Below are 72089 nucleotides of genomic sequence, written 5' to 3' on the forward strand. Positions count from 1 at the left end.
AGGAATTTCAATAAAGAGATTGAGCTCTCTTATATGATTCACGGTACGAAGAAAAACTAGGCAAACTTCACACAAGATGGTTGGGCCCATACAAGGTGTCAAAGGTATTTGAGAATGGAGTTGTTTAGCTCACAACAATTGATCTTGTAAGATTTAAATTGCTAGTAAACGGGTATAGGTTGAAGTTGTATCACAAACCCTCATCCAAATCAAAGTTCCTACATTAGTTTGCTTCAACCTCTGATTTTCATGCAGCTTCAGACTCTAATTTTCCTACAGCCGACGAAGGTGGGCTCTCAGCCCTTCCTTTTGGATAGTCAACCATAACAATTCATAATAAACACTTCCATGCTTTTGGAAGTCATTTATCCATAATAAATTTCATACACCACTCAATTTCACTTTCTTATCTTTCGTTTCATTCCATCTCACTCCACATATCGTCACTTTTCCAGCACTTTCATTAAGCTAACTGCAAGTGAGCTAAAAAGGACTACAACATGCATGTCACGGCATCATTCGAGGTATGTCATAAATTAATGCTTTATTTATTTCTTGTCAGATTCATTCATTACCTGCATCATTACTAAAATGTATATTCCACATAGCCTTCCATTAATTTCTCTTGTATCATGTGAGGACCCTGACACATTTTTGGTTGGGGGGAGCGCATTGTGATTTGACTTTCCCATGTCCCACATAATCAATACCTTATTTTTAAATATGTGATTAAAATGTCATTATGTCACTTTTAATAAAAATCAAATATGAGTTAAGCGAAAAAAGTGATAGTGACATTTTATGCACATTTTTTAAACTTTTCATGAGTTACCTTTCTGGGTTGTTGATAGGGAAATTGAGTGAGAAGTTGCTCAATAAGTCTAAATTGGTTTAATCAATTAAGTGGACCCAAATGATATGCTTTTTCTTTGTTTTCAATTAGTGTTTGCAATATCAATCTTCAACACCCACACCTCTTCTCAAGCAACCACCCTATTATGTTGTTCCACTCCCTTGCTCAAGGCTTCTTCCTCAATGTTACTCAAATCATCCACCATAGGTCCACTCCCCAAGTTGATGTCTTAACTATAAATTTTGATTGAATTGGGCCATTTTGTGTATTTCAATTGTCCTTCAAGATTTTGGAAAGGTTCTAACATCATTGAGGCAATCAGGTTCACTTTTTTTGTAAAACGGGGCTAAAAAGGCTACTAGCCCGTGGAGGCCTAATAGGGTGAATTTTGCTTGCATAGGGAAATGATGGACATAACCACCATGAAACCTGACTTGGAAGGTGTCAAAAAGGTATAAAATCAAGGATTTTTATGGTTTTAGCTCCTGAGAAGATGGTATAATGACTGTCCACATTTTTAGGCAAGAAAGTAGGGTTTTGAGAGGGTTTTGCACATGAAACAAAGGAATTCACTTCTAAACCACAAACCAAGCCTCCAAAATCTTGTAGAACATATTCCACGTGATTTTTAACTATTCTCCAACTCTGCCCTGCATGACATTATAATAAACATTTTCCATACAAACAATAAAGTGACTGTTTTATGCACTGTCACTGCTAATTCACTATTTTTCCTGCACTTTGCAAGGTTAGAACTTCATGGATACTTCACCAATGCATGTATTAACCTCCAATAAACATTTTTATCACTTGTAACAAGATTCCAAAGCATGGATATGTTCATAAACCAACTTTGGATTCAAAAAGACATTAAATTCCCAAAACTGGGTACTCGATGCCAGCCACAACTCAATACATTTGCAAGGTAAAGAAAATGTTGTTTTGGAGCTCCAAATGTCTGTAAAACTCCAAGGAGACTAGTGCGGACCTCTTCCTTAATTTTTTTCACTCAATTGGCCTTTGAGCACAAACTTATTTGAGTCTTTGTTCAAATTTACTAGCCAAGTCCATCTCCAACTTGCTTAGCATGAACTCAAAAGCACTTCCTTTGCACAACCCTGGCCAAAATATGCAATATTTACATTGTACATGTAAAATAAAACTTTTCTAAGTACACCCATGGGAGCCCAAACCTGGATTTAGACAAGTTGATGCATTTTGGAGTCCAAAACTCTTGACAGGGCAGTCAAGGAGCAGAAAATGAAACTATTTTATAGAACCAACTTCCAAATGCACAACCTGCAAACTAATTACATGTAGAGAATTGTATATAAAATAAATACACTTTCAAAAATGTACAGTACGGAAAGGAGAAGCCCCAGTACGAACTGCTATACAATGGAGCTCAAAACATGAGAAAAGTCAGAAAATTGCTTGCTCTTCAATTGATTATGATAGAAAGTACAAAAGCCAACCCTATACCAAGAAGAGGGAGGAATTTAAATATAATTTGGAGTTTTTTATCAATTCATGTACGGACATAAGGAATTTTTGTCTTCTCTTTACAAAAAGTGTCTAAAATGACAACTTTTACAAGCAAAATGACAACTTTTGTTGCTCCAAGTGGCAATTTGAGCAACCTAACTCAACCAACCTTCCAAAATCACCTATTAATGATTAAAAACACTTTATAAACATGTTTCAATGCTTTACAAAGCATGGATAAGCCTATAAGTCAATTTTCCACTTTTTAGCCTTATTTGGCCTAGAAGCACAAAACTGGCAACTCAAACCTTGGGAAAACAAAAATTGATCTCTCAAGCACAAAATGAGATCAAAAACCTATGAAAAGAATCAAAACAACATATGACAACATTTCAAAACTAACAAGACACTTAAGCATGAAAAATACCAAAAATGGAGAGTATAAGCAAAACTAGGTGCTCCTGCACCAGTTGTACTTCCGCCTATATGAGCCATAATAACATTGTCTTGTCACCTTTTTAGTTGCCATTTTTGTATAGAAAGGTAGAAAACACTCAGGTTTGAGAAGTGAAAATAGGTTTGTCCTTGAAAGATGAAGATAGTGAGCCATACGAGACTCTGGTAGGAAGTTGAAAAAGAGTATTGCAGAACTTGAGTTGAAAGAGCATAATGGGGGTTTCTTTGATAAGACACGAACTTACAGTCCATACCACCATTTTAAAAGACCAAGTATATGGTCAAGAATTTATTTAGAGTGGATGGTTGAATTATTTTCTAAAGTTGGATGATTTTAATGAAGATATAGCCATCGAGTTTGCCATGACATTCTCTAGTGGTGAAGCAAATGTTAAAGGTCTGAGGGTTCTGGACACTGAAGAAAGGATTGTAGAAGTGCCAGGGTTGCCAATTGAAGGAGAGAAGTACTTAAAATACAAGGATTCTAGGAGTACTATAGAAAAATTCACAAGACCTGATGATCGTGCATTGATTGTTGACAAGCAAGGGGACAAAAGAATCTATTTACCAGACAAATGGAGGGCGACAACTATTCACATAATTAAATATTTGATATGTGCAGGGAGACAATCCTGTTTGCACTCAATTCAATTTAAATTGCTCAACCATCTTAGGCATGGAATTAGGATGAATGCTCCAAATGTGTTGTATAACCTTCTTGTGATCATGGCCACTGAAACTCAAAAAGGTAGGTCAAATTCGGTAAAAAAATTGCAGAAAAATTAGGGCTTCTACTCGTAGGGAAAAAGGTAAGCAGTTGAGTCAACTGAGGTTGAGATGGAAGAGGAAACCCCAAGCCCTAAACAGACAAAGAGGAAAAATTCATCTGAGACCATTAAGGAAAGCCCTAGTACAAAAAGCCCTGAGAGATTAAAGCAGAGGCAGAGGTTTAAACAGACTTTAGCAAAAGAAAAGGGTTCCTCAAGTGTTGAGGGTGTAAAAATGAAACTTGAGGATGACTTAGAAGATGAAACTTTAAACCCTAAAAGGAGAAAGCAGAAATTTGTAAAACCTCCCAAATACAGAAAGGAGGTTGTTGTCAGAAAATCTCCTGCAACAACTTTTCGGTTCAACGAAACTACAAAGAAATCTAAACCTACCAAAACCCAACGAAAAGAAGGTTGTTGTCACAAAATCTCCTGCAACAACTTTTCGGTTCAAGGAAACTACAAAAAAATCTAAACCTACCAAAACCCATAGTAGTGCTCCAACTATGCCTCGAAGAAGAAGCCATAAGCTTAGAGGAAAGCCAAGGAAAAATTCAAATGTGAAATCTGGAGGACCTATCCAAATCGATTCTTCAAACTCAACTTCTAAAACCCTCGAGTCTAAGGTAAAAGAGGAGGAAGTTGAGCAGGAGGAGGAGGCGAGTGGAAGCTCTGAAAAGGAGCATACTTCTAAGGAGGAGAAAAGCACTAAAGAACATCAAGAAGTTTAGGAAGAGCAATGTTATGATGAAGTAAGGATTGGTGGGTTAGATAATTCAGCGAAAGTAGTAGAGAGAGTAATTGAACAGGAATAGTACATAGTTCCTGCAACAACTGCTTCCATGATAGGACAAGAGGAAGTTCCTACCGTAGAAAAGAAAACTCTTGCCACTAAAAAGGAACCACAACAAGAAGGAATACAACAGACTCCTGGAACAAAACAAGAAGCAACCTCTGCAGGAGAGAAGGAAGATGAAATAGGATAAAAAGAAACTCCTGCACGAGAACCAGTAAATGCACAAGTGGCAGAGCAAGGATAGTTAATTGAGGAACAAAGGAAAAGGAAGGAAAAGAGAAACTTTGAGTAGTTAGGCATAGGCCTACTCCTTTTTCTTGGATTTCAGTTGCATTAGTTCTATATCAGGACATGTCGGACAAGGAAGCAGAATGGGGAAATGAGAAGTGTCAACTACAGAAAGAAATCAAGAAAAGAGATGAGGAGATTGTCGCTCTTAAGGGGAAAATAGACACTATAGTGACCATGGTGCCCAACATCCTTGAGTGTAGATCACCACCTAGGGTCTATGCAATGTATTTAAAGGAACATTTTCTCTTTCAAAATGTCTAGGATTCTTTCAAATCGGGATCATTCCTTGGGAATTGCAAAAGAATTTTATCAGGTTTATCAAGACTCTCCTACTGTAATTAGAAACTTACTTTGTGAGTTCTATTTGCACAACTGTGCAGTGCCTCATGATAGAGAATGTAATCTTCTATTACATATTGGTGACGTACATATGAGAGCACTAATATTTTGGATTCAAAATGAATATGCAAGAGGTGAAGAAGGTAAGACCTATCAAGAGGAAGAACTCAAAATTCCTTTGCCAATAAGAGAAAATAGTGATAATCCCGAGAAACTTTATTATGATTGGCAGAGAGTGTTGTATCAACTTGATTTTAAACCCAAAATGTTGGCCCCGAGGGAAGAATAATACAAGGTATTTGAAGAAATGAGGTCCTCTGAGGCACAGTCAGGTCTATGTCAGATAGCAAGAAGGTGGAAAAGTCTTACATAGGAATTACAGAGGGTAGAACCACACTCTTTACAGAATTACTATGCAGCCTTGAAGAGAACTTTGTGGTACCTTCAATTGGGTTGAACAAAAATGAATAATTGGCCTTTGTTACTCTTTCATCCACCTATGCTTCTATGGCCAATACCAAATTGCAACAGATTTGCCAATTCATTTGATGAAACGGTAAAGAAATCTAGATGGGATAAACTTGAAAAGAATAAGGGATTTTAATGGAGTCTTGCTATAGGAGGTTCAGGACAAACTCAAGTCATTAATTACAAGATTCAAGCAAGAGTAAGGAATGTAGCATCTTTGTCTTCTTCTGGAGGACCAACAAGACTTTAGGTTGGGGGGAATGATGACCCAAAAGAATGACTTTGTTTTATCTATGTTTATGTGTCATTACTGGGACATTAGGATTCTAGATGTGTCTTTTGAGATCAGAACCTTTGCTAAGTGATAAGACTTTATATGTTTTGATGGTGTGGTCATATGACATGAATTCATTTCATATATGTTCCTTTTTTATGCAATGTAATAGGTAATTATGCTATGAGGAATATCCATGGTAATCTTGCATATAGATTTTGAATGTTACTCGAATAGGGATATATAGGCCTATATTTGTGCATGTTAACAATTTCATGCATGACTAAAGAAGAATGTTGAACCAGTTCGAGATGTTCAACAATAAAGATCATGGAGTTGCTAGCCGGTAGAAAGAGACATCAAGGATTGTCATTGAAAGAGTCAACTAGCGATTGAAGATGGTTCATTGTGACTTATCTAAAAAATTAAATGACTTCCTTTGTTATAGGAGTAAATTTAGAACAAAGGTTACGCTAGATTCTCTCTTTGTTGTTTTAATTGACTTTGACTAATTGTCAGCATTTGTAGCTTCCTTGTTTAATAAAAGCATCCTCCTTGAACTTTGGGAGTGGTATGCTAGTTAGTTAGGAATTTCATGCTTTAAATAATCTCCCACCTTCTCTTGTGCGGTGGTTAGAGAAAATAATAGTTTTAGAGTTTGTAATACAATTCTAGTTTAGTTGAGAGATAAACTTCCAACAATATGATGTTATGTTATCAAGAACTTTTGGATTAATAAAGATGACACTTTAAGTTCCAGGCATTTGATTCAGTTGTTTGGATGCTTACCAAGGGGGCCCACTTAGTGATTATCCCTTGATTTATTTTATCAATTAATTTTCATTTTGTACTTAGCATTATCTTGATTATGGACTGTTCCTGCAGCCATCAAAATATTTCTTGTGACTATTCCTGCAGCCACTGCAAACTGAGTAGAACCTCGTTTGTTGATCATGGATAGAGTCTTGTCTTTCCTAGTTGTTTCTTCGAAGATAGATAATTTCCCTTTCTAGCATTTCAATTACTTGCTTTCAACATTTTCCTTCAACAACATTTAATTTCCAACAATATTAAAGGTGATTGTTTTAGTCTTTCTAATGCATATACTTTGCCGACCCTTTTTAAGTATACGCCCTGAGTTGATAACTAAATGAACCTTCATGATGAAAGATAACTACTTAGTTGGATGTCCAGTTCCTCAGGTATGACTTCAAGGTCTAGTTGTTAAACCTTTGAGAAGATCAGTCACCTTGTACTGCAAAGTTTGGAACCTCGGAGTCTTGAGATTAGAAGTGACTTGAGCCTTCTTGACCTCGAACCCTAGAATCCTGAGATTCCAGATTGAGACTTAAATTTCATATAGAAGCCCTTTTGAACTCGAAACCCCGAGATTTCAAAGTTCACTATTTTGATAAAAGGCAAATTATGTTCTAAGTGATGATTATTGAGTTTTCTCTTGCAAGCTAAGAAGTTCATATGGAAGTAACAGATGCTCCTGGGAGCTCAAGGAAGAGGACCAGGACCGAATCAAGTCTAGAAAAGGTCCTAGTTACAATAAAATAGCAATGTTAGGGTCAGGCTCAAGCTTCCAAGTTTGAGAATAAGGTGTAGTGTATTACAGACACAGAGATTAGACACATTGAATTAGAGGCAATCAGACGAGAGGTGTATGCTCAAAATCCTAGCAGCCCTTGGAGGAGAATTGAAAGGTCGAGACTAGTTGAAGCCACTATTTTCCCTCAAGCAGTTCAATCACCTGAGTTAATTGTAGTAACTGCACAACATTATAATAGAGATACCAGGAAATGTATCAACAAAAAGGGAAATGTAGTTGTGGACCTTTTATCAGATATGCTTGCTTTGTCCTTTGGAATCCCACCATTCAAATAAGTTTCGCATACTACCGAGGAAGAAGTTGTAAATGATTTTAATAGTGACGTGGGAAAAAATATAGACTATATAAAATGATACTTGGCTAAAGGAACCTATAAAAATAGGCTTGAACTCAATAGATAACATCCACGTAATAGATGTGAAGGATGCCCCTTGTGATTTAATTATCACGCTAAATGGGGCTTTTGGGAAAGAGGACTCTAAGCACTATCATTTATGGATGTACTATTATATATTCACTTTCCTTGAGGAAAATAATTATTTTGATTAGGCATATATTATCTCTGATAATATTCATGACCAGATTTGTAATGTAATAGAGACTAAGAGGTTTTTCATGACTTCATATATAGTATGAATGGTTGCGATGAGTGGAGTATACCCTTGCAAAAAATCTATACCATTATGGACATTAGTTACTTCCACATCGCTAGTACGAACATCTTGAGGGCTCTGTGGAGAAAAATAGTCCACCAGACAAGGAACCATTAAATTTTCATCAAAATTCCCTACTGCAAGGTTCAAATCACCCATAAATTCTTTGCAGAAGACCCCACAACAAAGTTGCAAAGCCGAGAACTTTGATTCACCCATGACTAGAAAGATAGAGACGAAGGTAGTCAAAATTTCACAATTTACACAATATCAATGATCACTCATGATAAATTCCTTGCCCAAAACCGGCTTGACAACATACAACACAAAATCATCCACAGGGTTGAGGACCTCAACCCACCATTTGTGCTTGATTTTCCCCAAAAAGGACATCTACCACTTTGAGGAGGTGAGACGAAGGGAAAAATCCATGGCAACTTATCTTTAATAGAGGCAAAGCTATAGTCAATAATCTTTGTGTGAAATGTAAGACCCAAGATTCTTAAAATTCTAGCCCACATGATCTTGCAATAAATTCGTGTAAAGTGTGGTAGTCTAATCATCCCCCAAGATGATGAGTTGTCATGATGTACTAAGGGATTGTGGGAACCCACTAAATCTTCCCACAAATTAAATGGTCTTTCCATATTTTGAAGCTGTCACCATCTTTCCAAATGATAATTTAGGAGATGCCCAACTGAATGCTAACTTGAAGTGAAATCATTTCAAATAACGACTTGGACATAGACGTACAAGTTGTCCAACTCATCAAAAGGAATGTCACATCATAGATTGAGCTTTATCCAATTGGAATCCAAGTCACCAATGGGCCTCAAAAAATTCCACACTGACAGTCCACGTGAATGTATATATCTAAAAATTTCCAAGTTACCAGTGGACCCCAATTTTGTAATGTTTACCAAAGATCATCATCTAACCTTTAAATCAACTCATGGCCCCCCTAGGACACCAAAGTATCCTTTGAAATTCAAAATTGAATATTCTTGCCTCCCAATTGTCTTAATTCCTTCACGGTTCCTAGTGAACTAAGTTGAATCAAGGTTGGCCACTCACAATGTTGCATCCATTCGAATATTGACCTGGATACCACCAACAACTAAATTAGCAAGTTTGTTTGCTTTAATATTCAATTCTTGATATATATGGTTAATTGTGTGATCTTCGAAGAATTTTAGGATATCCACAACTTGCCCAAGAAGAGCATTTAACTGCCAATTAGGAGTAGAACTGGATCTCAAAGAATTGATGATGATAGTCGAATCCCATTCAATAGCTAGTTTTGTAATACCCAGGGATTTGTTGAGAATTAGACCCTCCACTAGGACAGTTATCTCAGCTACATTATTGGTTGTTTACTCTAATGGAATGATCAATTTAGCAACTATTGAGTTGTCCCATTTTCAAATGATACACCTTGCTCCAGCCTTCCCAGGATTTTAACGAGAGGCCCCATCAAAATTTAGCTTAAACCAGTCATAGGAGGGGGGAGACCATCGACCAATTTCCCTCTGCTTCTTCCTATCCTTGCTACCAAGACTAAAGAAAAGGAGGAATTGTGAGGCCAAACCATGAGTTCCTCATTGCATTATCCCATTTCAAAAACCTTACTCCTTTCCTCAAGTATTTGAGATTTCTACTATTCACAACCTCAACAATGGCAACTTCCTCTTTATTCAAAAATAAATCCATTATCAGTTTATTATCTTGGAAAAGCCTCCTTCCTCTCTTTCTAGGTCTCCCACATAAGCATGGAAGGGTTGGTTGTCCATATGTAACCAAATAAACTAGACATATATATTCTAGGCTAGGATGAAAAGAGACTACAAATATCCTTGGGAAAGGCTGATTTCCATCCTAATTTGGCACAAATCCACTACCAACATTCGTGGGAGAAGGGACAACCCAAAAGGATATGATCAATCATTTCCACATCATTGTCACATAAGATACATCTGGATGGGCCTTGGTAACCAAGTTTCCAAAACCATTCTGTAGTGATTATTCTACCTTGTAGAGGAAACCATGAAAATATTCCTACCTTCAGAAGGCATGATTTGTGCCAGCAAAGCTCAAAAGGCAACCCAAAATCCATAACCAAATTGTGTTTAATCGTAGCCCTTACAACCATATTTAGAGTTATACTGACCACTCTTAGAACCAATCCAAACCAACTGGTCCTGGCCCAATCTAAAGGAAAGTGTTCTACCCTAAGTATTTCCTTTAGCCGAGAGACTAAATCATCTCTCAGAATGATATCTTCAAATCTCTTCCAATGCCAACCAAAAGTAGGATTATGAGAATCCAACACCATATAATCTCTAACTTTGTCTCCCCATGCCAACTTAAATCTATTCTTGAATTCAATTGTTTACATGAGGTTATCAATGGTTGGAAAACCTCCCCAAGAGTCTTCCCAAGATATAGCATTGTTGCCATCTACACTATCCCAATTAGTGATAATCTATCTGCACTCTAACATGAAATTCCATATTCTGGATTATTTAGGAGGATTAGATGTTCTAAAGATGCAATTCCTATCATTATTCTCCAAGTATTTTCTTAGAAGGATCCAAACCCATTTCAACTTAGGATAGCCACACATCCTCCATACTGATTTGGCCCCTAAGGCCTTGTTTTGCCACACTTGATTCTTGAGACCCATACCTCCAAGGTCCCTCAATTTACAAATCTCATCCTAAGAGATTAATGCCATCTTTTTATGATCTACCATGCCCTGCTAATAAAACATACTCATAATCTGAACTAGCTTCTTACTTACCCCACTAGAAAGGGACAAGCATGGCAACAAATATATCCATAATGTCAAGATGGGTGATTACAACAAGACAAGCCTTCCTGCCCATGGTAATAGCTTCCCTTTCCAAGAAGAAAGTATTTTCTCCATTTTCTCTTTTAGGGGATGTCATAGTTTGGAAGTTTGTGCTCCTTTATCCAAGGGTATTACAAGATACTTACAAGGCAGTTGACCTCTTCCAAAGCCTAGGATGGCCAAGATTTCCACTTCCCTCAACCCCTAAGTATTGAATAAGAGGACTTCTGATTTCTCCCTACTAACCACTTGTCCTGAGGTTCTTTCATACACCTCCAAAACAAGCTTAAAAGCTTTGGCCTCCCCAACCTGACTACTACCCAATAGAAGGGTATCATCTGCAAATTGTTAATGCGTCACAACTTTCATATTATTAGTGATTTTAATGCTTCTAATAACTTGAAGTTCCTGAGCCTTCTTGAAATATCTCCCCAATGCCTCTACCATAATAATGAATAGGAAGGGAGATAGCGAGCCAGCTTGGCGCAAGCCCCTCGAGGACTCAAAGAAGCCAATCAAAGAACCATTGGCCAAAACAGAGAATTGTAAAGTAGAGACACATTGAAAACCCCAATTAATCCATTGTCTTGGAAAAACCAAAGGCCTCAAGACACTTACACAAAAATATCCAATCCACTTTGTCATAAGCCTTCTTGATGTCCAAATTGATAAACATACAAGCTTTCTTATTTGTTTGCATCGAGTGTATGGTTTTTTGTGCAATTATGACCTCATCTAGGATGGATCTACCTAGAACAAAACCAGTCTGCTCTTCAAAAATGATAGAGTGTAAAAAATTCTTTAGCCTGTTAGCCATTGCTTTCAACATGATCTTGTATATTGTATTACATAGTGATAGGGGTCTAAATCCATCCTAGGAAGAAGCATTCTCTGACTTTAGAATGAGCATAATGAAAGTATTTTTTACTTCTTTGAGCAAGGTTATAGAGTTCTGGGATGCCTCCACTGCTTGAAAGAGCTCCTCTCTAACAATGTGCCAACATTTCTGAAAGAAACATGCCGGGAATCCATTCGGACCTGAGGCCTTGTCAGGGTCAAGCTGCATCACAACTTGTTTAATCTCATCCATGGTGAACTTAGCTATGAGCATCTTATTCAGCTCTTTAGTTATGAATTGTAGAATATTATCTAATAGAGTCTTCTAACTATCTAGGTGAGAGCAAGACCAGTTGTTTAAAATGTCCTTAAAGTAGGAGGCAACACTTAAAGCAATTGCTTCCACGTCTTTTGTATATTCACCATTATCTATCTTAATTCTATGAATTCTATTAACACTTCTCCTCGGTTTAACACTGTTATGGAAGAATTTAGTATTTTTATCACCCGCATCCAACCAGACCTCTCTCGATTTTTGTTTCCAAAAAAATCTCTTCCTTTGCCAAAATGTCTTCATATTTTGCCAGTAGATCCTTTTCCTTGAGGAAACACTCCTGGTTCTTTCCATTGGCAATGACCTCTTCATTGAGGAGCTTCAGATTTGATTCTATGTTTGTTTTTTCAAGAAATATATCCCTGAAATGCTCCTTGTTCCATACCAATAGATGTCTTTTAATAGCCTTCATTTTTTAGAGTAGACAGAACATTCACGAGCCTTCAAACCTCTCAGAATTCCACCATTATTGAATGAGATTAAATAAATTACTATCCCTCATCCACATATTCTCAAACTTGAATGGGTAACACAAAGATTTAGTTTCCATCTTGCAATTAAGTAAGACTGGAAAATCGTCTGATCTAGGTCATGGAATGACCGAAGCTTTAATTTTTGCATCAATTGAAGCCAAAACTCCATGCAAAAAGAACCTATCAAGCTTCTCTACAATCAAAGAGAACCCTATCCTCTTATTATTCTATGTAAACACCCCCTCCCCTGTTTCAAATTCAAAAAGGTTATTCCTCATAACGTAATCATTAAAATCAACCTGGGGTTGGGATGTGCGTTGGTTACTCCCACACTTACCTGAAGAATGTAGAATTGCATTGAAGTCCCCACCAATTATAGTTGTGATCAAAGACCATTCCATCAAGAAGATCTCAATTTATAACCATACCAATTTCTTATTAAATTTGGGAATTGGACCATATACATTAATCACTTGGAATTTCATTTTGAAGTTGATCTCATTGACAATCCCCCCAATCTAATTGCTATTTCTAGCTCTGACATCAAAGGTTATGTTTCTACTGCTCCACAAGATAGCTAATCCCCTAGATGCACCAATATATTGAATCCCAATTGACTCTCATGATCCAAGCTTCCTTGCAAAGAGTCCAAGTTCATCCATACTCAGTTTGGTTTCCTGTAAGATGACAACATCAACTTTTGACACTTTAATTTAGTGCTTAATCAAGTGTTGTTTATTAGGGGCCTAGAGGCGTCTAATATTCCATGTTAGGAGCATCATGGTACTTGTGGAAGGGGCTCTCCCTTCCTCGATTTCATAATTTTAGTGATTTTGGCTTGACCCTCTGCCATTCCATCCAATGCTCTTAGTTCTGCTAGGGATTTTCTCTCTCTTATGTTACTTGGGGACTTACCATAGTTTGGTTTGGCCTTGCTAGTATCCTTTTGCAGTAAACCTAGTTCTTGATCATCAAGACTATTATTTTTTGTATATTTTTCTTCCTCGTCTCCAAAAAAGAGTTCATTCTCTTCTAACTCTAGAGCCTCCAATTCCAAAATCTTCTTAATCAATTCTTCTTTTTCCATCTAAGGATCCAAAATTGCATCCAAACAATCATGGAGGGGTTAGTGTCCATCAAATTCTTGTCTACCAATTCAACCTCTTTATCCATAGGCCTAACATCCACATGGGCTAAGGATGGATAAACAATGGCATCCTTTCAATTTGACTCTTTTGTATTATCCTGTATCACAAGATTATTTTGACAAACCTTCTTTGGTGATGGTGTGATAAGATATTGGAGATTATCATCAATCTCCATCCTTAGAGTCTCTATGTCCCATCTTAGTTTTTTGAGCATAGTTTTAAGGTGCTTATTCTTATCCGATGAATCCTCCCCAACCATTTTCCATTTTTTTAAATATCTCTTCTTGCTTTCCCCCATTTCACTTAGATAGGGATTGTTCACAACATGATCAAGAATAAGGGATAAATTTGAAGGATTGGATGTACGATCACCGCAGTCCTGCAGATCTATATCCTTTGAACATTTAGGGATAAATCCTTTCCCTAGTATACAATTTCCTCCTATCATTCCATCTAGCACTTCAACCAATTGGATCCATCTCCCATACTTGGTAATAACATCCAAGTGATCTAATAACTTAAGATCCCAATCTACTTAGATCCATATCGATGAGGAGTTTGACCTCATCTGACTTTTTGAAAAAGAAAACCTCATCAATTCCAATTAATGGGCTAATACCCTCTGCAATTTTCTCTAGGGTTTCCACATTCCAACATTCAAAAGGTAAATCTTTCAACCTTATCCATTTGGGGACCCTAACTGGTTTGTGGGTTTTAAGATTAAAAATTGGTTCCCAATCAACACAATAATCGGTGAATCCTTCAAAGAATAGAGGTTTTCCAAACATAATCTCTGTTTTTCAAATTTTGATCTATGCAGTCTACTAATAGAAAACCGTTAGAGAGGGGTTGAATCCTTACCCAATTATTGAAAGTGTTAATCCACCACTTCATTATGCTATCTTTTGACTCTTTTGATCCAAGCCATCTTACGAACAAGCCATAGTCCTTCAAATGATTACAAGCTAGTTTGAGAAGTGATGCAATCAAGGCAGGGAGATCCAATGAAGGACAACCCAACCTTGTAGCTCAAAATATAAACCATGCAAAGAATACCTGTAACCGATAACAAGGTTCCAAAAACAACAGAAAGAACAACTAGTAACAACACAAGATACATAACTGGTAAACAATGTGAATGAATCTCATTACAATATGAAGGATTAAACATGCCACATGCTGGATCACAATCCAAGATACAAACAATGCTTACAATGCAATTACAAGATCCACAAATCATCTACACATCAAGTCAGCCTCTGGTAATAGTCTGTCAGTTCTATCCTAAGAACAATATGTTGGTTCAGCCCTAATCCGGACCTCAGCCTTCCGACCTCAGTCCTACTGGATCATAATCTCGCCGATTCTACATCTTCGCTCAATCTCAATACTCTGTCTTCAATCTTCTAACTTCTATCTCCTCGTCTTCAAATGATTCACGAGATTCCATTTTTATACCATATGCAAATAATTACAATTCAATCAAGTCGGCCCAAAGACCAATCAATTCATGAAACATGCAACGTTAACATGTTAGCTCAAATCACGAAGAACAATCTCCAAATCATAAAATGATGCACAGACTTCCAGGAATACCAGCCAAGGCCCAAAGCAACATCTGCAATGATTTGCAAGTCACGAAGATTAACCGCAACCCGAAATCACCTTCACTCAACACTCTGCAAGACTAACCGATAAGAACACATCAATCGGGACAAATACCAGAATCCACATCTCACTGGAAATAAAGCCAAATGCTATGAAACTCAAACATGATAAAGACCACGAACATAAGGGAATAAACCCAAAATCACAATGCTAAATGCTCAAACATTAAGAAATGCCATGCTCTCAAGCAATTCCACTGAAAATTGCCAAATCGGTAAGAACTAGACCGGTTCTCCTCCATCAGAGTCTCGGGGTTAATTAAAAAGTGAGTCCCATCACTTGATCTAGTTCAACGATCTATCAATAAGTACTTGCAACTGCCTCAAGGGATTCAACGATCTAACCATAGCTTCCGGTTGCCTCTCCATGACGATCTACTGGTCCAAACTGCAGCCTGCCTCAATCAGTGATCTGTTCAAGTGTCCACCCACTAACTGCCTCAAGCTCAAGCTCTAGGATCGATGGTCTACCTGCAAACCTTTCTCTGCCTCACATTCAACGATCTGAACAAGTCCACAAGTTTCCTCAACCGGTGCACAAACAACACTCTGTCCAACAACAGGTTCACGAACCAGCTATGATACCATTTGACGCAGTCAAGGTAGGGAGATCCAATGAAGGACAACCCAACCTTGCAGCTTAAAACATAAACCATGCAAAGCATACCGATAATTGGTAACAAGGTGCCAGAAACAACAACCGGTAACAACACATAACACATAACTGGTAAACAATGTGAATGAATCTTATTACAATCCGAAGGATTACACATGCACCACATGCTAGATCACAGTCCAGGATACAAATAATTCTTACAATGCAATTACAAGATACACAGATCATCTACACATCAAGTCGGCCTCTAGTAATAGTTTGTCGGTTTAGCCCTAATCTAGACCTCAGCCTTTCGATCTTAGTACTACCAGATCAGAATCTCACCAGTTCTAAATCTTCGCTCAATCATAATACTCTGTCTTCAATCTTATAACTTCTATCTCCCTATCTTTAAATGATTCACAAGCTTCCATTTATACCATCTGCAAATAATTACAATTCAATCAAGTTAGCCCAAAGACCAATTGGTTCATGAAACGTGCAACGGTAACATGTCGGCTCAAATCACAAAGAACAATTTCCAAATCATAAAATAATGCACGGACTTCTGGGAATATCGGCCAAGGCCCAAAGCAACATCTCTAATGATCCGCAAGTCACGAAGATCAACCGCAACCCAAAATCACCTTCGCTCAACACTCTACAAGACTAACCGATAAGAACACATCAATCGGGACAATACCAGAATCCACATCTCACCGGAAACAAAGCCAAATGCTATGAAACTCAAACATGATAAAGACCACGAACACAAGGGAATAAACCCAAACCATAATGCTAAACACTCAAACATGAAGAAATGCCATGATCTCAAGCAATTCCACTGAAAAACTGCCCAACCGGTAAGAACTAGAGCGGTGCTCCTGCATCAAGAAGTTCAGAAGGCAACATCATTGCCTTGGTTCTTTCAGCCAATGGTATTAAGGCCCTTTCATATTGTGACTAATTAGACCCTTTGTCATACCTGAAGTTCCAATAACCAGAGAGATATGACCTCTGCAAATTCCTTACTCTAGGGAATGGCTTTGATTGATAATGTTTTTCATACGGAGGGCAACATGAACTTGGAGGTTGGCTATACTGTTGGGAAGCCCTGGTTTGGAAAGTCACTATTCTTGCTTTGTCCTTTCTTTGAGAGTTGCCTTGGCTGCCAACAAGATGCTTTCCTAAGTCGGACACTTGCTTTTTTGGCTTCCATACCCAAGATCTTATTTTTCCTATCAATATCCTCTTTCCTTTGGGAATTGCATTAGTGCTATTTGCTACATCAACTGTCCTTCCTTTGCCTACCTCACCCGCCTGCCCTAAAGCTATCTTTTCTTTGCTTTGCCAATTCTTAGATGAATCTGCTTCATTCAAATCAATTTTCCTGGACCACACGTTCCTATCTCTTTTTAACCCTTCTTTAGTGAGGATTTTTGATAATTTTTTCTTTCGCCCATGGAATTGTTGCTTCCTTTGAGTGGCATTATTGACATGACCCTTAATGTCATACTGCTTCTGATACTACCACTTCTCCATGTTATCCATCAACTGCCTTCATCGCAACCAATTTTGATTTCCAAAAATGTCTGAATAACCAACATTCATGCTTTTGATCATAGCACATTTATCAACCCATTGCCCTCCTTCATAAACCCATTGGGGTTTATGCTTCCCCTGCCATCCCTCTTTCAAATTAGCCAAGTTTGCTTGGCCCGATTATGAAGCTCTTCCATCATGATTTCCTTACCCACCTCATCACCCCAATTGCACTGTCTAGTTCCAACATAACAACAAAGCTCTTGCCATTCACCATTCTTGTATGTTTGGTTCCTATCTTGCTCTTTGTTGCGAATTTGCTCCTCTCTGCTCCTACGAGTCTACTCCTCCCCATTCTCGCGCTCCATTTTTGGTAATTTTAAACAATAAATATTTATTAATAATAAAATACTATAAAATCACAATAAATATATATAATTGATATTAACAATAATAAAATATATTAGATTACCATTAAAATAAAATAAAATATTAAAAATATATCAAACAATTAAATATTTATAAAATACATATATTATTTATTAAAATAAATTTAAATATAATTGTATGCGGGAAAAGCGGGGCGATGAAACTTAAAATGTGAAAATTAAAGCTCAAAGAGGCTTGTCCACACACCCACAGGACTTCTTGGTGCAAGTTATGGAGTCACGAAGAATGACTCAACTTCCCAAGGATGGTTCCATGGTTCTCTATCTCACAAGGTCCCTCAAGCCAATGCCTTTGCTCTCAAATCACTGAGCAAAGTGGCTTAGGGATGACAAATGCAAGAACGAGGGATGCTTATGATTGATCTAGTTATGAAAATGCATCCTATCTATGCATGATTCTACAAATGCAACAAACTAGATTATAAGATGACAAGATTAGTAGCAATGCTATCCTAACATGATATATTAGTTACGAGTTAAGCTAATGATAAAGGAAATAGTCTAAAATGCTTATTAGATTTATTCCTATAACAAAGAGGAGCTAGATGTGTTAATAAAATTGAACATAAATGAGACACTAAAGCTTGCATGGATCCTTAAAATGGAGGAATGAGAGCTCTATTTATAGTGAAAATAGGGCAATGGATGGTCATGATTGAAAGAGTTAATCAAGGGTCAAGTTTGAAAGTTGTCAATCCATGTTTTCAATTTTCACCAATGAAATGGTGACAATTGTCAACATAAGGCTGGTTGAGAGGAGAGGTAAGAAGCCTTAAATGCTTGAGAAGACCTCATGGTTACCCTAGGAGGTAAGGGTTAAGGTTAGGTTAGGGTTATCCATTGGATAAAGCTTTTACCCAAGGGGTAAAATCATATGCAAAGGTTAAAGGAATAACCATGGTCAAAGAAATAAATGCTTGATGAGACCCTTGGGTTAGATGGAGGTTAAGTTAGTCAAAAAGTCTCTAACCATGCCACTAAGGGTTAGTTAACCATTAATGGTTTGAAGACTTTGGGGACAAATTTGTAAGAGTCCTTCCAAATTTGGGGGCATTCAACAAGTTAGGCTTTAATGCCTTTTGAAGACTTTACTCCAAATTTGAGAAGTGACCTCCTCAAATATAGGGAAAGGGGATAATGGATGGGTTTGGGGTTAATTGATTAGGATTAGATGGATTCTAGAAGAAATTAGGAATCGGGTTAGGAGGCAAGTGGGAGATGTAGGAAAATGCAAGTGGGTGAGGGAAAATAGAATTAATTAAAAATAAACTACTTTATTTCAATTTGGTTGCAAGTTGGGGATTTAAATAAATTAGATTTATTTAATTGGGCTATTTAATTAAATGTGAATTTAATTAAAAGTAGAGAGAAGGGTTCTAATTAAATAAAATGATTTATTCAATTAAATGATGCAAAAAGGGCTTAAGTGAATTTAACTAAATAAATTGAATAATTTACTTAGTTAAATAGAGGAATGAGAATAAAATGAACATTAAATATTCATTTAGGAATATGGTCATTTTTATACGTCTACAATAATCATTTTGTATTATTTAATATTAGATCAGGGTTATCTATTAATTACACTTATATAATATTATTTAAATATTATAATAAATTTATTATTTATTAAATATAATATATATCAAATATACATTAAATAATTATATTTATGTCTATCATTTCAAATAAATTATCTTTATCAATTAAAATTTTAGACCATTTTATTTAAGATAATTTAGTTTTTAAATATATTTTGTTATAAAATTTGTATCTATATTTTGATAAAGACAAATATTTGTTAAATAGAGGAAAAAAATGAACTTTCATTAAATAAAAATAGTAATAACTTGATTAAATACTACTCTTGGTAGGAACTAATAAACAAAGAGTTGAGAGAGAACATAGATTATACAAACATAACATGAGGAGGATACTCAAGGCAAGTGTTTAATATTTATTGATCATATCAAAATGTTTTTATCTACTCAAAGATACATTTAATTTTATAAACAAGTGTCAAATGTATGTGCAATTAAATACATAGTCCTAGGATGACGTCTTTAAATATATAGTCCTAACACACAACTTGAGAGCTTTAAAATTCTAGACTATTAATTAAATCTAGTTTTAGAAGGTCCCTTTGAGAACATAAGCACATGTGTGAATGGTGTAAAATATAGTGGTAAAAGCATGAAGCATACCGTTTTATCTTAAAAAGTATTTGCGTCTTTCTTTCTTTTATCTTTCTTTTATACATATATAAATACACTTCATCAAGCTATAATTTGATCCTAAACGTCATTAATGTAAACTTACAAATCCCATTTCATATACGTTCAAACCTCAAGAGGATTGAGCATACACTCCTTATATTATTGTAAGACAAACATTACTTCAACTATTGATAGAGAGTTGTCTCATATATTATAAACGACTTAAAATTTATGAATAAAATATAAAAAATTCTAAACCTTAAAAAAACAATTCCTTTTCTTTCCCAAAGTGCTACATAAAACAATAACAAATAAAAGTAAAAATAATTTAACATACAATAATAAATTACTCAAAATTTATAAATAAATAATATAAGAAAAACTTTTCCATTTCAAATTATTTTAAATAGACGATTTGAACATTCTACTATTTTTATAACTATAATATTTATACTAATTATTACCTTCTTTAACTTAGAGTTAAATTTGGAAGACAATCACTCACATGATCTTGACCACATTCTAAAATATCAAATCCTAACATTCAACAAAACTTAGATCTCAATAAACTCTTTTTAAATTATTGAACTTTACCAATTTAAAAAACCACATACATTTCTTTAAATATAAATAAAACAGAAATCAAGAACCTTTAACTAAATATAACTTTGAACCAAAGAATTTAATGTTTGCAAATAGATGGACAATGACCTCATTTCCACCTACAACAAAGCTATTCTCAAAAAAATTCAAAATATATAAAAAAAGTCCAAACAAAGACCTGTCACCATTCCAAACCTAAAATTATTTTAAATCCTCTTTTTCAATCTTAATACAATACAAATTAAATAAAAAACAAATCAAAACTTCCCCCCGCTAAATTTCTCAACCTTTTAATTACGCGCACACACCCTCTTTTTTTCTCCCACTATTCTTCTGTGGTTTGAAAACTACCAAATTATAAATAAAGCACGGAGATATCATGCGGTGATCGGACGGCAGTGAAGCGACAATCGGGCGGCCTATGAATCTGAGCCGTCAGATCTTTGCTCCGTCAGCTCAGCCATCCGATGCGGCGAAACGGAGGAATCACGGCCGTCGAGTTATTATTGAATTCAATTTCAAAAGGCAGGAGGGAGAGAAAGACAATACGAAGAGGAAAAAAAAAAAGAATCTTTAAAATCCGTCAAAATCTCTCATAAATCAAAACCCCTGGCTGTAATCCTCAATTTTTCAAAAATTTCTGCATTTTGAAGTTGTGCAGGGGCCGATCTTGCTGATAATAAATCAATTTTTTGATATATTTGGAGGTGAGCTGCTTTAGCTGTCCGCGCATTCTGATTTCTTTGTCTGATTTTTTTTTTGGTTCTGTTAACTGATTGAGTAATGGCGTGTTTGGAAGATAGTTATAGGGCGATGGAGCAGACCGTTCAGCCACAGCAAGGGGAGCTTCCTCCTAAAAAGCTTGTGAGGCAGCTGGATTTCACGTCATTTAACGGGGTAACAACATCTTCTGTCAATGCTCCTCCTCCTCCAGCTGCAGCTGCAGCTGCTGCTATCGCTTCGGTCTCTTCTGAGCCCCCTATGCGAGCGGCGCTGCCGGTTGTCGTGTATGATTTGTTAACCTTTATATATATATTTTTTCATTCTGATCTTATTCATTTGAAATAATTGCCGTCAAATGCCCTCAATTTTTTTAAATATTTAAAAAAAAGTTTTATCAATTAAAGCGTTAGTTCAATGCGATGTGTTTTGGGCGGTCAATTGAGAAGATTTATCAGTCTGAATTAGTTAATTTTCAAACTTTCAGAATCATAATTAGGTTCTCTCGCTGCACGGCCACACGTGTCAGCTGAATTGTGGTTGTCTTTTTCTCTTATATAAGAATTTTATCAGAGCCGTTTATAGTAGTTTGGTAACAGACATGTAAACTATTTATAATTTGAAAAAAAAGATCGATCTTATCCTCTATAAAATTGCAGATTAGCTATGTTTCACTGTGATCACCTGGTTCAGAATCTCTAACATTGACCTAGAATTGTAGTGTTTTTTGAACTCGGAAGCTTAGTGATTTTAAATTTTTTGAAATCAATGAAGGAAAAAAACTTATTTGTGGGATTAATTGTTCTTGCCAATTTTTGGGAACAACAGAGGGTATCTCTTCTGTAAAATTCAGCTACGGCTTACGCCTGGCCTCGTCCGTGGCGATATGCAATATTCCTTATGCCAAATTCCCCCAGGAATTACACTTGACTTTGTTGTCTGGGGTTTGCAACACCCAAAATTGAATGTGGTTATCTTTTCTGTCGGATTTATCAAATACTTACACTTGGTCTTGTCTGTTGAGATATACAATATCCAGAATTTGATGTGGTTGTTTATTCGATTAGACAATTAACATTTTTAATATTTAAGCTTGTAACAATTTTTTTGGGCATTTGAATATGTATAGCCAATATGAAAGCTCTGATGATATACGACTTGAGCTCATCCCATTCAACATTCTGTTATTATAATAGTTGTATATGGATTTTTAATAATTGTAAATCCTCTGAGCTAATAAGTAACTTGAAAGAACGGCGATGGCATATGAACTATTCCATATTATACATCCAAGTTGGACTGTAATCATTGGGTCCCTTGTTATTTGCAATCTTTTAAGGTTGCTGACATTTGAAATTTTATGGGACTGGACCACTCTTATGCAATTGCCTTTGTTTTGCTCTTTTGCTGGTGATTTTTATTTCAAAATAATCAATGTTAAATATATGCTATAAGAATACATATTTTACCAAATCTTTTAAAATTATGATTAGATAGTTTTTGCATAGCAACTGTGGGAGCTGAATGGTGGTTATTAATTTAAAAAAAAATTTCTTAAGCAACAAAGTAATGGCTCATCAATAATAAAACATTTGGAATTGCAGATCAGCGAAATTTGACTGTGATCATTAGGACATCTAAAGTCCAGAATTGGTGACATCAACTTGAGTTGCAAGTGTTTTGGGTCTCGTAAGGTTACAGAGTAATCTATGAAGCCTCATAAAATTTCAAATTTATGCTTATTCTTTGTTTTGTAAAACTGACCAATCAAGAAAAGAAACAAATATTTTTTGCCTAATTAGTTGTTGTTATCCTATCTTGAGCGGGGTTAGTGTTATCGCATTCTCTGCCAAATGTTGTTATTACCTTTTCTGTTATCATCTCGAATAATGATAAGTTTAGTGTCCTTTGAGCTGATAGTTGGCATATTTTGAAAAACTTCTAAACAAGAAATAGTTTATGAATCACAAAATCAAACCACTTTACATTGGAGTTGACTTTAATCACTAGGTTCTTTGAGGTTCAGAATTAGAAACATTGTTTAGAATTGCTGTATTTTTAGGGTCTGATGAGGATCTATAGTGGCCTCTTACATCTTGTAAAATTAAAAATGTTATGCTTTTAGCAAAGAATATAGAAGTGAAAGAGTGAAGAAATGCATTTGCGTATTGGCTGTCATTATCACATAAAGCAAAGGTTTAGGATTGGCTGTATTGCGTTTGGGGCATTGATCTATTCAGTTATTAAGATATTATCATTCAAAATGATGATGAGTTTAGTGTCCCTTGAGGCAATAAGCAAATAATGATAGCCAATATATGTTAAAAATCACAAAAAACACAGAAATGGTTAATGATTCAGAAATAAATAACTTAGTGCTCTCTCTACTATTAATTCTACTGCATATTAGACAAGTTTAACAATAATCACTAGGTCCTTTTAAGTTTAGACCCTGCAAGGTTATATAGAATTGAAACATTTTGAGCACCAAATATTGTTACATAGTGATCTATGAAGCACCATAAATTCAAAATTTCAATTAAATTTTAGGGCCTAATAAGTTGTTTAATTGATCTTTATTTCTAATAATTCCTGGGTGGTTTGGTTAAGTGTAATTAAATTCCAAATATGTCAGAAGCATGATTAGGTGTACTTGATGCACAGCGACACTTCTCTATGTGGTTATTGGTTTTTTTATTTTGGCTATCATGATTTTTTAAATTGTAAATCATAATAGTTTTAGTGTCCTTTGGGGGCACCAACAAATTTAGCCATCCGAAATTCAAAATCTGTAATATTTTCTACAACTGGAACTTTTTAGGATCAGTAAGGTTATATAACTATGAAGCCTCATAAAGTTCAAAAATTCAAATATTGATTGTTAATGGGAAATCAATAGAAGGGAGAGTTTCATTTGCATTGATTGTTGTCATTTAACACTTTTAGCAAAGGTGTAGGGTTTGTGGGACTCGGTCAAGCTATTGGCAAATGTTAAACTGTCTCTTCCAACAACTAATTCTATACGTTCTGGAACTGAGCATGGGAATCTTAGCATATGTTGTTTGAAGACCAATTTTAGAAGGTAGGGTGAATTCCTTTGTTTCTTAAAGTATTGATGTTAGTAACTCAGTTGAACTTGTTTACATATGTCAGAGTAAAAGTTCCTCATTTTTTCTGAGAGTTTGAAGATATTTCTTTTATTTAGGATAAATGTCAGCTTCCTTTTTCAAGTTGATCATATGATATGCTGTCTCTTTATCAGGAGTAACATTAAGCATATGATGCAGAAGACCTTTGTTCAAAAATTGATTAGAAAAATTAACATTCACCCCCTTAAAGAAAATGGTTGGAAAATGAGCATTCGACAAATAGTCCAAAAATATCCTTCAGAAATACCTGTTAAGATTAGAAATTCTGAGTAGAAATATAAAGTTTAATAAAAATTTGTATTTTGTACATGCTCTATGAGGTAATGATAATCAAAATGTATTTATTTATGATAATGAGTAGTCTAATAATGAATACTTGAGCTTAAGGTTTACAAGAAGCTGTATAAATTAACATTTTAAATCTTAAACTTAATATCAAAATTTCATTTTTGTGTCCAGGACTTTAGCAGGTTTTAGCTAAGAAATCGTCCTCTTGGCTTAGAACTTAAGCCACTTCCCCTAGATCCTAAAAAAATGAATTTTTTGGTTTGGCTTCTTGGTTTGGGCACATGTAATGTTTCTTTAAACACTGACTCTCGTATAAGAAGCTATGCAATACTAGCATCACACTTTCTTTTTAGCTGTAGTAGGCGATTCAGCAAAATGACAACCAAAATAGTTTATGGATCATCTTACAATATGTCATATCTTTATGAATTATTTTGATAGGTTCTTTGCAATAAATTTATATGCATATGGATTTCATATTCAACTTTCTTACATCTTATATAAATGTGTATGTATATGAAGCATTAGCATCTAAAAGGATCAAGTATGTACATGAGTTCAAACGTTCTCATGTAAGATAATTCAAACACTAGTGGACAAATGTAAATGTACAAGGACTAGAGATTTGAATTTCAGCTAAACACTAATTTTGCTCCTTAATTGTTTTAAGTAGGGGATGAACTTGAAAATACTATATGCTCATGAGAGTTCAAACGTTCTCATGTAAGATAATGTTGATACTAATGAACAAATGTAAATATACAAGGTCAAGTTTTTAGGGTTAATACTAAGTTTGTTCCTTAATTGTTTTAAGTGGGGGATGAAGAGTATTAGTAGTTAGTAATTAATGACCTACTCTATGGGGCAAGGGTATTCTAAGTAGATGGCAATGGGCAAGCAATTAAGTAATTTTTTTATTAGGATTCAACTACATAGTTTTTTGAGTCAAATTCATTGACCTTGGGCTCAGTGGAAACTCCATGACTAAGCGTGCTTGAGTTGAAGTTGTGATGCTTCACTCTTGTGAGCATCTCCTAGGTGCAATGAGTGCTAAGTGGACCATTCATGCTCATGAGAGTGGATTATTATGAACCACTACTCATGAAATAAGGGTCAATGGGTTTGACTCAAATCTTGATGAAACACCACATAATTTGAAACATTACGAAAACATTGTCTACTTGATAGATGGTAAGAAGGTCAAAACATAGTTTACTACTTTAACAAGTTCTTGTTGAAGTTTTTCTACTCAATGAGTAATGTGCCAATGACATGCATGTCAAGTTCCATTGAGAAATTGGCAACTTCTCTTTGCAAACTTGGTCACTAGAATTTCTTTTGCAAACCTGGTCACTAGAATTTCTTTTGCAAACCCTAGATAAAACACTAACTTTTTTTTTTGTCATTTTCATCTTTAATGATTAAGATTTTAGTGTTGTATATTGATTGTTGAGTGAGTGAAAGGATTTATTGACAATTGGTTAAAAGTGATTAAAATTATGAAAAATATGCACCATGAAGGCCTTAATTTGGACTTGGTGATAGGCGCTTCTGTAATGACCCACCATTGTCACCCTTAGTCTTGAGGATTAATTTGATCGAGGCTCTTCCTTATTTTGTATTCAGCTATGGACTCTTGAAGCTGAGAGTTGTACTCTAATTTGATTGAGTATATGGTTTTGGACATCCTAAATTGTGTGTTTAATCAAAAGCTATTCTGGATATTAATGGACTCTTGCTTGATTGACATGTATGGTAATAGCTTGAGGTGTTGAATGATTTGGAATGAATTATGAAATAATAAATATACACACAAACATGCACACATGGCAATAGATGATTTGGAAACATAATGTGCTTATCTAACGTATATATGATTTTATTTTGCAAAGTGTTGCGATCTGTTTGGTGGATTCATAGGTTATAGGAACAGTTGGATGCCAACCAAAGTTGAAATGGGGGTGCCTAATTCGAAGATGGGTATTGGGTGTTAATTGGGTCAACAGAGGAGCTCATGACGTTTTCAACTCAACGCTACTCAGAAGGAATGCTTGTGAACATGCTGTATTGGGTTGGTTGACTAAGAAATAAATCATTCCAACTGGGAAGCATGAACCAATGAGGCATTGGAATCAAGGAAAGACAAATATCAAAGATTCTACTTGGAGAAAAAGGTAACGGGGATAATAATGATTGAGAGAACCCATGATTTGTATTTTGAGAGTCAAGGAAAATTTAAAATGGACTAGGAGTTAGTGGAATGCCAAGTGTGGCATAGAAAAACTAGGGACGGTTTAGGAAAGCATAGATTGAGTGAGAGAATTTAAGAAAAGATTGTTTGATGAAATTAAGATATTTGCCATATGAGGAATTGGAGAACGATGACCACATGGAAAAGTGTTCCTTGATCATTTCGTGGTTAATGATTAGAGGGCAAGTAGTGCATAAAAGTGGAAGTAGGGATCTAAGGTAAGTTGTTGATACTTTGATTGCTAATTGCATGTTGCTAAACTTGTAACTATATACTAAGATTATTTTAATTAAACTATTTTTTAAAATGAGATTGTGAGTTTTGGCTATGTAACTTTGAATGTTGAACTTTATGTCCTTGAGAAGGATCTATTTCATTAAGAGGAAGAGTTTAGATATAAAGAAGAAGAGAACCTATAGAGGGAGTGCTAAAGAGCCAAAAAAATGCCATGTCGATTCAATTCGATAAATTGATCATGTTGCAATAGTTGTTTTCTCTTATTTCCTTGTATGCTTGTGTGTATATGGTAGGAATCTCTATGCATGCAGCTCCTAATAAAGGGAAAGCAATGATCCCTTGATGTCTTTTTGGCATAAGGCCATTATGAATTAAGTTATGGAATTTGTTGTAATTGATGGTGGATTGTCTCGCAAACATATTGAATTTAGGTACCCCAAGGTCTTTTGTAGCACAATGGAAAACATATGCTTCTTAGGGATGCATCCCTTGTTTAATCGACTTTATCCCCTATAGGAGGCATTTTGGTGACACGTGGATGGGTAGGAAATGTCCACACTCTATACCTAATTATAAAAAGTGGAAACATTTGGGGATGACTATTTTCTAGGAGGAAATGGTAATCATTCCCTATAACTTAGTCAACATAAAATGCAATTTAAAAGAATACAAAATTGAAAAACAAGGATCCGTGGTCTATAATACCTTCATGCCCCTTTACACCAACCCTAAACCTAAAAAAGCCACACTAACAACTAAAAAACAAACTCATTTTAGCATTTTTGATATTGTGGGAAGAGAAGATAATGGCAATAAGAAGAAGGCAAGAGAGCATCAAAGTGACATCATTAACTTAAAAGCAATAAAATTATGATGCCTCTAAACCCCTATAACCCCTAAACCCTGCTTACAACTTCATATAGTCAATCAATACGAATATACTTTACCTCTTGATGATTGGAGAAGTTGGTGGTTGTGCACAATGCCTTGCAACTTCAAGATCAACAAAGTATCGGGTATTGTATGATTCCAACCACATGTTTGGATGGTGATTGCAAAGATGTGACATAGGTTGATGAGGAGGTGATACAAGAGGGATTGTTTGGGGTTCCATTTGATGAGGCAATTCCTTATAGTGGTAGTGAGTTAGACGTAGATTCCAATTTTGATGTATTGTTAATAGATGTTGATTAGGGGAAGTGGCATTTTCCATATTTTTGTTATTTAGTTGTTGAAACTTGCATCTTTTGGTCATTTTGTTGTAATTTTTATACAATATATATGAACATTGACAATGAAAGCAATTGAATTTGTTAATTCGTTTGTCAACTCATGTGCAATGTCAATTTAACTCTAATGTTATGTATTAAGTGTTAGAAATGAATTTTTTGTTGTCATTGATGTAAAATGTGGTGATCCGGATAGGTTCGGATATAGTATGATAGTGTATGTATGAAGGTGATGCAAAATAGTGGAAGATAGGTATATAGTTATGTATGTATGAAGATGAAGAACTTTGTTGTTATGTTAGTGTTGCAAAGACAATTGTCGTAGTTGTGTCCGAAAGGATGTTGCTCCGGAAATGTATGTTGCTAGTATGTGGATATGTTTTTCATATTGACCAAGTGTTGGACTCGGTTGTGGCAATTGAATTTCGTGCTCTGGAAGTTGTGTTGTGGAAGTGTATTCAATGATGATGGTGTTCGATAGTGTTTGCAGTGCTTCGTATTCCTTCGCATTTTTGGTTTTTGATGATGACCTTTTGGCAATACATTGTTCATGACCTTAACATCTTTGTGTCAAGTTGGATTGTGTTTTTGTGCTTTGGAATTGTGCTTGCAGAAGTTCGAGGATATGATCATTCTGAGTCTAGCCGACCTCGGATGTTTTTGTTCTTGTTTTGCTTCAGTGCTTGTAGCGTGTGATTTGGTCGTTGGAAGATTCTTGAAAGAAAACATGTAGAAGACCAATGAAGAAGTATTCTTGGGGAAAGTGTTGTTCAAGCCGACATGGTGTATATACCTACCAATATATATATGTTATGGTTTGCTCGGTATGGTGTGAGTTTTCAAAGAAAAGTGAGAGTGGTGTGCATGGTGTGGTGTGAGCATGTGTTTAGAAGAAAGGACAATTTGGTGCGATAGTGGATGTATGTGTGATTGGAGCAGGCAGATTGCTTAAGAGTTGCAGAGATTCTTGAACGGATTTGTGGCAAGCAGTTGTTTAGATCTCTTAGCTTATTAGGAACTAAACCTATGCATATGTAAATGCAATTTTCTTAGTTCATATTTGTTTCTATCTCTTGGCAGTGAGCCTTCCGGTAGTAAGCTGTTGTAATTCGGGCAGTCAGCCTTGTAATCTCATATAACTAGTTATATTATCTTGAGAGTTAACCCTCTCCGTGGTTTTTCCCATTTGGGTTTTCTACGTACAAAAATCCGGTGTCTCTCTTATAGTTGTTATCTCTTGCATTTTAATTATGTTGCATGCATTACTTTTGTGCTAAGATTAATTGAGAATAAAATATGTTTCAGAAGTTCAGTTTGTAGAAGGGAATACTGATTCACCCCCTCGCCCCACCTCTCAGTATTCCGGACTGTTCAACATTAAGGTTTTATAATGTATGTGATGGATTACTTATCAATGTTATCTTATGAATTTTTGATATATCCTTTTTTTAATAGCCGTCCCCTAAAGAATGGCCAAAATCTGTCTTAGAAACACATCTTGAAGTCCTCTAGTTTCCCCATCCTAGAAACTTAGTGGAACATAGAGGAAAACTAAATACGCTATCAAACACCAGGTCTAAAGAGGGGGAATAAATTTGGTTAGTTGCCATATTTGTTTGTGTTAGTGTAGGGAGGTGGGTAACCTTGGTTAGACAACTTAAGGTTTTTATAACATTGAGAATTCGGTTTTTCAAAAGCATTTTGGCTTGATATAATTCTTAGTGCCAACTTGACTTTGTGAGTTAGCTTAGTTTCTGTGGAGTCTAGATTTAAGGTGCCTTATGTCCTTTGAGTCTTTTGCAGTACCTGATTATACCAATTTTAATTCTGATGCTGGTTCTAATTGTTATGATGGGCCCTGCATAGGCTATGCTAAATTTGATATGTTATACGTGGATTTATCAATTGGATTAAGGTTGAGATTGTGTCCAAAGGGATATTGGAACTCAAAGGTTAATTTTTGCCTAGAAATGTGCTGTTCTAGAACCATAGTTGATATTGGAATCCAAATCAGTTAAATGCATGATTGGGTCTAGATGTTCCACTTCGTAATCCTTTTCACTTCCATTGATCTTCTTGTTGCTAATTGTTCAATGGAGGTTAAGTCAATTAGAGTCAATATTCTCATGATAAAGAGGCATCAATCTTGGGTTTTCAAATGCCACATGAAAACTCTCCACAAGATGGCAAATGAGCTTATGATATCAGGGGAACTAGGGCTGCAATGTTTTTTTATTTCTGATGATATTGCTATTTCTCAACATATTTTGTCTGGGTCGCTTGGTTGGTGATCAGCTATTTTGTTTGAGAATGGTGCATAAGAAATCAGCGGTTGGCATAGAAAAGGGAGAACAGTTTTGTAGTCCTGTATCTGACAATCTTCTTATAAATATTTTCTACATAAAGATGGTTGATACAATTATAAGTATTAGATACATGGACCCAACACTAAAACAAGTGCAAACAGCTTGTTGCTTAGCTTGGCAGTCAAAACCTGGTCAATGCAGGTAGCAGTTTGTATTCTATTGAGAAATCCTCTGTTTTTGGCTCATTTTTAAAAACATATTTTCTATTTGCTATTGCTGAGTTTTTCTTGAGTGTAATACTCTTACCTTTTGGTCGCTTAGACTCCATACTGATTACAGTCTAACCACATTTTTTGTGCTATTTGGTTATTTCATCAAATGTTATATTCGGCAATGGTGGATTTTGAACCCTTGCTTTTGTAGTAGACAAGTAGTTAAATTTGTTATTCACCTTTTAAGCGAATAAATTATACTATGCCTGTGCTATTAATGGAGTACAAGCCAGACATATGTAGGGTGATGAACAGAATATTATTAAAAACCTGAATGCCTTCTTGAAGGAACTGTCTATAGTTTTTCATTGTTGTCATTATTTTTTATGCACTTGATTGAGTTTTGCATATTGGTTGATTGGTATCTTTCACATTTTTGGATTTAAAATTCTCACATGGTGATTGCAGAAGCACACAACAATAAATACATGTTTTCCAACCATATTTCTCAAAAGGAATAGGTTCCAAAAAAAATGTTAAACATTTAGACCTAGCGATGTTTTGTCTACTGCATTTCTTATCATCAATAGATTTTTTGATTGAATCAATTAATCACAGGAAAGCTCTCCTCACTCATTGTACTTCAGTTTGGTTCATTTGCTAATTTATACAATTTTATTTAATAATATAGTAGCTTACTAGTATATGATTCTGGACATGCAGAAAACCGGAATCTCCAAGAGCGGCAAGGTCAAGAACAGTATTTGAATCTAAGGAAGGCACTCCAAAAAAAGCAAAACAGTGCAATTGCAAGAACTCTCGTTGCTTAAAATTGTAAGTTATTTTATAATTTCTATTGGTAATAAGAGGAGAGTATATGTTTGGTAAATTGATATTTCTAATAGTTCGATTACTTCTGTTTTAGATATCTTGTCGTAGAAAGTATTGGGCAATGATTGCTGCATTTGCAAATGAATTGAAATGGAGTCCTTTTTCTCATGTTGTAAGGAAAGGCAATCTTATTGGTTTTAATCTGGATTGAAAGTAGAAAGATTTTTGGTGGATAATGTTCTTGAGACTTTTTCTTGTAGAGTAATCATATTGTTATTTGCCAAAAAGAAAATGCTTAGAGATTAAACTTCCTTGTATTTTTTGCAGTTAAATTGTAGATTTTTGAGAATAGTATTGACCTAGCCAGTTTTTTTTCTTTTTTCTTTCTTTTTTTCTGGGTCATCAGGTATTGTGAGTGCTTTGCATCGGGAACATATTGTGATGGCTGCAATTGTGTCAATTGTTGTAACAATGTTGATAACGAAGTTGTGAGACAGGAAGCTGTTGAAGCTACACTAGAGCGTAATCCAAATGCATTTCGACCTAAGATTGCCAGCAGTCCAAGTGCACATCGAGACAGCAGGGTATGTATTGAATCACTTGCACTTGCAAATTGTTTGCTTTAATGACATGTTTCAATTAAGTAAAAAAATTGCAAATATGCTAGTACAATGGTTGTAAGTATTCCTACAAAAAGCCTTGTAGTATGTCCTACATTGGCCTAGCAGATTTTTTAAGCTTGTAGAACTTTGAAGTTCTGGTCTGAAATTATCTAGATCTATTTTTGCAGGAATCTCACTAAGTATTAAGAGAGGTTCATGCCTTGTTGTCTTTGTTGAGTTAAATGAACTTTGGATGAAGATAAGTCCCATTTAATTTTCATGCCACAATCGTTAATGGTTCACATGCCACTGTCCTCTGTGTCAAAGCTTTCATGATTTCCCTTCCTACCTTGTAAAGGCTTGTTACATTTTGTACAATACCCTCTCTAGCATCTTGGGGTGTTGTTGGATTAGAAATGGTAAGAGAATCCAGTTTATTTGGCAGTAGAAGTTCTAAAAAGTTCTTTACTCCTGTCTTTATATATCCTCATAGGTTCTAATAAGTGAAAAGTTGTAAGGTCAAGAGGCTAGAGGGTGAAAATCTCGAAGTAGTGGATTACATTCACCATTCCTCTCACCTACTGAGAAATGCTAAGTAAGTCCTCTTGCTTTTTAATTTTATTAAGATACATTAGGAATAATTTCATGAGTGTAAATGATTTGCTCATGGAGGTCATCTTGAAATGACTAAAATACACATGGATCAAATCCCACAAAAATGAATAAAAATTGTCATGAAAAACTTTAATATTTGATACAAATACGTGATTGCATCATACTTGTGTTAATTCCATATTGGTTAGAATTGCAAGACAAGTGTGAATTTTATTTAGAAGGCATTATATGCTCCAAAAGCTGTGCCAATTGGGGAAGAGGTATTATATTAGCACCCTCTTACTCACCTGCTTCCCCATCCTCCATGCCCTCCTACTAACAAATACTTATAGGTGCTTCTATGCTAACTGTGCTGCATTTGCTTTGTTATTATTACCAAGATGCAAGAGAAGGAGTGTCGTTGTACATGACCACTCACAGAGGTCATCTTGAGATGACTTACAAAACATGTGGGTCAAGTTAATAAAAAAATTGGTGATTTATGCTGTTAAATTTCTGTTAGCAGTAGAGTCATAATAAGCCTTTTTTGCATTTGGAAGTTTTGAAATTCATGTCTGCATGTTTATATTTATCCTAAGTCACCAGGTTCGAATTCGAATTTGAAGTTCGACAACTTTGAAATTCGAATGAAGTTCGATGAGGGAAAAATTCGAAATGTATAAAATTCGAATTAAATTTGCCATATGTAATTTTTAAATTGTTTTAATAAATATATGTAATATATCTATAAAATTGCCTAAATAGTTTAACATTGATAAATAGATTTGAAATTGTTACAAAAAGATGACATATTTATAAAATATAAACCATAGGAAACATATGCTAGGGCACGAACGGTGGCAAAAACGGCCTGCAAAAATTGCAAGCAAACTTCTCCTGCAGGCTGCGACTATCACGGGTCCGCGACTACTTCTCTTGCAGGCCGCGACTCACGACAAACTGAAGATGTGTTTAAAAAATATTAACATAAGAAGAAGGCCAACTTAAAAATAAAAAAAATTAAATTCGAATTTCAACGAATTTTTTTTTTTTTTTTGAAATTCAGCGAATTTCGAACTTCAAGGATGAAATTCGGCCGAACCTGGTGACTTAGTATTTATCTACCAAGTTTGTGGCACAAAGTTAATGAAACATACACTACTTGAAACTCTGCTTTTGAATAATGTTTGAAAGTTTGTTTTCCCATCTATTAAAGTTTGTCTTCCCATCTATAAGCACCTGCTCATGTTATCTACATGATATTTATAGTGGCTAAAAGCTATCTTTGAATAATCTGGTCATTTTGAGATCAATCTTGAACTGAAATTTGTGAATTTTGTAAGAAGAAACTACAGAAATTGTAGTTTAAAATGTGTGGGGGTGCAAAACAACAAAGAATGTTTGTAGTTGCTCCTTGGTTAATAATTTCATGTTATATCATGCTTTAGAACAAACATCAATTTACTTTCTAAAATTAGTTGTGTCAAGACAATTGAAGAGCAATTTCTCGGCTACAGAAGTTTTGTAATCTGAAGACAGCTGTATAACTGTTGGGATCACAGATTTCAGAATCAGAACATGGAATTGCCGAAGAATTACAACAGTAAGAATATTGGTTACTAACAGAGAATGAAGGAATGTGAAAATTTCTCAACTTCACTGGAAGGGAAAGTAAGAGAATTTGAAAAAGGATTAAATTCCTTATGACCTCAGCCTGAAGACCAAATTGAGTGTTTAAATTGGCCATCTTAAGATGGAAGTTTCACTAGAGAAGCCCACACAGATTCTTTTGTATATTGAAATGAGGCAATCCGAGGTCTTCAATTTGAAAGAGGTTTATATCCCTTATACCCTCTGCCTAAAGACAAAAGTGAGTGTTCAGACTGGCAATCTTAAGTTGGAAGTTTCACTAGAGAATGCCACATAAATTCTGTGGTATATGGAAAAATAGGTAATCCAAGGTCTTGTGAGTTAGTTTATCAACTACAAAATTGAATAGTCGTGTGGTGATATTAGTAGTTTCATTTTTTTGAAAAAATAGCAGCAAAGAAAAAGGTAGGATCTGGTCTTGGTACAACTTTTTGGCACTGCAGGAGGAATATTTTCTTGTAGAAGATCAATATTTTGCCTAGAGCTTGTCTACAATCAAACTATCTAGTATTTATCCAAGAGGTGGAAACGTAATTAGATTCACTTATTAATTTTGAGTAGTAGATATCATTGATGCTAAGGGTGATTTATAAATATTTTTGAGTAAAATTTAGGAACGAGGTAAAGTAGAAGCTTTGGAATGGAATAGGAGAAATGTGAAGCGAATAAGAATTTATTTGTAGCTAAAAGTAGTTAGTTAGGTTCGTTTTTTTTTCTGAAAATATGATGCGGCATGATGCAGCTAGATGAAAATTTTTAGAAGCCCCAAAATATGGTGAAAATTGAAAACAAGATATCAATCATGTAGGTGGAATATCAAAGATATCATGGCAAGGATGCAACTATTGTTCCATGTGGATGATGGATATGCTGTACAACTTTTGCCCATGGATGAGTACTTTTTAATACATGTAGTCAGATTGGGTACAATGGCAAGTATACATGCAACTTAAATCACCAAAGGATAAGTAGACACAATTAAAAGTGAGGATGAAATTTGATTGTGAGATGGTTGGCTTGCTTATATTCAAAGTTGATAATAGAGCTCATGAAGAACCATGATTATGGAAGCTTTGTTTTTGAAGAACTACACCAAAGGAGGAAAAGCTTGCATTTTGACTATTGATTGTTGGCCATCTCATAATATGGTGCTCTAGAAGTTGCTAATGAGATGAGACTAAGAACCTAAGCACATTACACACCATGTAAAAGTGATTGGTTGTATATTGTGTTTATTAGTACATTGTCAATGATAGATGTTTGGTGATAGTTCTGTTTGTTTTATATATCTAGTTGTGTGATGTTATAATTATTCAAGACTAAAATATGTTAATGAGATGACCATGATAATATGATAAATATGCAATTCATGGGAATAGAGAAAATGCTTATTAATTTATTGTGTTGAAGAGTTAGAATTAAACCCACATCTTGCAAAAAATTGTGGATGCTCTAGGTTGTGGAGGAACCTTGTGCACTATTCTAGGAAATAGTAATTCATTGCTCTGTTATTGGCTTGACCATTCTCATGCTCACTAATAAATCTCATAATTGCCTACCTATGACTGTTTTGTAATATAGGATCATAATTGTTATTACAGGTTGTTAAGATAAAATTAGATTGTTGATAGTTTTCATCCAAATTCTTGCCCTGGCCATTTCTCAAACCAGGTGTCAAATTACCACACTGAAGGTTTTTTTTTGGATAAAATGTTGGGTTTCTATAAATGGAGGCCCATCTGAACATCAAAATTACATAGAGAGAAACACATAACTATGATCAACATCGAAAATTATTTCTTGCCTTTTTAAAATGTTATCTAAGAACAATATGACTCAAAAGGTTGTTTTTTTGCACCCATCTTCCTATTATTTAGGTCCGGACATTCAGTTGCAGCCTTTTCTTCATCGTATGCTAATTCATCTTTGAACTTAATGGCAAGGATCATGTTGAGAATGTTGTGCTTAATTTTATATTTTGGAATCTTTTTTTTTTTGAAATTGGAAATGCTAATTATTATCATAAAGAAATAAATCACAATAATTTCCATGGATGGCAAAAATAGCTTAACATGACTGAAAAGTACAACCAACAATAATAGTCTGAAAACTGAGCGCCTAAAGTGTTTTCTATCTAAACAAGCAAGACAAGATGATTTATAAAGCAAAGTGTAAACCTCACAAAAGTTCATAAGATCCATTATAACTCTACATTCTATAGGAGATAAAAGATAGTTAAATAATCTATTCCAATAGAAGCAAATGAGAAATGGAGGAAATATGGCAGCATCATTTGTAGTCTCTATTAATGTTACATTGAGAGTCTGTAATCATATGAAACATTGCATGATCACCACTACTACATTCCTAGGAAGCCTCAAAATGCTTCTTCAGAGAATAAGGAGAAATTCCTCTAACATCTAGGAGCAAATTTTACAATCTAGTGATACACGTACACTCTAGCTATGGACTAGATACAAATAGGATCAATGATCACATGCTTATGCAGTTGTATTCGAATGGTCAAAGATATATTACGATTATTGAATATCTCATAGTTACTAGAGGAGTCGTACCCTGATCCTTGGTACTCATCTCCCATACTAGAAACATGTCCCTGTCTCTAAGACCTATATGGAGACATCTCTAGACATTAGGAGACTTCAATTAAAGTTTCTTTAAGTCTCCTATAAGCATCCTTTGAAAATGAGGAAACTTCCAATAGAGGTTTATTAGATATATCACATAAATTACATTGAATTTTCTTAAAGTGTTGATATGTGGTTGAAATAAGTTAAGAGAACTAAACAAATACATTAATACACTTGTAATTTTATATTTTTTCTTCATAAAAGTTTACAAGTCTTTTTGGTGGTAGAAAATTTCCTTATTAAATCCCAAAGAGGCAAGAATATGAAATGAAACAATAATAAGGCTTAAGATGTGTACAAGCGTAGTCACTTCATTTGCTGAATTTTGGGCTTCAAGTTTGGAATTCGGTGAATCTATAAAAAATTTATAAAATTTGAAAAAATTTGCTAGAAATTCATCCAGCAAAATGAACGATTTGTTGTTCATCACGTTGTGCCAAGTCCGCCTTTGATGCTTTGCCCAGCTGCCGCTACTCCCACGCCATGTGAGGCTAGTTGCTACTTTTCCCTCATGCTCGTAGTGCACCCACCATCGGATTTTTGTTTTTTCATATTAGAGATATGAGAACTACCAAAAATTTATTATTTGCTATTCAAGAAAAATAAAATAGTTTTTTGTTTAAGATTTTTATTTTTATTTTTAGTTTTTTTTTTCATTCCTTTGGTTAATATTAATGTTATTTTAATATGCTTTTAGTTCTTAATATTAATTAGATTTAGATTTATTTATTGTTTAATAATTTTAATTTATATTGAACTTTCATTAAAAATTTAATATTTAGTATATTTAATTTATTTTTAATCTGTTTATAATGCTTTCAAATTTATTTTGCAATCTTAAAGTATTTTGATAATTTATTAGATAAATTACTTATATTTAAAAAAAATTATATAAGTTGAATAATTGAATTTAATGCCGATTTTTCTTTTTCAAATTTTTTATCTTTGCTGAATTTCATCCAAATTTTATGGTTGCTGAACCCGAATTCGAATTCAAACACACTGACTTAGTGTACAAGCATTAAAGTTTTATCAACTGATTGAAGATATAGTTATCTTCAAGGTCCCTGATACCGTGTTTTTAAAAATAATGGGATTCTTGTTTTTTTGTCATCTCCATGTAATCGTGGTTTTAAATATTTTTTTTCTCACAATGACGATTATCCACTATCAATATAATGAATATATTTCAATACATTTAAATGTAACTTTTATTTTTAACATTAAGTATTTTAGTATTTAACATTCTTTAAACACATCCATTGTTTGATATCTATATATAGCTGTCTTCAACATTTATTGAAACTAGCCTACTAGTACCAATCCTCATCTCCCATATCAATACCAATATCCATCTCATTGTAACTATGAAATATCTCAAATCTTTAATCAGCAACTATAACTTGTGGATTGTTTGTTTGGTCTATTATTGTGCTATAATATACATGGTAATTGTAGGGTACTTGACATTCTTCCTAATGGATGTAGACATAAAGAATAAACTTAGCTATCTAGTATGCCTAAGAGTACTTAGTGGCATACGATGCTTGGAAGTCACCTCTATAAGAAATGAAGCCAAGCATCTCTTTTTTGGATGGTGGTATGAAAATGGATAAAATCTCCTTGGGATTAGAATAAGATATTTATATCTATATTGAATGTAGCTATATGTAGTGGGTTTGAAATGAAATGGCTTCAAGTGGTTACTTTGGACAAGATCTCAAATTGTAATTTCTAGTATGGTTGTCAATCTTTGATAGTACTCTTGAGTCTTAACAAAAAGTGGAAAAGCAAAATAGTGTGTACAATTGTATATATTTTACAAAGTAAAGTGAGCCTCGTCATTTCCTCCTTGTTTAGAGGAACTTGTCCCCAACTTTAACATTAAGTGAAGGGACTTCTTCTTGCAAAAGTACTAGAGAACCACTTGGATTGTGTTAGTAGAGAAGTGGATTGCTTATTTCAATTGGCATGAATTTGAATACCAAGAAATGTACTTTGTATAATTTGAGTTGGTTCATGTTCAAACACTATAGATGGCAAGTTGTGCTAGAAGATGTTAGCTAAAAGTACTATGCTTGACTACTTGGAGAATAGGGTAAGGCAAATATTTGATTGTGTTAGCTTGTGGTATTTGTTTGAAAACTTTTGCTTATCTAGGTGAAGCTAGTTACTATCACTAATTTGAAGCAAAGTGGGATGAGGATAGGAAATAGTTCATCAAGAGGGAGTCTTGTAAATGTTGAATCAAGCAAATATTTTCTTCGTCATGTTTATTATTTTCATGGGCGTGATCCTTGGGAGGAAAAAGCCATGCTATTCTTTGGAACCGTTTGGTCTTCTACTAGCCCCTCCTAGGTGTAATTCATCCACCTTTTCTATTGGTTCAACATCAAGCAAATGTTATCTTCTTCATGTGTATTATTTTCATGGGCTTGGTGCCTGGGGGCAAAAAGCCATGCTATTTATTGGAACCAATTGGTCTTCTATTAGTCTCTCTTAGGAGGTGTAACTCATCCACCTTTTCTATTGGTTCAATTAATGACAAATCTTTTAAGTTCCATGATCCTCCTTGTAATTTAATATATATGAAATCGATCGTAAGCTCATTTCTTGGCCTCCTCGAATTTGAAGTTTTTAGGTCTTAGCTAGTAGATTTGTATGGTGACTTTTTTCTTGAATGTAATCTCGTATAAGGAAACCAAGTGAGTATCTACTTTTTGAAGCAAATGTTGAATGTATTCCAAACTTCAAATTTTCTCAGTGATAAAGATTGGAAAATAGTATGTGGTGACATTCCCATCACTAATTTTGAATGAACTATATGATTGTGGACATTGATCACCAAATTGAGTGTGCTCGTCTTTGTATAGCACCTCTTGGGCAACATGAATGAACTATATGATTGTGGACATTGATCTCCAAATTGAGTGTGCTCGTCTTTGTATAGCACCTCTTGGGCAACATCATCTTTTTGATCACTATGGGAGGAATGCCATGGAACCATGTTTGAAACAAACTTGATGCAAGACTCCTATGAAGGATTTTAGGCCATTTTCAAAAGTTCTTAGTACTTTCATAGGTGCTCATGTTGTTGTGGTACTCTTTGAGGGCCATAGAACCTCGAACTCTAGGGCATATATTTAGTACTAGCACCAAAAATAATAAATATTGGGAAAACTATCAATTTTACTAAAAAATGGCCCATTGGCATCTAGTCTTTAGGAAATCCATTTGGGCCCAATTAAACACAAGAATCAAATGTCCCTTGTGGACCATTCCCTTATGTATATACTACGTTATCATCCACATCCAAGACATAGGATAAAATTGCATGGTGCTCCATGAATGTTTAGACCTAAGTTATTGGTTTGGGTACGAGTATAGATTTGCGGTTACGACGATTTATTTTTTCTGTACATATATATCATATATATGTTCAAACATAAAAAATTATAAAATATAAACTATCACTCCCATTATTACAATGATACAATCCATACAATGTAACTTTCCCATACATAAATCCATAATTGCCAATAAATATTCATAATATCGAAAATGTAATATCATATTCATAATCTGCAAAAATGATAATATTCAACTTTCAAGTCTCAAAATGGCATGGCACAATTAAAATTCAAATTACAAGCCATATGGGATTTAATATTCATCTTCATTTGAAGCATGAAGGCCAAGCCCAAAGTCATCATTTGGTTCAAATTCAACATCATTTGAACCACAATCTATTGGATTGTCACTCCCAATAGCTACATCTCTGTCAATCTCCCAATAGCTACATCTTTGTCAATTTCCACAACTGCCTCACTTATAGAGACTTGGGCAAGTTGTGCAACTATAGCATCTAAATTAGCGCACTCAAGTGCTAGATCCCAATTCCTTGTCTCACCCGCATTATTTTTAGGTTTCTTATCTAACAATAGATGAAGGTTGGAGTGTATGTAGACCAAATCCTTGGCTTTTTTTGCATTGAAATGATTACACTTGACCGAGTGGATGGAGTATGTACTCCAATTCCCTTCAGCTGAAGAAGAACTTGCAACATGTTAAAACATAATTATAAATTATAAAATAAAAATATTTTAATATGATAGTGTTGAACGGAATTGGAAAATGATAAAAAAAAAATTAAAATGATACATACTTGGGAGAGAATTTTAATTGCAATAGGCTTCAAGAAAATGGAGCCTTGACTATGTACATACCACCACTCATTAGCATCCATCCCATATCCGGCGTGAAGAGCTACAACATCATGATATTTTGTAGATATGAACTGGCCAAACAACCTCAAGACAATATTTCTAGTCTCCTCATCTGAATATATCTATTTAAATGCAGCCCTATATCTAGTAACAACCTCTACATCTCTATATGGTGGTACCCTCCTTGGCAATGCAAGCATCTCAATGCTATAAAACTTTGGCTATAAAACTTTGGCGCCAATGCAAATGCTAAGAAGTGTAAGGAGGTGGTCATCTTATTCCAACTGTCAACAACAAGTTGTTGCACAACTTGGAAAAATGTTTTCGTTGGGTAATGTTCCTTGGCCTCTATTATTGCTCTTATTTTCTCCACCATGCAGTCCATGCCATCATAAATTTCACCTGAACACGAGCGATCAATATCAACATACCTAATCATGCTCATGATGAGCTCGATGAAACTCAAAACATATTCCACACAATCCCACCAATCATCATCAAGGATCAATGCTCTTACTTTTTGGGCTTTTTTTATGTTTGATTGCTTCCATACACTCCACAAGGTGTTGATGACCATAGCACTCAAGGCCTTTCGCACCTTCACAAGCCGTCTTAAGACGAGTGTGTGAGATGAAAATTGTGTTTTGGCAACCTAACATGGCATAAAAAAATACACATCATATATCAACTATTAAAAATAAAAACTAAAAAATTTAAAATAAAATTTAAATTACCTTCAACAACTCCAACTTCGAGAAGGTCTTGAATATGGCTTGTGACGTGATGATTAGTCACAAACAATTGAATCTCCTTGCCCTCCTTGTAAACTTGTTTGGCCCAATCAATTTGTGTGCCAATCTTTTGCATGATCAAATTGAGTTAGTGGACTGCACATGGCGTCCAAAACAAATGTGACCATATGTAGCCTCCATTATAGACCCAACTGCCCTACAATTTTTAGCATTGTTTGTTGACTTGGACAACATTTTGAGGCCCCAACATGTCAGTGGATTCTATGAGGATATTGGCAATGAAACTTGCATGTTTCACTTGCCCCTGACAATCCTCCACTTTCAAAAACATTGCCCCTTTAGGGACACTGCTATAACATTGATCAATGGTCTATTTTTGCAATCTTTCCATGCATAAGAAACTGTTGACACACTTGTTTCCGGCCATGTATCTTTGATGGCTCTCAACTGTGCCTCTACAAAAGCTCTCTCCTTTGTTAATAAGGTGGTTTGCACCATTTCATACCTGGGGACAAATATAATCAGGAGGTGTATTGCAAAGGGTATGCACCATGCCCTGTAAATAAGGTGATCCAACAATGTTGAAAGGAAGCCCATTGCCATAAATGCAACAAGCAACACTCTGATCTGCAACCTCTCGAATTTCATTTTTGAAGGCACTATCCAATGGGCCTCCTTTTTATGTAACCACAACATTCTTTGGTTCAGAAGGTGGTGGCATTGGCATGAAAGGATGTGGGTCAACCGGTCTTGTGGAGCCACTACTACTAGGAGGCTTCTTCGAGCTTGCCTTGGTAAGAGGATGATCAGTCTTTGGTGTGTTGCTTCTCCTGTTGGCTTCCTCTTGTTCTCTAGCCATGATTAGAGCTTTGGGCAGTCCTTTGCCATTTGACCCCGTACAAAATTTTATTCCATGTCCAGGGATGGCACAAAATTCACCTTTCAATTGATGGTATGTGCTGGTATACTCTACGCCACAATGGTTACACCACCAAAAAAAGCTCCCACCACGAGGCATTTGCTTAATCATTGTCGTATAATGCAAAAGTGGCGAATCAACATCTATTTAAAAGGGTTTTGTTGAGTTCGGTCATGGGCAACTAAACTAGAGCATGCACTTGCACTTCCAACCACTATGTATGAATAATGAACTTAAAATAAAAAATGGAAAACTCAACATTATTGAAAAAAAATTGAAAGAAATTGAAAAAAATTCAACATTATAACCCCCTATTATGCATACAAAGTGTAAAAAATTATTCAAAACTTTTAAAAAAACTTATTTTGTAAAAAGATCTTAAAAAAACTGAAGATTCACTCACCTTTTATGGGTAAACCTTCCTTCCCCAATAATTCCTATGCCTTTGAAGCGTGTCTCACACCTCTATAGCTTTCACCTTCAAAGAAAAATGCAATAACCTTCAAAACCTTCTTGGAGAGAAAAAATGTGAAAAATGCAAGTAGAATGAGATGAGTGAGTGAAAGGAGCAAATAGAGGCATCTTTAGGGCGAAATTAGGGTTTTGAAAAAATTAAAATGTTAAAAAAATGTTTTTAAGTTAAAAAATGTTTTTTAACCAGTGGGCCTTGTTTTTCGACACCCATGGGCTTGGGTTCCTTCGGGTATGTTTGGGTTTGTCTCAGGTGCGCCACAAACGACTAGGTTCCTTGTGGGTATGAAGTAGCCAAACCCATAGGGAACTTGATTGCTCGGGATGCACTTGAGATGAACTCGACTCATATTGGGCCCAAAATTGTATGCGGCCCCGATTGTGGTGCAAATATGTAGAACCCGGTAACTTAGGTTTAGACTATTGTATTTGGTCACTCAAAGTACCTTTTTTCCATTTCTTTTGCTTTTTTAACTCTAATGTACCCATGGAGCCTTCAAAGATAAATTCCATGGAGGTGCATCAAACCTCTCTTGCTTAGTATTCAAATTCATGCAAGGAATGGATGTATCACTTGTACAAAATCCTTAGTGATGGTACACAAAATTTTGCTATCCAACCAAATTTCTTTAGTTGACAGTTTAAGTTGTGATGCACACCATTATACAATTTGTGGGAAGTGATGATCTTTGTGTAAGAATACCTTTATCCACTTGAATTTCACTAGTTGCTTGTAGATTGACTTAGATCCTCTTAAAAGTTTCTAGAATTTGCAATAAAGGCAATGATGGGGTTTTTAATTTGTCTCAATCTATTGAGGGCAAATTAGTTTGTGCAAGAGTTAGATTCTCTTATTTAAGGGCTTCCCATTTTATTGGTTTTCCTACTAAATCTCTTATGCAATTTCAAACTTGGTACTTGGAGAGTATGGTTAGATTTGCCGTGTTTGCTATACTTGTCAAGCTCATAGAGTCCTATTGTTGAGACTTAGCCATGCTAGACATGAAAATTAGGAAAAAAACTCAAATGTAACAGCAAATATAGTTAGGACATAATTATTGCTTAATGGCTTTGAGACTCATGCTTTTTATGACTTTGGGATAAATTGCTTAAGTTGTTCCTTCCTGTATGAAGGAGACTGGCTCTATGCTATCTTGCACCTTTAAAATTATAATTGAATGGTATTTTTGTCTTGCCAAATTGATGTGCAAGTTAGTAATTGCATCTATTTTCCTGTTTGTAATCGAATGTGTCATCATTCTTATGATACATCCATGTGGGATGGCCTACCTTTTAGTGTTTCGATCAGCTTAAGAGGGATATATATATAATGTGGTGGATGCCAAATGCCCCTTTTCAAGGTGCTTTCCTTTGCTTTTGTTGCGTTGAAATTTAACTTGCCAACCTTGTACATGTCACCTAAAACTACTATTGGAGTATTTTTCACTTGTGAAACAGATTAGCTTTGGTTTTTCTTTGCTTGATTATTCACTTGTGAGAGATTATCTTTGTATCACCTTGTATTGCAAAAAAAAAGCTTCACATTTGCATAGTAATAAAAACACAAATAATGATTATATTATTAAGTTGATTCTCAATGTATCACAATATGGCTTTTATAAAGCCTTCTCAACATAACTTCTCGAGCTACGATTCTACAAGAGTGCAACTAATTATTTTAATAGCAATAATGAACTACAAATCACTATGGTGATATTATTACAAATTTAAACCTTAATCTAACATCCCCCTTAAGGTTTACATTTCGTAAAACAAAACATGCTGATCAAAACAAACAAATGCATATTCTTTAGAATCTTTTCTTTGACTAAAAAATTCCTGAACCAAATGGAACTCCGTCAAGTTGCCTCATAACCCTTGGAACTGTGTAGCTCTCGAATTGAAATCTCGAGTTCTTGGATTACCACCTCTTTGAACTCTTGAATCATAGGTCTCCACCCTTGGAACTGTGTAGCTCTCGAATTGAAATCTCGAGTTCTTGGATTACCACCTCTTTGAACTCTTGAATCATAGGTCTCCCTAGTTATTGGACAATAATCCATGTTGAGCTATATCCACAGTGCTCCATCAAGTTGTCTCATGACCCTCATAAAGATATGATTTCCTAAATTCATAGATTACCAAACTATCTAAGCAACAATCCATATTGACTTCACCAAATCCCTTTCTGTCTTTAAAAAGAAAACTTCACAATACATACATTCTTCAATTTTGTTAGCATCAAAAGAGGAAAGGAAAAAGCATATGCATCCCATACAAAGAACCCTCTCTAAGCAAGAATTTGATTTGAAATGACAAAAATCCTCTAGTCTCTGATGCCTCCAGCCTCCAATATGTCTTTGCATGTGTGTCTTTGGAAGTGCTGTTAAGTGTAACATGGATGACCCTTAAAGTACAAGGATAGGATGATATGATAAGAAAATTCATATCAAGATTATTAGGCTCAATTGATAATACACCCATTTACAAAGTAATACCAAAAACATTACTAGTACATATAAAAATACCGAATTTTTTATTTCTCTTAATTCAATGTATAAGTAAAAATAAATCCTTCAAATGTTTTAGTGCCCTTAACCTTATGAAAACTTAACTACTTATGTCTTCCTTATTCCTTATGAACTCCCCACTTTAATTTCATAGGAAATTTAAATATTTTATTTTTTAAATCTGCTTCCTATTAATCATTTTCCCCAATACACAATGCACTTTAAAAAATTTAGATAATGTATCATGATTTTTTTAATTGTTAAAGGCTGGAAATCATTAAAAACCAGTGGCAACCTCCAATGCATGTGGATTTATGGCTTTATTCTGTACCACATTGGTGGAGGTTTTCTTGTAAGCTTGTTGATGGAGGAGGGCACATAACGATGGAGAAAGTAGTTTGCATTTCTTTGTAGTGTTCACAACAAAAAAGTAAGAAAGAGGGAAGGTGCTTAAATGTTGGATGTAGTTGAGCGAAGGTGCTACGCATTTGGAGTAGGACAGTACTGCATTCTCCCCACTGGTCACTAGATAAATAATAGGTATCAATCATTTGCACAAGAACAAAAATGATTCTTGCACAATACACAAACCTTAATATTCCAACATCTTGCACCATTGAATCGATAAATGATCACTAGTTCTTTCTTACCAAATTTTCTTCTTTTGTCTGAACTGTTTCCTTTCATCAATTCGTAATGATGTGCATCACTCTTATAATGCATCCATGTGGGATGGCCCACCTTTGAATGCTTAAATAATCTTGTGGATTCTAGTTAGCTTGTTTTTAGGGATGTACCGAAAGCACCTTTGTTGTTTGGAGCTTGAGTTGCCTTGCTGTGGACCTTGAATGGCATTTGCACTTATGGTGCTACCTTATGAAGGCGAGATTTGAATAGGCCAACCAACTTGGTTTTTGAATCTTAGCACTCCAAGAGTTCTAGGTTAAGAAGTGAGAGTGACAGATTGAAGTTGTGAGAAAGAAAGAAAAATCTTAAAGAAGGAAACTCAAATTCTTTATGGAAAGGAAAGCAAAGGATTTTGGGCAAGCTTTTGATGTTTGTTAGAATCTAGATTTTCAAAGGCTTATCTTACAGAGCAAGTGGCCTGCTTATAAGGTTGTGAAAATGTGAAGGTTAGTCTTTAAATTAGGGGCAGCTTATCTTACAGAGCAAGTGGCCTGCTTATAGTAGTTACAATATAAATTAGGGGCAGCTTTAAATGCACTAAACGTTTTTTCTCTTCAAGGTGTAAAAATGAGCTTAATAAGTAATTTATAAAATACCCTTAGTTAGCTACTAAGGGTTAACTTAATACTTGGTAATTTATAAGGTATATAATGAGGAGTTGGAAAATAATTAAGGCTATTAAACTTTTTTGATGTTGGTACCTCTCTTTAAGCTTAGTCGCTGTTTTTATTTTAAGGTGTGCTATATAAATTTTAGGGTCAGTACTTTCTATGTTAAATAACGGTAATGTACAAGTAAGAACAGACTAGTTTATAACAACAAAAACTAGGCTAGAAATGAGTTTAGCTTTTATTTGTGATGGTGGGACCTATTCTTGTATGTAAGAACCCTACTGGTTCTAACTTCCCTGAAATACTATTGCTGATGTGTTTTTGGATTTTCAAAGGTTTTGAACAATTTAAAAGCAAAAAATAACAAGTGTGCCAAGCAAGAATTGCACATAAAACCAAATAGAAACGAAATTGAGAGCAACTGCAACTATATCATGAATAAGATAACTGCTACAATTAATTCTATTGCTAATTGCATACCCATAGGTCCTTGGCTTATTTTAAATGAAGAATTTTGGTGTTTGCCAGCCAAAACTGGGAAACTGATTAAAATGGACGTACAAGTCTGGAATGCAATTTCTTCAGGCCAGAATGCAGATAAATCAACCTATTAGAGCTAGGCGTTGGGAATTGTGTCACCAAACTGCAAATAAGGGAGGCATTTCAACCTCCAGTCAAAAACGCCCTATGTGGGGCCCCACGTGCCAGGCTGGAATAGTATGGCCAGTAAGAAGACTTGTACGGCTGGTTATTGAATTGGTAAAATGCTGCTAATGAGGAGTATAACCTGAATTGCCTCCTTCCTTATTCAATTTCTGCAAATAACTGTCACAATTAACCTCTGGTGAAGCACCTGAAGACTTCTGAATGAAGCCCTCTCAATTTGCAATAGTTCAACTGATCTTTCACAGCCTCAGAATCACAGATCCATGAAGAATAAACGTTCTTCAATAGAAAACTCTCTGACACCCTTGTCTCAGACAATCCACAGAGAAAAATCAAGCAATGTCAAATAATCAATAATCTTCCATGAATTTGACTTGCTTTGCCTTGTAACCCCAAGGCACGATTTCCAAGAAAGTATGCCCTATTGCAATTTTAAATACATTAAAATGTATTTAACTTACTTTTCCATAGTTAAAATTCATCCTAGGCGTACTTTATGATTTAAGTGATTAAAAATCACTTTATAACATTTAAGTGGCTTTAATATTTTATAGTCACTTTATGACTTTATAATATTCATATAAGTTAATTTAATAACTTAACCATTAAAATATTAATATCTCCCTCAATATTCAGTCTTTTGACGTGCCGTTTGAAGGTGGAGTCAACACTGAACAACCCCCATGTGTCTAGGTGCCTTGACTAAAAATAGCACTACTGCCAGATTTACTTACTATAAATAGTAAGTCCCTCAACTGAGCCCACACACTGATTGCGAAGGCCCTGGAACTGAACCCAAGACTGAATTGAAGAAGGGGAACTGCCACTTAGACTCTCTATCCAGAATGTTAGCCTACGAGAGTCCAAAATAATAGGCTAACCCATCAGTTACAGAAACTGACTAGAGTGGGGACATCACATTGTATTTTTATGTTTTAAATAATTAGAGTAGCCCATGTAAGCGATAACCTTTCTAATGCATCAAAGGGGTTGTGGTAAATTGGTAAGAACTTTTGGTTCTCATGTTGGAGACTAAGATTCAGTTCTCCCCAAAGATATCTTAGCATTGGTAAGCATCTTGGAGTGATATTTCCACTCTAGTGGTATTGTGTTTTAGGCTTGCAAGTGATGGAGGAGCACAAGGAAGAAAAAAGAGTAGTTATTTGCAGGAGGAGGTAGGAGTAAGCCTTCAAGCTATAGGAGTGAAGGATGGAGAAGACGAAAGAGGATGCCTTGTAGGAGGAGAAAGGAGGTGAGCAGTTGGTGAGGTGTTCAATTTGTAGGAGCACAAGTAGGAGGATTGTTAGTCTAGTAGTATCCATGCTAGGAGAGTATCGTATACAATTAGTAACCCCAATTGTTGTAAGGGGTGGGTCCCCTTTACCAACACTCACTACATAATATGAAAAAAAATTCCTTTCTTGTGCAGCAATCTTAGTTGAAGATTTTATCATGGAGTGCTAATCGATGGGATCTTGTAGCTGCAAAACATCGAATAAAAGTAGCATTGATAGCTACTTTTGGATTAGAATACTTCGACATAATGGCTCTAGGAACAGGCACAAACAAAAATTGATGCCTACGTTGCATTTCTAAATTTTGTTCATGGTTTTCACATTTGTGCTTATGATAAGCTTAACAGTATATAATCACTTTATGTTACTAATGTGATTTTTGTAATGTTTTTGTTTGACATCAGGAAGATCTGGGAGAACTACCTCTTGCAGGAAAGCATAATAAAGGGTGCCATTGCAAGAAGTCAGGTTGTCTGAAGAAGTATTGTGAATGTTTCCAAGCAAATATTTTATGCTCTGAAAATTGCAAATGCTTGGATTGCAAAAACTACGAAGGTAGTGAAGAACGAAGAGCTCTATTTCATGGGGAGAATAATACAAGTTTAAATTATGCCCAATTGGCAGCAAATGCTGCTATTAGTGGACCGGTAGGTTCTGTAGGGTATGCTTCTCCTTCTCCCAACAAGAAGAGAAAAACACAAGAACTTGTATTTGGACAAGCACCAAAAGAACATGTTCCTCATAGGATGACTCAGGGTTTGCAGGTAATTATGCTTTAAAGAGTAACTGCTCAACAGCATTATAGAAAGAATGCATAGTTGTACTGTTATAATGTGGGACAATGTTTTCTGAATCGCTATTATACAACACCCTTATACAATAGTATCTTTTGGAATATGATTTTGGAGATGTAGATATTATTTGGAATGATTTGCTACTAAATGTAATTTAGCAGGCCAATATCCCGAAGAGTACTACTGTGATAAATGCTTCTGTCCCTGCTATTCAAACAGTGCATGCCACTGCACCTGTTGTGATACCCATGCCATCCACAAAGGTTCAGTACAGGTATATGTCAGTACTTATCCTTGTAAGACATCTTTTGATCTTCAACACTGGAGTGCAATTTTATTTTCATTTATAGCTGACATTTATATTTCTTGGAAGATCTCTTTTGGCCGATGTAATTCAGCCAGCTTATGTCCAGGATCTTTGTAAGCTATTGGTTGTTGTCTCAGGAAAGGCTGCCAAAACAAGTGCAGGTGAAATTTCTTTCTATATGTATCTGAAATGATAGGAAGCACGTTTTTAAACTGGTTCCAGTTTCCATAAAAATCTGGATTGGTATCCTTTTACTTCTCATCTGGTCACGTGTTGGTTGAAAATAATTTTTTCAATTTCATTCTCAACTTACAAATTTAATACTTTGATGAGATAATATATGCACATTTGGAAGTCTATATCTTAGCTGATTCATCTCGTTGCTTTCTGATTTATAGAGGAAAAGGGTTATCAAGATGAGGGTGCAAATACACAAACTGAGAAGGGGAATGATTTGGGAAGCAACAAAGACCCCAAGCTATTGCATGCTCAGAATGAAGATCGTACAAATCAGAATACACAAATTGATAGGTTGGGTCCTGATCAAAGAGAAAAGCTAGCTGCTGGGGCAACTTCTTCTAACTGTGTGGATGACTCAGAGTCAGATGGTATTGCCGATAACCGCAAACAAAGGGCTATGTCACCAGGAACTTTAGCTCTAATGTGTGATGAACAAGATAGTCTTTTCATGCCTTCAGCTTCACCTTCGGGAGATCCTTCTAGGGGATCTTACAATCAACATGCCTTGGAAGTTTATGCTGAACAAGAGAGAGCTGTGTTAACAGAATTTCGAGATTGTCTTCGTAAGATCATCAGTGTTGGCACATGGAAAGGTTTGTGATTATATTCACATCCATTGCAATTGCTAATGATCTTTACTTATGAACATCTTTTTGTCTTTTGAAAATAGACCATCTTTTCTTATTGTCAACACATGTTTAGTCTTCTTCTGAAATGGTCAGTTGTATTTATTCTTATATTTAGATAATTCATGTCTGACAGCATCAATGCATCAACCGGCCCAATATTCAGATGCAGTTAAATCTGAATTACCTGTTTCTGGATCAATGCAAATCAATCAACCAACTGTGGTTGTACCTAGGGTGGCCAGACCAGTGCCTTTTTTTTCTGAAGCTATTACTGCTGCTTCTGTACCTGTATCCACTACGGCTGTAGTTAAAACCAGCTTGCCAGGAAGACCCTTGGAAAATGGGGATATTCATGCCAGTGTTGAAACTGCACAAAAGTTGTGACCTAAAACAGATACTGGCTTTCAGGTGATAGAGAATGACAACATTATTGGTGACAAAAAACAGCCACCATTTGCAAAGTTGGCAGGAAGCAAGTTTTAAACCTTTATATTATCACCAAAACTGGCGCTTGTTGCAGCTTAATAAATAGCTGCTTGTATAACTAGAATTTTCTGGGTAAAGTAACACCCATGTGTTTCACTCGTCATGTCAAGCTGAGCCAATTTTCTTGTTGACCTGGTTTTTTGATGTTTCACTGGTGTAAACCTTGATTTTTATCATTACGGGTGGTTCAATTTACTCTCTTCAAAATGGCTCCAGTATGCATATACAAAAGACAATCTATCACGCAGACACTATTTGTCACGTTCAGTATTGGAAACGTGTCTACCTTTGGGGATAGTGCATCTTCCCTAATTCAAAGTTTTTGCATGTAACTGCTCACTGTTTCATCTGAATTAGTTGCATCAGCATTGGGAGGATGCTGAAAAGTTGTTTCAGAGTTATTCTTCTGTGTTTTCATTCTTTGCATTGGAGGAGTGCTGATTTCAATCTTCAAGCAGAAACGAAAATTCAGGGCTTAATAACAGTAACACACTCCTTGCGCTTACTCTGGTATTCTGATGAACAAAGCTGATTGCTTCTGAACAGCGTGGCCAAATTTTACAGTGTAAGTCATCTTTAGAATGCATGTCAGACATTCATCTCTACAGAGAAACTCCATGTATGTACCTTTATTTGAGTAAACTGGCATGCCAGACAATTGTCTATTAAAGTTGCCCTTTACATGGAAGATGACTGATACTTTATGAGAATAATTTGAAGATCTTATTTAGTAGCAATGTGCATAAATAAAACCCCAAAAATAATAAGTTAGGATAATGTGGATGGTGCCTACAGCAGTTCCAATCAGTTGTGAATTTTGTAGACTCTTGGTGGCAAATGAATTTTCAGTAGACAAGGAGAGACAAATGAAGTAAAATGGCAATGCTTGTGTTGCCTTATTTATAAGCATTGTCACATCCTCGCAAACAATTTGCCGTTAAGAGTAGCTTCGTTCATCTTAAAACTGGAACTAGCATTAAAGAATGGCAAGAACGAACAAGATAAAAGGGCTAATGTTAAAAATATCAAGTGAACAATAAAATGGGAGAATGAACAGCTGGCAATTGCTTGGGAATAAATTTCCCATTAAGGAATCTGCAAAAAAGCAAGTTATGTTCAATAGAACTAATAGTATGGAGATAGTTGAATAATTAATTATATTATTTAGAACTAGTGGTATGGATGATGGATATCAATATATGCAAACTTTACTGGAGTCACTGTTTGAGAAACAAGTATCATCTCAGTCTTCATGTTGCGTCGTTTGGAATATCAAGATCATCTGACCTTGCATGCATTTTAGTGGAGACGACATTTGATTTACTTTCATTATTCCAATTTTTTGGTTAAATAAGATTGAAGGTGCTTGCATAAATATTGTGCCAATAATTTGGTTGACGTCATTTAATGGAACCCATATTGACATAATAATTGATAATTGTAGAGGAGAAAAGTGCATACATTGCACTTTATCCACTTTTATTACTCATTTAGACTTTTCCTTGATGCGTTATTTTGGTGCTTGATTTAATGAATTTAGTTCATAATTTGACAACGCAGGCAATTGACATAATAATTGATAAGTGTTCATTTTCACTTTTACCCACTTATATTACTTTCATTTAGACCTTGCCCATAGCTACGTTGTTTTGGTACTTGATTTAATGAATTTTAGTGCATAAGTTGACACAATCCAGCTAATTCTTTTTTTCACCAATTCAATCTTGAATGTAGCATGATTTATTTGTTGTCTCACCTTGGATAAGGATTGCGGGCATGGTTTTGTTCTATTCACACAATTATGCAACTTAACTTCCTATCTTGAGTCAACTTATATATCTACACATATATATGCGGAAACATTTGAATTTGGTACCTAGTTTGTCATATTTAAACCAAATTTTGATCCTAGTGCAAGAGACCTCAAAAGGAGGTGGTCTATGGTTGCAAATTTAAGAGGTAGGCTATGGTTGCAAACAAAATCATGGCAAGCATGACAAGTTCATGTTGACTTGGACAATATCGCATGTGACCTTGTTTGACTACAATGTAGACCATAGAAACACATCAAGTATAGGAGTCGTCATCCTTTTGACCTATTTTCTAGAGTTTGATATTGATCTTTGAATACATCTATGCAAACCATTCGGCCATCATCAAAAAAATATGAACTTCGGCCATCATCTATGCAAACCAGAGCAGCAACTTCGGCCATCATACTCGTCTCTAGATTTATCTAGGATCTAATTAGAGTGATTGTTACTCACCTTTAAGTATTCCATTAGATCCTAAGATGAATTTGTGCAGTGCTTCTTCATTTCCTCCATATTTTGGTGAATAGAGATTTTGAAGAACCTATTTAGTTTTGCCTATACAGTTATGTTTTCTTCTTGGATTTGATTCTCATTGATTTGATATATACCTAATTCAATTGTTTTTCTTGTGTTTCCATGCTCAATCTTTTTCAATCATTCATTGTTTGCATCTTGAAACATTAACCAACCTCTAATATTCTACTTAAGAGTACTCCTAAATTGAAATCAAGTGCATCATATTAAAACTCTAACCATTGAAGTTTTGAATACAATTGTTTACTTGAAACAAGACTCTTCCGACCATGAAGCACACTTACTTGCAATGGACAAAAGGGATATTGCATGCAAATCAAATGCTTAGGGAAGTTTTCTCTAGTCTCAATGCAATGCCAATCCCTTTGATCTAGATAATGTGCTCCATAGTATGGCCATGATCAAACCTTATGGAGTGAAGGTACTCAATGGCATTGATCACAAGATGAATTCATCATATTGTTAAGCACACATATATGTTGAGAGTTGGCTGGGAGGAGGAATCAACATATGCAAAAACTTAACTTCAAATCCAATTTATCATTAGGATCATTTGTGGATCTTACTTACTTTAATAGTAAAGCAACTATCCAAATGATAAACATAAATACACATCCACACAAAAGAACATCGGATATATGTGGAAACTCAAAAGGGAACAACCACGATGAGAATGACTATTTGGATCTATAGTCCAAATCCATGCTCACAAAGAAATATGAAACTTTCACATGTTTATGGGCACCAACCCATTGGCGACACAATTCCCGTTACTTTGAATTTGTAGGAAGCAACCTACAAGAGACACCAATCCCCTAATATAAGAATTGAGCACCAACTCAGATTATGAGGCACCAACCTCAAATACAACGAGATAAATTATGTGGACCTTCCAAACTTTGAATGCACCATCAAGAACATCTGATATGCTATAAAACACTCTTTCAGTGTGTATAGGATATATACCTTGATTCACACCTTAATTCATCTCTGCTATTTGAATAAGTAGCTTGCACAACTCTTTCACCCCACTTACTTGACATACACACTAGGAATGAACCTAGATCAACAATATATGTGCATTACAATGATAATTACATTCACAAGTCAGCTTAGAACATAATTACAATATCCACAATACGACCACAAACAAATTCCTTAACCAAACGTGTAGTTGGCTAGGTCTTGAAACCCACACGTTACATTAAAAGTGGGACACGCTATGCCTTACCCAACACAATCTCAATTGGTCCCAATTAACCTTCACACGCTTCTTCCAATTGGTGCACATTATCCTTCTCTAGTGCATCAATCCAAAACATCAACACAGTTGCCCAAAAAGCACAATCACCTCTAACTATTTATCCATTCAAGATCAACCTCTGAAACTCTAGAATCTGATACATCATATGCAACTTTACTTTAGTTGCAAACCACAAACCATAACTCACTATTTCTGAGCGACAAACCTTAGAAACACACCACAAACACTTCTGAAGCTCCACAAATATGCTAGACAATCATGAATAATTGATATTAGAACATCATGATGACAATAAGAGATCTTTCCAACATATTTGACACTACCCTTCAAATGCTTTGTAGCTGTAGCAACTTTCAAATACTTTGACATCATTGACAACATTGAGTGAACACTGACAACACCTTTGACATCAACATTGATTGCACCTTTGACATAAATGACAATGCTATGTCCAACAATCCCTCCCTTTGTCATTGATGACAAACCACCTAATGCTCTCCTTGTGAATAACACTCATCTTTATCAAACAAGCTCAATGTAACAAGCATTTTGGTTCTCTCTCTCCTCCTTTGACATCAATGGAAAATGGTCACTTGGATTCTTCCTTTGAGATTCTCTCTCCCCTTGTCTAAGATACTCCATGCACTGAAACATTCTGTACTTTAACACAAGCCACCAAGCCTTCTTGCGGAAGGGGGTCACTATTACCCCTCAACTTGTACTTCCTCTAGCACAGAGAAGGGAGATCACACTCCCACCTTTAGGTTGAGATATTCAACTGTATCATCATACACATTTTTCTTTATCATGGTCAACTTTCATCTTTTTGAACCGAGTAGCATTCTATTTCCTTAGTGTCATTGAAATCATCACAATTTGTGTTGCAACTCTTCATATTAGACTTGTCAGCAATTGATTTCTTCTTTGATTTCATATGCTTCTGCATTGGATGAAGCGATGCAACCTTTGTCTCAGGATCCATCACTCTTCTCAATCTGTGTAGTAATGCGGTATGAGCAACTATTGATTTTTTTAGTTTTTTTGTTCCTCTTGCTTTCTTTTCCACACCTTCTCAAGCTTATTTTTATGATTAGCAGGGGTGCTTTCCTTTTTGTCCGATTTAGAATTTATCACAAAATAACTTCTACAATGTCTTGTAATATGTCCAAAATTATTGCACTTGTAACATATAACATTGAAATTGACAAGAGAATAAATTTCATTTCTGCTTACAAAATTGTTTTTCATTCTAAGAAACTTTCTACAATTCACTGCCTTATGTCCATAATCATTACATTTAAAATAGTAACCAGAAAAAAAGTGATTGAACTTGATATTGTATGTTTGTCTTCCTAAATTTTGTCTTCCAAATCTTTTCTTCTATCTTCAGACAAGGATAAACCTCTCATCTTCTTTCTTTTTGTCTTCATTCACCTTGTACTGATCAGATCTTGAACTTTTGAAACCAAGATCATCCAGATCTTCTGCACTTTTGATCATGGAGTCCTTAGTAGCCTTACTGATATGTCTTTCATTAAATCCAATACCGGTCTTAATATGTAGTGCCCTTTGTCTATTTACTTTCTCCAAATCCTTTCTTAGGGATACTACTTCTACCTCAAGTCTTTGACAATCCTTCTCCTTAATCTTTAAATTTTTTTGTTATGACATCATTTCTCCTTTTTATTCCTTTCATTTGAACTTTCAAATCTTTGATCATCTTCTTTGGTTTCTTTAGACACTATGATAGCTCATCTTTAGCTTTAATGTCCATGATTCTTTTCTTAAGTTTCTTGATCACTATGCAAGCACGTTGAAGTTCTTTTTAAAATCATTTCAACATCTTCTTCTTCAATTCTAAAAAGCACATTCTTTGTATTACCATATAGGGTTTCTAATGCCATGAATAGAGTTTTTTTGACTTTTGGAGGTGTGTTGATCATACTCATTAGATGAGTAACCATCTTATTCAAGATAAAAGCCAATCCTCTTCTCATGTTCCAACGTCTTGTTACTACCAATGATGAAGGAACATTTTGAAGCAATGTGCCCAATTTTGCCACAATTAAAATATTTTAATGATAACTTACCTTTGTACTTATCGGAACCTATCATAAAATTTGCTCCTCCCAGATCTAAATCTTCATTGCAATCTGAATCCTTATTCACCGTAGATGCCTTAAAGACTACCTCCATTTTAAAGATTTTTCATTCACAATTCTCATCTCATATGTAGTTAATGTCCCACGTAACTCATCCATAATCAAACTATTTAAATGTTTGACTTCTTTTAATGCAAAGAATTTTGAATCAAACTTAGAGGGAAGGGATCTGAGTAGCTTTTTAACAATCACATATTCTTTCACTTCTTCATAAAGTCGCCTAATGGTATTCACAACTTCATCAACCTAGAGGAGGGATGCAGTGATATCTTCTTCTTCCATATTCATACACTCAAACAATCCTCAGTAGGTCTGAAATTTTGCTTCCTTGAATTTATCATCACCTTCATAGATATTGTAAAGCTTGTCCCAAACCTTTTTTGGAGTCTTGTAGCACATTATCCTCACAAACTCGAAGTTAGATAAACCACATATAAAAGCATTTCTAGATTTTGCATTTGTCTCACAGGCTCTCCTTCCTAACTGATCTCTTGGAGGGTTTTCTAGAATCTCATAACCATCCACAATTAATTTCCACACATCATATCCTAAAGCCATTAAATAGAGTTTCATCCTTACTCTTCAAAACAAATAATTGGATTCGTTAAAAAGTGGTGCCTTATTTGAAGAGAGACCTTGACTACTGGATGTTCTATGACGACTGCATGATAATAACCTGTTGGTTACTAGAGGTTCTAAGACAATAATATGATCTGATTCTAAGATCTTTCAATGTTTTATTATTGCTTCCGTTGTGTTACTCTTGCTGCATAAGCCGGTCAGTTCTCTTTTGAGGATTCACCAATTATGACTGCACCAAATTTTGTTGGTTCTTGATTGTTTGGGGAGATTGTTGGCATTCCTTGGCACTTGGATGTTTTTCACATTCAGTGTTGCCATCAATGCCAAAGGGGGAGATTGTTGGCAATATGCTGAAATTGTTGGTGTTGTCATTGATGTCAACACTATGCTCCAGTTGGATATGGTTCTTTCCTGATTGGTTACTGCTATCGTAGTTGGTTCCTGTTCTGGTTGGACTTGGTTATCAGTGATTCTAATCCAGTATGATCAGACTAGTTGTTTCAGTTTTAGATGGTTATTCAGGATGGTTGTATGCTTGTCACATTCAGTTGGTTCATGATTTGGTGCTCTGGAAGCTATCGCTTATGTTTTGGATTATCGGTTGATATTCCCGGTACCGGTTGGCTTTACCGGTTGGTGATATTCAATGATTTGGTTAATTGATTTTGGTTCAACTTAGAAATGGTTCCTAACGTGTTGAAGGTGTTCTTGTTCATGTCCTAATTGTTTGGTGGCTTCGCATTGGCTAGCATGATGATTTGGTGGTCCTATTTGGATCTGGTTATTTATTATGTGTTATTGCATTGTGGGTTTCTACCGGTTGGTGAAATGTGTTGATATTGGTCTTAGCAGAATTTCTAGAGGATATAATTGTTTGTGTATTTGAATTAGGTCCATGCTATGTAATGTAAATCATAATATTGGTCTAGTGGTATCGTGTAATGAAATTTTTGTAATTACGGTTTATGGGTTTAGGGTTTAGCTGACCTTGTTATCAAGGTTGATGATTTGTATTTATAGGCGATATATTCATGTAATTTGTAGAGGATGGTATGGTATGGTTATGTCTGCATTATTAGAGAGAGGTTGAAGAAAGGTTTGATCAGAGAAAGTTTAAGTCCTTGTGCAATACCAACAGTATTAGCACCTAAGTAGAATGAAGAATGGAGGACGTGTACTGATTCTAGAGAAATAAACAAGATCACAGTGAAATACCAGTTTCCTTTGCCTATGATGGATGACATAATGGACTGTTTGAGTAGAGCCAAATACATTACAAAGATAGACTTGAAGAGTTGATATCATCAAGTCGGGATTAGAGAAGGAGATGAGTGAAAGACAACATTCAAGACAAATGAAGGATTGTATGAGTGGTTGGTGATGCCTTTTGGATTGACTAATGCACAAAGTACTTTCATGAGGTTGATGAATGAGGTATTGAAGAAATTATTGGGTAAGTTTGTTATTGTATATTTGGATGACATTCTGATTTTCACTAAGACAAAAGAGGAGCATTTGTTCCATTTAAGACAAGTTTTGCAAAGGTTGAGAGAAGAAAATTTGTTGATAAACCTTAAGAAGTGTACTTTCATAAAGGGAGAGTTAGTCTATTTGGGATTTCTGATATCTGATGATGGTTTGAAGATGGACTTTGAGAAAGTAAAAGCAATTGTTGAATGGCCTAAACTGGAAAGCATTGGAGAGGTAAGATCATTTCATGGATTGACTAGTTTCTACAAGAAGTTCATCAAAAATTTCAGTTCAATTTGTAACCCTATGACTGAGACAATGAGGGGAGATAGGAATGAATTCAAGTGGACCACCGGAGCAAACAAAAGTTTTGAACTGTTGAAGCAAAAAGTGACTGAGCAGCTTGTGTTAGCTTTACTGGATTTCAACAAAGTATTTCAAGTGGATTGTGATGCAAGTGGAACAACAATAGGAGTAGTCTTGTGTCAGGAAGGGAGAGTAGTAGCTTATTTCAATGAGAAGTTGAATGATGCCCGAAGGAGATATTCAGTGTATGATCAAGAATTTTAAGCCATAGTTCAAGCCTTGAAGAAGTGGAGACATTACTTGTTGCCTAAGGAGTTTGTGTTGTATACGAATCACAAGCTTTTTTGTATTTGAACAATCAAATTAAGTTGAATCAGAGACATGAGATAGGTAGAATTTTTGCAGAGTTACACCTTTGTGTTGAATCATAGAAGTGGGAAATGTAACAAAGTTGCTGATGCATTGAGTAGAAGAAGGAATTTTCTGATGGAGATGAGAGTGACAATATTAGGATTTGAGGAGTTAAAGACCTTGTATGATGATCACCTGAATTTTGCAGAACTTTGGAGAGCATGTAGAGAACCGGTTATGGTAGATAGAAGCAAGTGGTTGGATTACTTCATTTAGGATGGGATGTTGTTCAAAGGAGTTTAGTTGTGCATGTCTAAGAGTCCTATGAGGGAGAATCTAATAAAGGAGAAGCATAATGGAGGCTTAGCCGGACACTTTGGTGTTGATAAAATAGTAGCATCGGTGAATGAGTATTACTTTTGGCCCCATATTCATAAGGATGTTAGGAAATATGTGCAAATTTGTAGAGTTTGTCAAGTTGCAAAAGGTAGTAGTCAGAATGTGGGATTGTATTTGCCTTTGATAGTACCAGAGAGACCTTGGGAGGATATAAGCATGGATTTCATACTAGGACTGCCTAAAACGCATAGAGGGAATGATTCAATATTTGTGGTAGTGGATAGATTCTCGAAGATGGCTCATTTCATACCTTGTAAGAAGACATCAGATGCAGTGCATACAACTGACCTATTTTTCAAGGAAGTGGTGAGATTTCATGGATTACCTAAGAGCATAGTTTCAGACAGAGATACTAAGTTTGTTGGTTATTTTTGGAGAACACTTTGGAAGAAGATGAAGACAGATTTGAAGTTCAGTTCTACTTTTCACCCATGGACTGATGGACAGACAGAAGTAGTTAACCGAAGCTTGTGAAATTTGTTAAGACGCTTAGTTGGAGACAAAACCAAAAGTTGGGATTTGATTCTTGCAGAAGCAGAGTTTGCCTACAATAATTTAGTAAACAGGAGTATTAGAAGGACACCTTTTGAGATTGTTACTGGAGCACACCCTAGAGGTATACAAGAACTAAGAGATATCAGCAGTGAAGACCATATAAGTTTAGAAGCAGAAGACTTTGTAGACCACATGACAACCTTGCATATTCAAGTTAAGCAACATTTGGAGGACATGAACAACAAGTATAAGGAGAAAGTAGATGAGAAGGTAGTAGACTGAATATAGAAGCTAGATCTTAAGATTTGAGGTCCCGGTTGTGACTTGTTTTGTAATTGAGCATGTTTTAGCAGGCCAACGAGTCAGTTTCTATAACTCAATTGTTACCGGTTGTTTGTAGTCAGTTTTCATGATATAATTCATTTTATTCTGCATTGCCTCCATCATATCCTTGTGTTTCCGTTGTGTTTGCTCTTGCTAACTGGCCTGGATTGTTAGAAGGGACCTCAAAGAGATATGTTGGTTGAAAATTTTGTACACTTGGGGGAAATATACAAAATTGTGGTTTCAACCACAGTGTGTCAGTAAAACTCTCCTAATTAAGGGAAGGCTCCCCCTATCTAACTACAACTTTGAAAATAAAATAGGATGGGACAACAATTTTTCTTCTTCTTTCAAGAAAGACAATATCCTTTTCTCTTCATAGAAAAGGATAGCGATTTGATATAAACAATAGTAACCACTTTCAAAATGAAATGAGAGAAAGGAAATGAAGTTTCCTGAAAGCACAAAGACTTCCGTCACTTCCTTCGAGACGGGACAACAATATCAAGCTCAAAGACTTGATTATGTGAAGTCCTATCTACGCTTTTCTATACTAATGCTATAAAGAATAAGTTATGACAGCTCAAAGATTGAAAAAAATTAATCTTTTCTTCTTTAAAACAATGAGAAGTAGTGTAAGCTCAAAGATTCACAGCTATTTCCCACAAAATCTATTCCTAAATTCTCCTAAGAACAAGTGAAAGCACAAAGACTTGCAGCTTCTCTCAACAAAATATTTATTTTAATCTATATTAAACTCAACTACTTGTAGCACAAAGACTGCAAATCAGATGTGATTAGGCTCTTTAGGAACACTTGCAAGAAAGATAATATAGAACACTAACTCAATAATGTAGCACAAAGCCTCAAAGCTTGAGCAATTTCCTTCTATTCCTTTCAATTCTTGAATTTACACATGAAAGTTCAAAGACTTCTTTGCTATAAATTTGGCAGAGTTTTTGCTTGCTTTCCAAAAGATAAATATTACAATAGACCCCCTCAAGTATATATAGGAGAGGAGTCATGAGAAAAAGGTGGGAGGATCCTAACTAACTTGAGAAATTCTCTCAACCACCTAGACTTATTCAATAACTAACTAAGACTTATTCCAACTACAATCCTAATTGGACACAGCTTGTAGTTGACTTACATGTAATTACAAAAGTGCAATTAATGAGTTAACTTGCAATTACAAAGTTATTTTTTACATGTAACTTGTCAAAACAAAATTACAAATGCATAACTAGAACTATTCCATGTGTCTAAAGACACGACTCTAACTGCATCATCCTTTGGTTGTGATGATCTTCATGTCGCTTCAGGATGCTAGAAGTTGAAGTATTCTGGATTGGTAAAGACATCTTGAACCGGAATGCGAACTTGCATCCTTATCTTCTTGCTTGGGGTAGTACTGGCTTTTCAAGAGGGAAAGGGCGGCCTTCCTCTTTTTATGTCATGACCATCTTTGTCTTGAAATCATTCTATGTTCTCAACCATGAATTATTATTGTATCTCTTCTTTGTATCATCCTCCAATCTTGAAATCAACTTGCAAAATAAGGCCCATGCCTTAATCCATTGATTTGGTAGATCGTGTGTGCAAACCAAACTGACAAGGGAAGAGATAAATTAATGCAAAAATGGGCTCACAAGTGAATTTTGGGTTTTGGAAGTTGCATTACATGTGTGGGGAAAACAAGAGCATTAACTTACAATTGCGGGGAACAAACATGCAACTTCATATGTGTAATGGGCAACTACAAGTTTGCACTTGTAATTGGACCTTCAAAACTCATTTTCAAGTGTTTTTTGAGTGCATTTTGGACCAATTTCGGGTTTTGGATGGCTGACCGCAGGTAGACTTTAAATGGGGAAACTGAATGAAGGTGTGAAATGAGTGGATGAAATGGTATGTACGGATGATGGACGTGGATATGAAAATATTTTGGGAAGGCCATCTTCAAGAAAATGGGAAGAAATTTCAACATGTAATCCGGTTCTAAAAACCCAAAATTGAAAGAATGGGTATTTTTCATCTTTGAAACTTGGAATTTAAACAAAAGATGGTTAAATCTTTTATCCGTAAGGGAAGACCAATTATTTTCATCCATCTTTTAGTCGGGATTTAAAATCCCGAATACAAGTAAATAGGGAAAATGGGGAAGAACAATGCAATTCAAAAATTGCATATCAAGGGGAAAATCTCTCTCACAAAAATCGATTTTTGGGAAAGAACCAACCATTTACAACTAGAAAGTAAAAACAAGAAAACAAGAAAATGAAACAACGAAAGAAAAGAAATCAAACCTTGCTTCAAAATCAAAATGCCTCTTCAAAAAGATGATCAATCTTTGAAAGAAGGAAGGAGAACGCTTAAAAAGAAATTAACCACATTCCAAAACCCTAGGCACGTTTTTGAAAAAATGTCCAAAACTGAAAAACGTGGCAGCAAATGCATGAAAAATGAATCAAACAAAGCTCCAATCTCCATGCCTAGATGAAAGAAGCCAAAAAGACTTAGGAGAGGTATGATTCGTGGCATTTGAAGAAGTAAAATGTGGTATTTTCAAAAACATTTTTTGTTGTTAAAACGCCTTCAAACCAGCAAACAAATCCACCAAATGGCATGAGAAGAGTTTCAAAATGCATAAAAATAGGGAGGAATCCAAAACGCCTTCTATCTCCCAAAAAATCTCTACAAAAAATTTGCCTAAAATCCTAAAAAAAAATGTTTTTCCTTGCAATTCGAGTTTTTTGGAACCAATAACAAGTTCGAAATGCATTGAAACAATGAAAATCGGGTTTTTTAGAAGATATAACAAGTTTAAAATTTCACTTTTTCAACATGTTGGGCAAAATTAAGATTTTTTGGCCAAATAGCAAGTTTAAAATGTCAAAAATGCACTTTATGAGCAAAATCGGGTTTTTGGAGACAAAGTGCAAGTTTTAAATTGTCACTTTTTCATTTACGAGGCAAAATCGGGATTTTTTCAGAGAGATGCAAGTTTAAAATCAATTGTAAAGGGGAAATAAAACCCCTATAACAAGTTATAATTTACTCGCACACATGTAATAGGGGTTTAAAATCCCTATTACATATAAAAACCATTAAAGTAGGGGTTTTTGGAAAGAATTAGAAGTTTACTTGTAACTTAACCAAAAAATCTCTATTTTAACTTAAAAAAACCAAAGAAACAATAAAAACAATAAAGGGGAAATTTAAAACAAACTACAAGTTTTCATTTTTTAATAAAGTGCACATGTAATAAGCTAAAAATTTCCCTACAAAGACCAAAACAATGGAAATCATTAAAACTTGCAGTTCAAGGAAAATTCTCCACTTGCAGTCGGGATTTTAAAACCTGAAATTGAAGGAAAGACATATCAAACGAACCCAGAATGCGACGAATTTCAAAACGTAGATCGAGGATGGACTGAGGATTAAGTCAGTCCAAGGATTAGTCAAAATTTTGCCTTGGTAAGCATGCCATAGAGTAATTTTTTTCATTTTTTCACAAAGATTTCATGTAATGGTCCTTCATTTTTTAAAACAAAAATGACGACAACAAGATCAATCCAGACCTGTCAGCAAGAGTAAACACAAGGATATGATCAATCTAGACTGGCCAGCAAGAGTAAACACAACAGAAACACAAGGATATGATGGAGGCAATGCAAAACATTATGAATTATATAATGAAAACTGATTTCACTTAACCAGTAACAACCAGGTTACAGAAACCGGCTCAACGGTCTGCTAAAACATAACAATGGAAATCATTAAAACTTGCAGTTCAAGGAAAATTCTCCACCTGCAGTCGGGATTTTAAAACCCGAAATTGAAGGAAAGACATATCAAACGAACCCAAAATGCGACAAATTTCAAAACGTAGTTCGAGGATGGACTAAGGATTAAGTCAGTCCAAGGATTAGTCAAAATTTTGCCTCGGTAAGCCTGCCATAGAGCAATTTTTTTCATTTTTTCACAAAGATTTCATGTAATGGTCCTTCATTTTTGAAAACAAAAATGACGACAACAAGATCAATCCAGACCTGTCAGCAAGAGTAAGCACAAGGATATGATCAATCTGGACCGGTCAGCAAGAGTAAACACAACAAAAACACAAGGATATGATGGAGGCAATGCAAAACATTATGAATTATAAAATGAAAACTGATTTCACTTAACTAGTAACAACCGGGTTACAGAGACCGGCTCAACAATCTGCTAAAACATGCTCAATTATAGAACAGGTCACAATCGAGACCTCAAATCATAAGATCTATCTTCTATGTTTGATCTACTACCTTCTATCTCATGAATATAGAAGCTAGATCTTAAGATTTGAGGTCCCAGTTGTGACCTGTTCTATAATTGAACATGTTTTAGCAGGCCAGTGAACCGGTTTTTGTAACTTGATTGTTACCGGTTGATTGTAATCAGTTTTCATGATATAATTCATTTTGTTCTACATTTTCTCCATCATATCCTTGTGTTTCCGTTGTGTTTACTCGTGTTGACCGGTCTGGATTGATCTCTTTGAGGTCCCTCCCCACTAGTGGCTGCACCAAGTTACTGTGTATGCCATCCCTAATCTACCTCAAGTTGTTAAGCTTCTTCCAAAGGAACTTAGCTCTAATACCAATTGTTAAGCACATAGATATATTGAGAGGGGGTTGGGGAGGTGAATCAATATATGCAAAAACTTAAGTTCAAATCAAATTTATCATTAATTTTTTTTATTCAGATCTCTTTAATAGTAAAACAACTATTTAAGTAATAAACATAAACACATATCCTTACGAAAGAACACTAGATATACACGAAAACCCAGAAGGGAAAAACCATGATGAGAATAGCTACTTGGATCGATAGTCCAAATCCATCCTCACAATGAAGTATGAAAGTTACAAATGCTTATTAGCACCAACCCATTAGAAACCAAATCCCCTTACAATGAATTTGTAGGCACCAACCTACAAGAGACACAAATCTCATAATATAAAAATTGAACACCAACTCAAATTTTGAGGCACCAACCTCAAATACAATGAAATATGAATTGTGTGGACCTTCCACACTTAGATTGCTCCATCAACCAGATCTAATTTTCTAAAAATTACTCTTAGTGTGTATAGGATTTGCAATTTGATTCACACACTTTAATTTATCTATGCTATTTGACTAAGTAGCTTGCATAACTCTTCGACTCCACTAACTTAATAGACACATTAGGAATTAACCTAGATAAAAAATTTATAATATCTACAAGTCGGCTGCAAACAAATTCTTCAACCATATGTGTAGCCGACTAGGTCCTAAAGCCCACACGTTACACTAGGAGTGGGGACACATTATGTGTTATCGTACTCACAGTCAATTGGTCCCAATTAACCCTCACATGATTCCTCTAGCAAGCACATGGTATCCTTCCCTAGAGCATGAATTTGAAACATCAACACATTTGACCAACAAGCAAATTGAACACTCTGTCACTTTTGACTTTCTCTCAACTAAAAATAAAATTCTCGAATCTTATACATCATATGCAATTTTACTCTACATCCAACCCGCAAACTATAACTCTCAATTGTGGCAGAATGCAGAGCACAAGACCATGATAGTGAAATGGGTGCACATATCATTTTCAAGCAATAAACCTTAGAAACAAACCGCATAGACTTCCATACCTCCATAAATATGCTAGAATATCAAGAACAACCGATACCAAAACATCATGATGATATAAGAGAGATATCCAATACACTTGACTTTGTCCTTCAAATGCTTTGTAGCTGTAGCAACTTCTGGCTACCTTGACATCAATAACAACACCTTTGACATCAACATTGACTGCACCTTTGGCATCAATGAAAACATTATGTCCAACACTTCATTGTATGGTTGTGATCAAACCTTATGAAATGGAGGTACTTAATGAGATTGATCACTAGATGAATTCATCATTTTTAAAAATTATTTCGCCACTATCACAAGCTTCTCTCTCCATTCGCAAAATTCGTCCCCCACCTTCTCACTTCTACATTCTACTATTTCACATGCCACTCCTTCCATATTTACATCACATCCATCTCACACTACTCCATTACCACCACTCCCCTCTTAATACTTACTTCCCACACACACCATAACCTATTGTACCTTGTCATGCTTCTCAAACTATCATCAATCATATTCCCAACACTACTTTCATTATAAACCAACCATCGAGACAAACATAAATAGACTTGATGGTGTTTAACATAGAGTAAGTACATTACTAGTGAGATAAAAGGAAAACATCTTTCATATGATAAATTAGCATATGCCTTTTCAATGGGTTTTACGGCCTTGTGTTTTGACATGTACAATGTTAAGTAAGATCCCATAACCCTTCTAAAATATTTCAATAATTGATGCTTAAATTATATATATAATCATTGATTACTTTCTTTTCCCACATACGTTGTAAGAGTATGCACTTGATTGCCTATTTTCATTGCCTCATAGTTTGATGTTAAATTTTGTAATGCTTTTGTCCAACAATTTAATGTCAATATAGGTTTGAATCCAAGTGCAACCTTGTGTGGCAACTTCATTATGGCATTCAACATTGCTCCACATATAAAACACAGTTCTTTCTCATCTTTGTGCAACACTATTCACACAACTATACACATAATTCTCACACATGCATGGTCCACTATTCATACAACTATACACATAATTCTTACACATGCCTGGTGTGGCCCTGTAGAGGGTTGGATATGCGTGTGCCAAGTCAAAATATACATGTGACACATGAAGCATTGACATCTACATGTTATGCTTCCATACATGTGTGCCACCTAGTAACCTTTGTAGCACAAAACATGAAATACAATTGACACTATATGCATTTGACACATGATATATGTTTTAGCCACATGATACAACAATATACTTGGCATTGTATGAGTTTGATACTTGGCATTATCTTGTCCACATGCACTATATGACATACTTATTGAAGATTTGTTACTATCTACGTGGATCCTACTCAACAACGTACACAAATATCATATATAAGTACGTACTTTGTACATCTTTTATATTCAAGAGAAAAATTCATAGATTGATATCTACAAACTATATATATTATACAAAATCCTTGTACACATATCTAATGTCTCTTTGTATGCATATCTACTTTCCATTACACATTGTATGATCCTTTTGAATTACTAGCTAATCTAGAAAATTGTTTATTAGTTCTTTTGGGAATCATATAATTGGTTAAGAGCTAAAGCTCTTCCTTCATGTCCATGCAAACACACACACACACAACTAAGGAATCATGGTATACTTGGTTTAGTTTGTTATGTTATCATTGAAATCTAAATCAAAATAGCCAATGAATGTGTCCCAAAGGTTTCTATAGTCATTCAATGAATGCTCAATGTTGCCATGGAACTGTAATGCCAAATCTTTAAATAATTTTGTAATTTCATAAATGACTCAAACTAGCATCAAAGAACCCTTTAGAGTTCAAGTAAATTTTGACATTCATAGTCCATAGAATCCTTTGCACTAGATATCTATTTTCTTTTCAATGTTAAATATTTCCATTATAGTGTCCCACTAGTGGTAAGCACTTAGCATGTCAAGGATCACCAATCATTTTTTGTCGAGATGCCTTTGTAAGTGCTTTGCAAGAGCTCATTTACCCCTTTAGGTATTATGAACATGGCTATATGAATTTCTATTAGTTGTTTAGTTAGTAGAAGAATAAACTAGCAAGTATTATAACAACTAAACATAATAACTTTTCAAGCAACACATAGTGCTTGAATGCATGCATAAAGTATCACCTTCTATTTAAGCTAAAATGAAGTTCCTAACTGTAGACACCTTAGGATAAGTATTTTGAAATATGACCAAGATTTTAAGCCAATGAAAAACTTGTGCCTGTATAGGAAACTAACAAGCCTTTTGTGCAAAAGCAACATTATTGTATGCCAAAGCAATGGCAATACTCTAAACTAGTGGCAAAAATCCTTGGAGCATCTATGTAGTGCCCCTCCCTGATTCATCTTTTCATTTAAATGCATCAACAAACTTATTTAGACTCTTTGATGTTGTTTTGATTGATACTTTTGACTCTATTGATATCTTAGATTCTTAGTGATGATCCTAGACATTCTGTATGGATATTTGTTATACGACAATCTATGTGGTTGATGGCATATCCTAGATTATTATGATGGATTGATTTATATTTGATGATTTATATGCACTCGTTATCCATTGATGGATTAGACTGGTTATGAGATTGTGATGGCGTCTTGATAGTACTAACCCCATTTCATGGTTATATGGGATGAGTAGATGCTATGATTATCGTGATTGTTTTACTATTGTATTATGATAGAGACGATACCATATCACTCATTGGGAGCATGATATGACGTTGTGATTCTCTCTCACTTGCCTGATCAATTATTATATATGTTATTGTATATGTTGCATTGAGGATATTGGTGGTTGCAGAATTGCAGGTACTAGACATTGACTCCACCCGGTCTCATAGATCTGAGTGTGTCTTCATCCCAATGACAAGTTGATTGAAGATGGCATGAGTTCCTTCTATACACTCTAGGTCTAAGTCGATATTCTTGTCAGTTAGTGTCTTGGCTTAAGTCCTTGGTTAGAGTTTTGTGTGGTAATGTTCGACTCTATGTTGGTTTTTTTTGTGGCATCGTGAGTATTTGATTATTTAATTAATTAATATTGGTTCTTATAGTTTATTAATGTTTAAATTAATTTAATGTATATTTTTTATATTTAATTATTATTGGGCAATTTATTAATATTTATTTATTGATTTGATGTTTATTTGGGGTATGTATTTTTTAATTACCCTTGGTTATTTTATTATTGGGCCTTTATATTTTATTGTGCCCATGGTTTATTTAATTATTGGCCATTTATATTATTATTTTTCCCTTTTTACTATTTGGGTTAATTAAATATTATATTCTCTACCTACCCTATTTTACTTTTGGTTGAGAATATTGAGGTAAGTTAATTAAATATTATTTTATATGTATACCTTGGTATTTGAGAGGGTTGGTATGAAATATGTTTTAATAGATTATTTTGATTGGTCAACCTATTCTATAGCTTTTCAATGATTTTCTATATATTGAGTTTTCTGTGTATTTGCCCAGGTTGGTTTTCTGGATGAATTTTGCGATTGATTGAAGAATTGGATTTTGGACTTGGATTGTAGTTGGTTGGATTGTGGATTTTGGGCTGCTCTACCTCAGATTTGCATTGCCATAAATTCTAGATCTAGGTTGGGGAATTTCATTCCTTTGTTATTTTTGCATTTTGATTTTGAAAGCATTGTATGCGTTGTCCCTGTGAAAGATTGTTTACGGGTTGGGTTTGATAATGTTGTGAAATTATGTATTCACTATAGGAAATATATTACGTTGGGAATTATTGTTTACTTTGGTTATATTTTCTGGTGTTTCCGTGAAAGATTCTTGTTTGCGTTTACTGTGAAATGTCATACACATTATGAATTCTCTAATACTGCATATCTAAGTTTGTTTTGTATTTTGATGGGTCCCTTGGATTGTATTTATCATTTTGTTCCAATCTGAGTTGATTTCACTATGTATGGCGGTCTTATTGATTTGTTGGACCGATAGTAATCTTTTATCTCCATTTTCTGAGTTTTGAGTCATATGCGCTGATCTTTTTATCAAATGCGCTATTCTAGTATATGCGATATTGTTTTTTATGTAAGCACTGTTATTTTTATTGAATGTGTTGTTGAATCTGGTGTAGGTGCTATTGTTTCAGATATATGCGCTAGATTTAATTGTAAATGTGTTATTCTTAGTAGTGTTTGCGTCATTCTGAGCAATATAGGTGCTACTTTGACCCATAAAAGCACTACATAACTTAATAGAGGTGCTGTGGAATTTGATATATGCGCTACAAAACTGATTGTATGTGCTAAACTTTTATTTGGAGGTGTTGTTCTATTTGTTAGTTGTGCTACTCTGGTGAGTAAATGCGCTAGACTATCTTGTTGAGTTTCCCATCTAATTTTTGGCTTTGTAACTTGGATTTTTGGCTTTTAGTTTCATCTTTTCATCAATCCAGAGGTTGAGTCTGTGTTATATGAGTGTCGTTTGGTGATTTAGGAGTGCAATATTGTTTGGAATTGATTATTTGCATTATGTGTTAATCAAGATGGTTAATACCTTGTTGCGTGTATCAAGCTCATTTGGTTATACTTGATATTTATGGATTTTGGATACTATGTGATTCATGTTGCCTATGTTGTTGTGATAATAGAATTGCTATG

General features: G+C 35.0%; 1 protein-coding gene across 3 annotated transcripts; it reads left to right on the plus strand.

The window, feature by feature from the left end:
• Nucleotides 1–21069: 21069 nt before the first annotated feature.
• On the plus strand, nt 21070–52738 carry LOC131069870 (protein tesmin/TSO1-like CXC 5). Of its 3 annotated transcripts, none has more exons than XM_058005440.2 (9): nt 21070–21419; nt 21512–21719; nt 31828–31938; nt 32342–32519; nt 49974–50333; nt 50522–50637; nt 50737–50831; nt 51069–51503; nt 51673–52738. In XM_058005440.2, the coding sequence occupies exons 2-9, from the start codon at nt 21526–21528 to the stop codon at nt 51921–51923; spliced, it is 1740 nt and encodes a 579-aa protein (XP_057861423.2). In that variant the 5' UTR covers nt 21070–21419; nt 21512–21525; the 3' UTR covers nt 51924–52738. The 3 variants fall into 3 exon arrangements, with proteins under 3 accessions (XP_057861423.2, XP_057861425.2, XP_057861427.2); XM_058005442.2 differs by having other exon boundaries at nt 21516–21719; XM_058005444.2 differs by having other exon boundaries at nt 21073–21419; nt 50525–50637.
• The last annotated feature ends 19351 nt before the right edge of the window (nt 52739–72089 follow it).

This window comes from Cryptomeria japonica, chromosome 6, assembly GCF_030272615.1.
Source record: "Cryptomeria japonica chromosome 6, Sugi_1.0, whole genome shotgun sequence".
Classification (NCBI taxonomy): Eukaryota; Viridiplantae; Streptophyta; class Pinopsida; order Cupressales; family Cupressaceae; genus Cryptomeria; species Cryptomeria japonica.

Excerpts from the sequence above, each read along its gene's own strand:
- LOC131069870 (XM_058005440.2), top strand. The coding sequence starts at position 21,526 with ATGGAGCAGACCGTTCAGCCACAGCAAGGGGAGCTTCCTCCTAAAAAG. Across the intron at positions 21,720-31,827 it reads GCGGCGCTGCCGGTTGTCGT|AAAACCGGAATCTCCAAGAG; the intron begins GTATGATTTGTT and ends CTGGACATGCAG. Across the intron at positions 51,504-51,672 it reads CAGTGTTGGCACATGGAAAG|CATCAATGCATCAACCGGCC; the intron begins GTTTGTGATTAT and ends CATGTCTGACAG.